Source organism: Sus scrofa, chromosome 12 (assembly GCF_054392235.1).
Source record: "Sus scrofa isolate SSC_HxYL_T2T_F1_AM1 chromosome 12, Sscrofa_HxYL_maternal_Yorkshire_Landrace_v2.0, whole genome shotgun sequence".
In the NCBI taxonomy this organism is placed as follows: Eukaryota; Metazoa; Chordata; class Mammalia; order Artiodactyla; family Suidae; genus Sus; species Sus scrofa.
The window spans coordinates 2649884-2719259 of NC_139394.1; the positions used below are offsets into that span (position 1 = coordinate 2649884).

Genomic DNA, 69376 nt, shown 5'->3' on the forward strand with positions numbered 1-69376 from the left:
TGTACACAATTCCTTTGTATCCTGTACCTTACAGACACTGTGTTGAAAAACCAAAACATTACGTGACATTTGTTAAACCTACTAGGACACAGGGGAACACCGGGAATCAAGGTTGATGCCATCAAGGAACTTTGCTCAACCCCCAGAGCAAAGCCAGCGGGCTTCATTTGGTACCCAGATGTGATGCATGGCCCAGGCAGAGCCCAAGCTGCATCTTTGAAAAATTTCTAAATTGCGCCTTTAAGTACCTTCACATTGTTGTGTAACCATCACCGCCATCCATCTCCGGAACTTTTTCATCTTCCCAAACTGAAACTGTGCCCATAAACACTCGCTCTCTCCTCCCCCTCTTCTAGGCCCTGGCCGCTACCCTCTTACTCTTTGTCTCTATGACCTTTATGAATCTTCTGCCTCTAAGTCCCTCACGTAAGTGGACTCACACAGTGTCTGTCCTTTTGTGACTGGCTGATTTCACTGAGTATCGTGTCCTCAAGGTTCAGCCATGTTGTAGCAGGTGTCAGAATTTTCTTCCTTTTAGGTATGAATGATATTCTGTTGGTATGGATGGTATGGGTGGACCAAATTTTGTTTATCCATTTGTCTGTTGATGGACGCTTGGGTTGCTTCTCTCCCTTGACTTTGGGGATAATGCTGCTGTGAACATGGTTGTACAAATACCAAGCAAGGCTTTAACATATATTGCATTGTCACCATTTAATAATCGGGAGATTTCACCCCCAAGAAATCTAGCGTCCAATTACTTGAGAAAAACAGGGAAATCTGGCCAGCCTGTGTGTCAGCCCCTGCAGACCAGAGAAGAGCTGCTCTTGATCTTGGGAGAGTATCATCTGGACACTGAGACAAGAGGTTGACCGCTGTGTATTATTGTGCTTATGCTCTTGTTTTTCTCAAGAAAAAATGCAAAATATTTCCATTACCCATGAAAAAAAAGGAAAATAAAAAAACAGGTGGAGAGGTTTATTGACCATGCAAACAGGGTAGGTCTGTGGGCAGAGCGCGGAGGATTCTTTTCATGTGATGAAATAGACCAGCCCTTCACCTCTTTTGGGTTCCTGCTCAGCTGACGTCTGGCTAAGGTGTTGGGTGTGCTAGGTTCCAGGTGTAGCTCCGTCCCTGTTAATGAGTTAGTAACCATCTACCTATCGATACCTAATCTGCACCCCACCTCCATCATGGCAAAGTTGTTAGATGAATAAAGTAAGCAGCTGTAATGGGTTGATTGGCAGCCTCCAAAAAGATGAGTTCAAGTCCTAACCCTCGGTACCTCTGAATGTGACCTTTTATGGAAAAAGGGTGCTTGTAGATGTCGTTAAAGATCTGGAGATGACGTCAACCTGGGTTAACCAAGTGGGCCCTCAATCCAAGGACAAGTGTCCTTATAAGAGACAGAAGAGTAGAGACACAGACAGAAGGGAAGCCCATGTGATGCCAGAGGCAAAGACTAGAGTGAGTGGCCACAAGCCAGAAAGTGCTGGCAGCCCCCGGGAGACGGTAGAGGCCTGGGGACCATCTTCCGCAGAGCCTTCAGAGGAGCCCCGCCTTGCCAGCACCTGGATGTCGGACCTCTAGCATCCAGACTGTGAGAGAATAAATTTGGGACGTTTGAAGCCATCCCGTTTGTGGCAGTTGTTGCAGCAGCCACAGAGAACCTGCGCAGCAGGTAGCCAGATTGTCTCTGGGTGAAAGCGAGCGTATCAGTAACTTCAAGATACAGTTGATACAAAATACAGAGATGGTTTTTGTTTGTTTGTTTGCCTGCCTTTTAGGGCTGCACTTGCGGAATACGGAAGCTCCCAGGCTAGGGGTCAAATCGGAGCTGCAGCGGCCCGCCTACGCCACGGCCATAGCCATGTAGATTCGGAGCCGTGTCAGTGACCTGCACCACAGCTCATGGCAACGCTGGATGCCCAACCCACTGTGCGAGGCCAGGGATCGAACCCACCGCCTCATGGTTATGTGTTGGGTTCGTAACCTGCTGAGCCACGTGGGAACTCTGGTAGAAAATACAGACACGCTTTTGGCTCCACGTTGGCCTTTGTGGTCAGAATAACAGGACAGTGAGGCCCTGCTCTCTCTGTAACATGCGCTCCTTGAAGTGCAAAAGCCACATGAAACTTGTGCTTTAAGAGGAAATTGCACACGCAGACGTGATGATTTGCCCAGGGTCTCCCACAGAATTCGTGGCAAAAGTGGACGAGAAGCAGAACCAGAGAAAGAGTGAAGGGTGAGCGATGATGTTTCTTGTCTGGGTCAGTGGTGGGGGAACCCTCGTCTTGTGTTTTATCTTAGGGAGCAATTACTAGGTCCAAATAGCAGCCCTTTGCTGTTGGAATTTGTGGCTCTTTAGAACGGATGAACATCCTTCCCTATGCTTGCTTCCTGGTCCTTTGAATTTCTGTGCAAAATTTATTCACCCATGTTTCACACGAGAAAGGCAGACTGCTTTTGCGGGTGACATAAGCAGAGAACATTAATTCTCTAATAGAGCCTTAAGAGGAAGCATTGCATGGCCCAGGGCCTTTGCGGGGTCAGGACTTCCATAGGGGACAGATGTCTGCCTTGGATGGATACTAGGTCCTGTCGCCAGGGCTGGACGTTTACAAATGATGTGCCGCTGCCCTTGACCTGTTTGTTTAGCTGGCGTTTCCATGTAAAACACTGGACTTCCAGAGGGGTTGTCTCTGCGATGTGGTTTGTTCAAAAAGACTGGTTGTTGCATTTGTTCTCCAGCAAGAGTTTCTCCCAAGGAACTGCCGGCTAAAAGAACCACTTCCCTAATTAATTCCAGATGGGGAATGCATCAACCTGCATTTTTTATTAAGAGGGTGGGAGGTGTCTGTTAAGGTGAGCTCTGTTTAAAGAAACCAAAATCTGATGATGGCTTGAATCTGATGATTGAAAAGCATTATCTTTCAGAAAAGAATGGATACGTGTCTGTGTATAATGGATGGATTCACTTAGCTGTACACCTGAAACTAATACCACATTGTAAGTCAACGACACTCCAATAAATTTTTTTAAAAAAGCATCATTGTCCATGTTGAACCACCAGGAGTCAGTTCATTGGGATTTGGCTGACACGGCGCAGCTGGAGCCCAGAGCAGCCTTGAGGAGAACTTTCCCAGTGCTCCCCGAGCTTCTCTCATGGAGGAATCGGGGCTCCAGCCAGGCTCTGGTGGGAGTTGGGCGGACCTCCTCAGAGAGGGGACACCCCAAGCTGCCCCTTGTGGCCCCTCATGGGTCCCCAGAGCAGCGTTTATTAGCCAAGCAGACAACAACAGCTTTGTGAGAAGCCGGGTAAGCAGATTGGGTCCCCTGATCAGACTTTGAGGCCTGCAGCACAGCCACTGTGCAGCCTCCTTGCTTGGTTTCGTGTTTTGTTTCATTTATTTGGTGGGTCCCAGAATCTGTTTTTAAAATTTCATTTATTTATTTATTTTGCTTTTTAGGGCCAAACCTGTGGCAAATGGAGGTTCCCAGGCTAGGGGTCGAATTAGAGCTGCAGCTGTCAGCCTACCCCACAGCCACAGCAACGCCAGATCCAAGCTACGTCTGCACCCTGCAACCTACATCACAGCTCACGGCAACACCGGATCCTTAATCCACTGAGCAAGGCCAGGAATCGAACCTGAAACCTCATAGTTACTAGTTGGATTTGCTTCCACTGTGCCACAGTGGGAACTCAAGAATCCGTGTTTTTGGAGTTCCCATCATGGCGCAGTGGTTAACGAACCCGACTAGGAACCATGAGGTTGCGGGTTCGGTCCCTGCCCTTGCTCCGGCGTTGCCGTGAGCTGTGGTGTAGGTTGCAGACGTGGCTCGGATCCCATGTTGCTGTGGCTCTGGCGTAGGCTGGTGGCTACAGCTCCGATTTGACCCCTAGCCTGGGAACCTCCATATGCCGAGGGAGCGGCCCAAAGAAATAGCAAAAAAAAAAACCAGTTTTCTAAAAAAAAAAAAAAAAAAAAAAAGAATCCGTGTTTTTTAATTGTGTTAAAATACGCAATAACATAAAACTTGCTGTTTTAACTCTCTCAGTGTATAATCAGTGGCGTTTGGTACATTCACAGTGTTACACATTCACAGAACATTTTTCATCACCCCAAGAGGAAACCTGTACTCATGAAGCAGTCACCCCCCAGTCCTCCCTCCTCCCAGCTCCTGGCAACCACTAACTGCCTTCTGCCTCCAAGGGTGTGCTTATTCTGGATATTTCATATAAATGGAATCCTAATATATGGCCTTTTTTTTCCACTGTACAGCATGCGGACCAAGTTACCCATACATGTATACATTCCTTTCCCTCCCATTGTTCTGTTGGCGATGTAAGTATCTAGACAGCGTTCTCAATGCTACACAGCAGGATCTCATTGTAAATCCATTCCAAGAGTAATAGTTTGCCTATGTGGCCTTTTGCATCTGGCTTCTTTCACTGGGTGTGTTTTCAAGGTCCACCCACGTTGTAGCATGTCAGTGCTTCACTCCTTTTTATGGCTGAATACTATTTTATTGTATAAAGATACATCATTTATCCGTTCATTTATCAGTTCTTCTGTTGATAGGCATCTGAGCTCTTTTCACCTTTTGGCGATTGTCAAGAATGCTGATATGAACATTCATGTACGAGTTTTTGTTCAAACACTCTTTTTTCAACTCTTTCAGAAATACACCCTGGAGTGGCATTGCTGAGTCCTATGGTAATTCTATATTTAACTTTTCGAGGAACCAGGGACCTTCAAACTGATTTCCATAGCGGCTACAGCATTTTACATTCCCCCCAGTAACATATGAGGGTTCTAACTTTTCCACATCGTCCCTAACACTTGTTATCTTCCTTTAAAAAAGTTATAGGAGCTCCCGGTGTGGCACAACAGGATTGGCAGTGTCTTTGGAGCACTTGGATTCTGCTTCGATCCCCGGCCTGGCATAGTGGGTTAAGACCCGGCTGTGGCTTGGTTGGTGGCTGTGGCTCGGCTCTAACCCCTGGCCCGGGAGCTCCATGTGTCGAGGGGTGGCCAAAAAAGAAATAATGAAAAAATAAAAAATTAGAGTTATTCTCCGGGGTTAAGTGGCATCTCACTGTGGTTTTGATTTGCATTTCCATGATGACAGGGATGTTGAACATCTTTCCTCGTGCTGGTCATTTGCTCAGCCTCCCTCAGGTTTTACCCATGCCCTGCGCTATGGGGGACAAACTGCTTTGTCCACACAGCTCCTAAAAGAATTTGGAAAAATCATGGCCCTTTGGTACTTTTTTTTTTTGGTTTGCGCTGGTGGCATGAGAAAGTTCCTGGGCTGGGGATCGAGCCCGTGCCACAGCTGTAACCAGAACCACAGCAGTGACAATGCTAGATCCTTAACCCACTGAGCCACCAGGGAACGCCCCTTTGGTACCTTTTTAGGTTGATATCCATTGTTTTTCATCATGAGGTTTACAGAGTTGCAAAAGATATGATTTCCAGTGTATCGTAAATTTCAACTCTTACAAATAAAATGTTTCCGGAGTTCCCGTCGTGGCTCAGCAGAAACGAATCTGACTAGTATCCGTGAGGATGCGGGTTTGATCCCTGGTCTCTCTCAGTGGTTTAAGGATCTGGTGCTGCTGTGAGCTGTGGTGTAGTTTGCAGACGCAGCTTGGATCTGGTGTTGCTGTGGCTGTGGTGTAGGCTGGCAGCTACAGCTCCAATTTGACCCCTAGTCTGGAAACCTCCATATGCTGTGGGTGCGGCCCTAAAAAGACAAAAAATAAAAAATAAAAATAAAATAAAATAAAAAAGAGAAAATGCTCCCTCATTCTACAAAAGTAAAACCTGACATTTTGTCCACCTCCAAGGTCATTGAGCAAGTCCCATTCTTCTGGCAAAAACAAACCAGCCCAGCAAGCCCCTTTGCACCCTAGATCAACCAAAATCAGAGTCCCCAAATGATAAAACCCTGCATATTTCCTGTGAATCTAGACTCTATTCCATAACAACAAGAATTTTAGTTCCGACCTTTGCTCTTCCTGTCACGTGTCCTGCCCTTTCGGATTAGCATTATCACGTGAGAAGGTGGCTGCGGGCCCACCGGGGCCTGATGAATGTCAATTGGGTGACCTTGGTTCTCTTGTGATTATTTTCTCTTTAAATACTCCATGGCTCTGGGGATTTAGTGAGCCAGTCCTTCTGAAGTTGCCTCTTCTGCACCCTTTGCAAGAAAACTTTCTTTTTCTAAATGCGTCTGCCTCCAGCTTTCCTTGGGCGTTTCTTTTAAATATATCTAATGAAATGTAATTTATGTAGCAATGTGACCTCACAGGGACAAATTCTTCCTGGTTCTTTTTCTCCTCCACCTAAGAGGCCTGTTTCATTTCTTCCCCTGAATTTTATTTTAACAAGGGTATTTGTATACCTGCAAGCAAAACATATACATGCTTGGGAGTGCTCTTCGTGGCTCAGCGGTTGACAAACCCGACTAGGATCCGTGGAGATTCGGATTCCATCCCTGGCCTCGCTCAGTGGGTTAAGGATCTGGCGATGCCGTGAGTTGTGGTGTGGGTCGCACACATGGCTTGGATCCTGCGTGGCTGCAGCTGCGGCTGTGGCTGCGGCCGGCAGCTGTAGTTCCGATTCGACCCCTAGCCTGGGAACTTCCATATGCTGCCGAAAAAGAAAAAAAAAAAAAAAGTATATGCTTCAAATTTAAACTGCTTTATTTCCTGTGACTCTAAGACTTTGAATATTTGAAAAAATTACTCTGAATTGAGTGATTAACACAATTAATCAACTCCTCAAACCAACAAAAATATGTTAAACTGTGGTATACATTTATGATATATATATAAAAGTTAAATTTTTGTTGGACTGCATCTCCTAACGAGATGGACGAGGCTTGTTTTCAAACGGCTCATGTGTCACTGGATGAATATTACTTATTCTCTGATAAGTGGCTCAGAATCAATTCCTTCCCTGTTTTTCATTTTTATTGGTGTAGACTATGAGAATGCTTGTTTATATAAAATTTATACATGGTAATGGGATAGTTTTGTTAGGGCTTTCCAATTTTGAACTTCTTTGGAGATTTAAGCCAAAAGTCAGTGATTTATCACCAGAAACAAAACAAAAAAATTGACCATATTAAGTTCTCCAGATGGAAAAGATTCTGGGCCTCAGCAGCCTGCCTTCTTGGCACTGGGGGTATGTGAGTGGCCGGGTCTCTCCCCTCACTCGGAAGTTCACCACCTCCCCACTTCTCCCGCTCTGGGCAACCTGGGGATGTGTGATGGGGTTTGGAGGCCAAGGCATCCTTGTGGTCAGGACTAGGGTGTCTCGAGGCTCAGCCCCCGCCAAGCTCTCTGGAAACGCGATCTGGGGAGCCCCAGCCCGGATATCCTCGGTCTGGCCCGCTATGTAGTGGCCGCTGGGGGTGCCAGGAGTCTCAGAGATGCGGGGCTCAGGGCCTCTGCACTGACCGTCCAGCCTGGAGGTGCACACCAGGGGGGATGTCCTGCCCCCAAGGTGACCCCCTCAAGGTCAAGCTGAAGAGAAGGCCGAGGTACCCGAGGCTCGCTGGTTACAAAGGGGAAGAGGCGCACCTGAGCGCTTAGCTTCCAGCTTCCAGGTCTTGAATGGGTATGGGGTGTGTGTGTGTGTGTGTGTGTGTGTGTGTGTGTGTGTGTGTATTTATGGTGTGTGTGGCTGGGTTGTGGAGTGTGCGTGCCTGTTTGTGGCATGTGTTTTGTGTGTGTGTGTGGTGTGTGCGGAGTGGGATGTGGTACGTGCCGTGTGCGGGTGAGATGAGCGCGCGGCGTGTACATTGCCTGGGACAGCGCACAGCGTGCCTTTGCGGGGCGTGCGGCGTTTCCATTCTGTCTTCCTGCGCCCACAGCTCTGGGCTCGGTGAACCACTGCGTGCTGTCCGGAACCTCTGGCACAGGCTGGAGGGAGTGCGCGGTAACCAAGGCAACAGATGCTCCTGAAGCCCTGCGCGGCTGGGGGTTGGGGAGACATCTGATGAGGCGTCCCATCTCTGGGACTGGGACTCCACCCTCCTCTATGCCCCTGCTGGCCTGCGGGACTCGGGGACTTCACTTGGGGCCCTCTCCAGGCCTGGGGCGGGGAGCCGAATGATTCCTGCTGCCTCTGCTTCCCGGCGGGTCCTGTGTGCAAAGCACTTAACGGCTGTGAGGTGTGAAGGTGCAGCAGGACAATAGCGCTTAGGATCCTGCTCAGGGGAGATGAACCTGGGCGTTCCAAAGGTGGCTGGGACACGTCACAAGCCGTTGTCGGGTTTTATGACCGGCAGGTGCTCCTGTTCGGTCTTAGGACAAATGAAAAGACTGCAAATGGGCTGAAGGGAGCCCTCGCGTTTGACACAGGCTCCTCTTCAGTGGAGAGGGAACAGCTCGCTAGGTTCTGAAAAACAGACTTTGCTTCAGCAGGTAGCGCTTCTGCTGGAAAAGGTTGGCCAAGCTGAAGAGAACTGAACTTGGACCCACCTGTGCTCCCCTCCCACCTTTGTCCAGAACTGATAGGTGATGCCACCGCAGTTCTTATTCTGTTTAATATGAGGAGGTTGGTTTAGACTAGATTTCATCCATCCATCTATTCATTACAAACCTTTATTAAGCGCAAAGATTCTCAAGTGTGGTGTCAGGGCCTGCAGCAACAGAAGCACCTGGGAACTAGTGAGAAACAGAAATTCTCAGGTCCACTTCCAGACCTATCGATCTAGAAAAGTGCGTGTACTCACACTCACCTGCACAGCATCTGATCTAATAAAGGGATTCCAAGGCATTCTCTAACTTGAGGACCACTGATCCAGGGTGGCCCTTGTGCTAAGCATGGGGCTACTGATCCCTCCCCTCATGGGATCCTCAAACAAACCTAATGTGGAAAGTTCTAGTTCTTTTCTCTGAACTTCTGGTATTTCATTTGGGACTCCGACTAAAACTAGAAGAAAGACGGATACTCCTTGAGCACTTCCCCAAGGCTGGTCTAAGGAGGAGTGTGGCACTTTCAGAGGAGGAGGAGAAGGAGAAGCTGGAGGAACAGGAGGTACTGAATTCCTCTGTACTTCAGAAGCTGTTTGAGAAAGGCTTCAAAGGGTGTTGAGGAGCCCAAGAGCGCCGCCTCCTGGTGACAGCATGCAGAGCTGGCTCTAAAGCACGGGGCTTCCTGACAAAGGGGGCTTTCAGTGTCCCAGTCACACATCCAGCCAGGCATGAACCACCTAGTCCTTACTCGGAAGTTTCCTCCACTGCCGCCAGCACTTGGACTGGCCAAATTCAACAAAGGCTCTGAGCTGACAGGCGGTTGTGTGTGGATGATGTGTAAGTGAGCCTCCACTCATTTCCACGTGGCTCCAGAATGCAGCGCATGGCCTTGTTTCAGCTGTGATCTTCTCCAGACTGTTTTAGTTGGGCTGATAGTAAAATGAACTTTGTACAGTGACTTGCAACGTCAGTTTTCTGGGGTGCCCTGAGCTCCTAGGTGGCCAAGAAGGGTGCAGAGTGTGTTCAAAGCGCAGTGTGTTTCTGAGTGGGGGCAGGGGCAATCTTTGGACGCTGGCCACGGGGCGGCCAAGTGCTCTTCTCCAGAAGCATCCTGGGCTGGCCATGTGGTGGGAGGGGAAAGGAGGGAGGAGGCTCATGGACACCCTCCAGCAGGTTGGCTTCTGGATGACCTTCTTTATAACGAGTATGCCTTGTCATGTCTACCAGCCACCTGCACTACTGCTCAGTCAATATGTTTCTTTAAACCAACTCATTATCTTTTACTTAAGTTAGTTTTAAAAAGAAAAATTTAAAATAAGACACACAAATGGAAACACAGTAGCATTCATCCAAATTGAAAGTAATTATAAAAAAAAATATAATGCCAAGAAAACAGGGTGGTAACACCCCGCCCTGATGTGGCTGCCTGCCACCACAGCCACAGCATCTCCGACCTATGCCACAGTGCACGGCAACCCCGGATCCTTAACCCACTGAGCACGGCCAGGGATTGAACCTGCATCCTCATGGATCCGAGTCGGGTTTGTTACTGCTGAGCCACAACGGGAAATCCTGTGAAGTCGTTTTGAATGGACGGTCCTTGAAGTGGCTCCGTACTGACAGTGTCCAGGGCACTAGGTAGTGGATAGTGTCCACCCTGCTCCTGCCCTGGCCACCCAGGTCCCCTCTCGGGAACCAGCCAATGCTCCCCCTTTCTTGGAAGTTCTCCAGGGATATGTTTTCTGTCTAGACTTACCACACACATGCACCTGCGCACACACGCACACACACACACACACACACACACACACTCTCTCTCTCTCTCCCTCCTCCCACCCCCTCCCCAAGTGGTGGTCTACCATTTGCAGTGTTTTCTTTCTTTTTTTTTTTTTCTGAACAATGTGGTTTAGAGATTCTGGTTCCCTATCAGTTCTCATCGCCCCTTATCTTTTAAATGCGGAGCCAACTCTTTCACATTTCTTACTGGCTGTCCAGCCAAGGCCCATCCCCAAGAATGTGTGGGTTCCCATGCATTTGGGAGCCTCCTCAAAATTAGTTTATTGTACACTGGGGTCAAGGCGGAAGGCTATACAAAACCAACAGGCTTTAGAATAAAAGGGTGCCCCCACGATGGCACTGGGACTCGGTGGTGACCATTCCTGCCTTTTACTCCTCTCCATGCATTCTGCCGGGCTGTGCCCTCCTAGTGGCCCATGTGCAGGAGCTGCTCAGCCCAGATGGAGACAGTGCCCCCTGGGCCGGAGCTGTGCAGACTCTTGGCTGGGAGCTCCAGGGCAGGGCCTCACCGCCCGCCTGAGCTGGAGGTTGGGGTCCCAGGATCTGAGGGTTCTGCCTGAGCAGGGAGACCAGCAGGCCCACTGCACCTTCACTTGCAGGCTCCCAAGCACCCCCTGTAGTCCCAAAGGGCTGCACCCCCATGGGGCAGCTCAGCAATGAGAGGAAGGGCGGAGGGGGAAGGCATGGGGCACTCCGTGGGTCTGGGGGTGCAGTGGACTGGTGAGCCGGCCTGCCCGTCTGGAGACCTAAACCTGGGCAGGGGGTGTATTGCCAGTACCACCATGGCCAGGTGTGAGCTGTCCCACACCTGGGGACACAGGTGTGCTGGTGTCCTCAGTCAGCTGAGCAGACAGGCCCATCCATGTCCAGTCATCTGTGTCACAGCAGGATCAGGCGCAGGCTCTGTAAGCAGCTTCTGGAAGCTTCCTGGAAGAGGTGGGCCTGGAGGAACAGGTATGTGTTGGTTTGGGAAGAAGGGGGGGTGGGGGAGGGCGGGTCTGGGGGAGGAGGTGAGGCGGGGGTGAGGGCAGACAGGGTGCAGAGGCACCCACGTCGCACGGAGACTGAGGAGGGCCCCTGTGGGAATTCCCGACCCTCATCTGGGCCTGGGAGGGCACGGGGTAGGTGAAGGTGGTGGCCTGGGGGTGCAGAACAACGCCAGCCTCCTCACGCCTCCATTAGCAGCTCTATCCTTCACCAGCAGCTCAGGCCCCAAACCTCAGATCCAGCCTTCATTTCTCCATTTTCCTCGCCGCCCCGCAAATCTATCCATAAACCTTTGCAGTCAGGCCCCTTGAAAGTGTCTTGAATCTGTCCATTTGGCACCACCTCCACCTGCCACTGAGCTGTTCTGCCTGGGTCACCGAGTGACCTCCTTGCTGGCTGGACCTGCTCCCATTCCTGCGGCCCTTGTCTGGCAGTTAGTGTGCTGTTTAAGCATCCATGGAGGACCACGGCCTGTCCCTGTGTGTTTAAGCATCCATGGAGGACCATGGCCTGTCCCTGTGTGTTTAAGCATCCATAGAGGACCATGGCATGTCCCTGTGTGACCGTGGCTGGGGGCTCCCCACTGCCGTAAGGTAGCGCCCAACTCCTTCCCCTGGAAGCTCATCCCATAACCATCCTTGTAAACCAGGCTCGGAGCAGAGAAACGAGGGAGCCAGTCCCGCCTCCAGGCCTCTCACTTCTTCTTCCCTGGAATCTCATCCCCGCTTCGTCCTCCTTATTCAGGCCTCACCCCACATCCTCCTCCTCAGAGAGGCTGGTCCAGGCCAGGCAACCTGAACAGCATCCCCAACCCCCTGCCTGCTCTATGGCCCAGTCTCCTCTCTGCTGTTACGTTACCACGTTCTGAGCAATCTCGGGCATGGATTTGTTCTCTTCACGTTATCTGACCTCCTGGTCCCTGAATCACAGACTCCAGGGCTCACTGTGTATCACTCGGCCCGGACAAGGGCCCGACGCTGAAAGGGCCTCCACTACGTAGTTTCAGAATGAACGAGTGACTAGCTTCTGTTGTGGCCAAGGCCTGTGACTTAGCGAGCTGAGCCCTCCAAGCTGGCTCCCTGTGTATTCCAGGAACCCCGCCCTGTAGCGCTCCCCCCAGACCTGAGCCTCCACGACTTCTGAGTCCTCCCTTGTCCCCAGGGAGCACAGAGACCTTGCAGGCAGGAGGGGAGGGCCTGGGGAGGGCCCTCTCTCCTCTGGGCTGTCTGCTTTAGAAACACCTGCTTCGAGTCTAGAGCAGAGAGGCTGGCAGGGCCGGCCTGGGGCCCCAAGGATGGCGACCGCTCTGTGGTAGGTGGGGGTCAGGCTGGAGCAGCAGGGAGCATGGCCCCAACCTCCCCTCTGCCTCCTGGGCCTCTAACCTTGAGCAGTGGGTGTTATGAGACCCTGGCCAGAAGAACTGCAGCCACCAGCAGTCCTGTCACCAAGGGGGGTCGGCCACTTGGCAGGAGAGCAGACCCTAAGGAAAGGCAAAGGACCCAGTGAATGAGGGAAATGGGAGCACAGCCCTCACCCCACCTCCCTAATGGTGAGCGAGGTGCCCTGGGGTCCCGTCCCTACAGCCCCCTGATCTCATCTCTCATCCGCTTTGTTCACCTGCCCCAGCTGCACTGGTCTCTGGGCTCAGGTTCAGCGCAGCCCCTCACAGCTGCTGCATAGTGGGGCCCACCCACCTTGAGCCAGGGGCCCATCGGGGCTGCCACCTTGTCAGCTCCCAGGTGACCTTTGCTTCTGAGATGGGTCAGGGTGGGGGGAGGGTACGTGAAGGGGAGGCTGACAGAGGAAGACTCCAGGAAGGAGCCCTCATGTGGCTATGGAGGCCAGAGGGGGACTTTACCCGGAAGGCCTGTCCCGCGGGCAAAGCCCCGGCTCCTCTGGCCCTCAGTCTCCCCATCCTCGACAAGGCTGCTTGCATCTCTCCGCCTGCGCAGCCGAGATGCACAGTGTGCTGTACGGTGTCAGGTGTCCTGGGAAGGTCAGGGACTCCAGGTGTTCCCAGGAGCCAGGGACAGGGAAAGTGACCCCAAGCGGCTGGTGGGGGGGGGGGCGCCCTGGTCACGGCTGCGCAGGCGCACACCACCTGCAGCCCCTGGCGGTGTAGTGGGTGCAGGTGGAGAGCAGGGGCGCACCTGACGGGGTCGTGGCCAGTGAGGTGCTATGCAACCTGCTACTGGCCTCGGAGCTGAGCGTGGGCGGCAGGGTGCTGAGGAGCCCGTCGTCGGCCTCCTGGAGCGTGGGCAGCAGCGTGCTGAGGAGCCCGTCGTTGGCCTCGGGCACGATGCCCAGCAGCCGGCACATGAGCTCGTACACGTGGACGCTCTCGAAGGGCTCCACCTCCAGGCCCCTCCTGAAGCTGGGGCCCACGGCCCGGAAGATGGTCTTCATGTCCATGGCCCCGTTGTCAAAGCCGTGCTCCCCCGTGTTGAACTGCACGTTCAGTCGCTGCGAGGACGGAGGGTTCCCAGTCCGCGTTGGCCCCCCAGCCCGCCCCACCCTCTCCGCCAGCACCCCCTGCAGTGCCCTGCATTGGCAGAGGACTCCCGGAGGGAGTGCAAACAGGGGTTGGGGCGGGAAGGATTCCGAACCTGAGTTTCTCTGAGTTCTCTGTCCCAAATATCAATGGCCCAGAGAGGGCGCTTTGACAGAGACTGGGGGACACGAATGGAGACCCCAGGTAAGGTGGGTGGAGCGTCAGCCCGAGGATGTGCCTTGGGCTCCTTTCCACTGCTGCTTGCCCCTTCCCGATTCTCTCCCCTGCTCCGAGTCTTGCTTCCCACTCAGCACCCCTGGGTCTCTGCTCTTCCCTCTTCTGAGTCATTCTTATGGCTGATCATCCCATGCTTTACCCTGTACACACACACACACACACACACACGCATGCATGCGTGTACACGTATGCATGTGCACATAGGCACACATGTACACACAGGTACACAATGCACATACATGTGCACACCCACTCCTACCTCAGAGTGTGGGTGTGTCCCTTTGGTGGCTGACACTCCTCAAATTGGGGCCTGGCTAGAAACAGGGGGTGCTTTTTGCAGAAATGGAGAGAGACCCAGCGGCCCAGGGAAGCACCTGCACCCACAAGAACTCACTCCGTGGATGACGTAGCCGAGATCGCTGTGCATGAGCAGGGGGGTAACCCGGGGGTGATTGGCGTAGTGGAAGGACTTGGGGAAGAACTCCTTCTTGTAGACGTGGAGTCGGGGGTGGGCGTCCTTGAGGACCTCATACACCTTTTCCAGCAGCCCCTCCTTGGGGAGCAGCATCCCGTTTGGTCCGTAGTCTAGGAGCTCAAACTCAATGTCCTTGAACGTGAAGTTAGCGATTTGGTGGAACTCCACCAGGTCGTCGGCTTTCTTGTGGACGGTGCTCATGCCGTGGTCGGACACGATGATCAGGTTGAGGCTGCTCTCCAGGCCGCTGTGCCGGATGCTGTCCCGGAGGTAGCCCACGGTCCTGTCCACCTGCATCACCATCTCCTTCCTCTCCTGCGACTCGGGGCCGTACTTGTGACCCGTGGAGTCTGGCTCCCCAAAGTAGAGCGTGACCAGGTCCAGGCCCTCGTCTGTGAACCACTTCATCACGGTGTCGATGTTGGCCCTCCACTCCGCCTCGTCCTTGTAGTTGTGCAGGACGCCTTCCTTCCGGCTCAGCGTCACGGCCTCGCCTTGGTAGGTGACATTCCCGCCCGGGTAGAAGAAGGAGCCCGTCTTTAGGCCCTGCCGGGGAAGGCGGTGTCAGGGCCACGGGCCTCCTCCCGCTTGCCCCCTGCCATCACATGCACAAACTCTCTGCCCCCTCCACCTGGCCTCCTTCTGCCCACCTACCCTTCTCTGCTCCCAACTGGCCACAGGCCTTTGTACTTCCTGAAAGGCCTATCATAGCTCTTATCTTATGTGCTGTTGGGGCTGATACTGATTCAGTCGAGGGGAGAGCAGGTGCCCGGTGGACTCAGCACTCAGGAGACAGTGAATATAAAGGTGTCCCTAGATATGCTGAGTCCTCATCATTACTGTGGCCCTAGGTCTTTGCCCTGAGGCTGAGCTACTCCGAGAGGCTTCCCCTTTGGGCCTCTGCCCTGGCCTCTCTCTGCCGTATTCTCATCCAGCCGTGTGTCCGCTGGCACCTCCACCCATGTCCCATCACCTGCCCTTCTAGCCTTCAGCCTGGTCATCTGTCTGTTTCTCCGGAAACTGACTGCTGGTGTATTTACACATCCATCTGTCCTCACAACCATCTGTCCACACATGCCCTGCCTGGCCGTCCACTCCCTCAGGCCATCCTTCCTTGAGATGCCAAGTTCTTGGGCATGGCTTTCTGCAAGTGAGCCTGGCCTCTAGTAGCTCCTTCTGGAGTGAGAGGACTCAGACGTAAGTGGATGCCCTGCCTATGAGGTGAGTGTAGCCTCTGAAGTTCATTCCAGACTCACCTTGAAAACTTCTGTTTGGGTTTATTGCCAGGAAGCCCCAGATCATTGCAAGATGCTGGGGTCCCAAGCCTTTCCCTAGGACCACGCACCTCTTACTCTATCTTTTGCCTTTGGAATCCAGCTGCCTGGTCCTTTGAGCCATGTGGGAGGGGAACAGGAAGAAGCCGTTTCATGCTATCTGCCCTGTGGCCCCCTTTCCTACCAGTCCAGTTTCCCCTCCAGCTGGGGGGCGGAGCAATCCGTCTGGGCCCAGGGCTCCGGGGAGGACTGGGCAGGCTGTGTAGCTGCTGGTGGGTTCTCATGGGCACCCAGCTCCAACTTCCAGGGGACCCCGTTCCATAACCCTCTGTGCTGGGAGCGCTGGACTCCCAGGGTGGGGAGTGGACCTGGGAGTGGTCACAGTCTCAAGGGCTGGGTTCCCCTCCTGCCTCCCCCATCTGTCCCAGGGGGCATGGGTGCGGCGTTACCTGCCTCTGGGCTGTGATCCAGATGGGCAGGCTGCCGTTGTCCCACCAGTGCTGGATGCCCAGTGTGGTGTGATAAGGCAGCTTCACCTTGCTGCTCGTGTTGTAATACATGTTGTGAACCACCCCGTGGTTCTCGATGTATTTGCCTGTGGGAGGGAGGCGGCAGAGGGAAGGTGGGAGGGCCGGAAACAGCCAGGGCAACTGGGAAGCACACCCGGGGCTGGGAGCCCAGGCTGGGCTGTCACAGCCGCATTCTCCAACCCACAGATTCTGCTTCTGCTTCTGAGGAGCTTGTCCAGCAGCTAAACACACACGGAGGCGCAAATACACATGGGCGGGGATATCGTTTGCAGCCTTGTTGGTTTTAGCAAGAGGTTGGTGGCAACCTGGCTGGCTAACAAGAGGGACAATTATTTAATGATTTAATTGATAATTAAATCAATCAATCATGGTCCAGCAGTGACACAGAATCCCAGGCAGGAATGTAAATAAACTAGGAAGAGGCATGTTTTATAATTTATATTTTGCATGGGAAATGCCTGCACAGGAATTCTGAAGGTAGTAAGGAGGGGTGATGAAGAGAAGAATTATACAGGGGAGATGGCCGTGTGACAAGGGGGCAGGGATTGGAGAGCTGTGGCCACGAGCCTTCTATCAGTTGTCACCAATGGTGAAGGTTGTTGACGACCCTGGGGCTGTGCCGTGTCCACCCAGCGAGGTTGTGCCTTCTCTGGTCTCACCTTTGTTTCTGCATCTTGACCCATGGTACATGCACTGGGGTTCCCCACATGGGTTCCTTGGTTTCTCAGCCCCCACCACCCCCGGGCCCCACTCAAGCCGACACTCACCAGTGACCAGGGTGAAGTGGCAGGGGCTGGTCAAGGTGACAAAAGCCGGGGTCATGTAGCGAGCCTTCACCCCGTCCAGCGCCATGGCGTCCAGGTTGGGAGTGTGCACGTCCTGGTCATAGTTCCAGCGGAAACCATCGAAGGATACCAGTAGCAGCTTGTTCCGAGAGCCCTGCCTGAGGATGGGTGCCCCTGCTGCTGCAGCCAGGAGGGTGGCCAGAGCCACGGTGAGAAGGACAGCTGGGTGGCCCATGATGGGTTCTCTAGACAGGCAAGCAGCTGGGCAAGTCCCTGCCAAGGAGCAGAGCAAAGTCCTAGGGTCACCGGGCAGGTCTTATCCTTGCGTCTTTGAAACAAGGCCTGCACATACCTGGGCCTCAGAGAGTGGTCCCCGGCCGCCGCATCTGTGCCACCCCAGGCCTGGCCCTTAGGCACATCTGCCTTTATTGCTGGTGGAGCACTCTGGGCTCGATGCCCCGCCCCTTCCTACACAAGTGTCTTTATGGAAGGGTGGGGACTACTCCCTAAGGCTTGGAGAGCAGAACAGCTGCACTCCTTCGGGAAAGCCTGTGGTCCCCCCGCCCCAGCTCTCATAACAACTCTTGGTCATAACAACCCTGTGCCCTGCTTGCTCTGCCCTCAGGGCGGATGGGTGAGGGCCCCTCCTCCAGGGAATAACTTGGGGAGGTCTTTGGGGTACATGGGTCTCTGGGATGTGGGGTAGGCTGCCCAGGGTCCCAGGTCCAGAAGGCTGGTCTTGTTCATGGGGACCCCCAGCCTGGGGGAGCGCCTCTCCTCCTCCTTTCCCTGAGATGGGGGGAAGAGCTCCAGTCTGATGGCCTGGATTAGCACCCACTATGCCTTCCTTCTGGGGCCCCAGGGAACCTCAGAGGGGTGCGCTGGTGTGGGCGATCTTGTTGTTGAAGTTCCTCAACAGGTGGTCAGAACAGGGGCCTCCCTTGTTACCTTGTGCTCATGGGCAGGGGGGAGGGGCGGTACAGAAGAGGGACCCTGAGTTAGTGTATGGTTTTCTTTCTCTGTCTCTGTCTGCTCTGTCTCTGCTCCCCGCCGCCTGCCCCACTACCTGTGAAGCATGCCCTGTGAACCAGACACGATTTTGAGTCCTGAGAACACAGCAGTGCGTGAGACAGACCGTGTTCCTGGCTTCCCTCATTATGGTTGGGAATGCACAAGTAAAATAGTGAGAGTCACCAGAAAGAAAGACATCCAGGAGAGGAGGTGGAGCTTCTGCCTGGTGGGAGGGTTGGGGGGGTGGGAGAAGCAGCACCAGATGGGGGGTCAGCCAGGGCCTGGTGAGACGATGATTGTCAGGGAGGGATTCTGGGGGTCGCCAGCCAGGGGAGTGGGTCAGGGGCAGGCAGGAGGGTGGCTGAGGTGGGCCTGGGAACTGTGGCTGTGGTACAGAGTCTGGCATTCTTGTGCCGTGCAGGGTGGGAATGCCTTGGAGGGGAATGCCTTGTGGGGGGGATGGCATGGGGCAGTTTTAAGCACAGGAACCACATAAATAGACCTAATATTAAAAAAGAAAAATCACAAGCTGCTCCATGTGCAGGACAAGTGGGGCTAACGAAGGAAGGGATGCTGGGGGCTCCGTGGGGAAGGGACTGCTGGTGTCTGAACCAGGGTGGTGGCTGTGGGAGTGACAGATGAGCAGGGAGTTTGGAGGTTTTGCCGGAAGATCTGCTTCCAGGATGCATGTTGGGGAGATGAAAAGGGAGCAATAAGGGCGGATGTCCGTGTCTCCTGCCTGGACAGTCTGGTGCACTGGGTGGTCAGAGGTCAGGTCAAGGGCACAGTATTCTATTTTGGCCACGTCCAGTTGGCGGTGCCCAGGAGAAATCCGAGGGAAGGTATCCAATGGTTGGTATGTCCTGCTTCAAAGTGTTTCCAGCTGCAGACCTGCCGACGCCTACCTAGGACTTCTGCTTGGCCGGCAGAGGGATTCTCATCAGGCGCTCCCTGGTGTCACAGAGCCAACCGCAGGCGGGGCGCGGCAGTGGTTCTGGGACCCAGGGACCCGCATCCCGCTCCCCCCCGCCCACGGAGCCGCCCGCGTCGGGAATCCACGCACAGCACCGCCCCTCGAGCTTCGCACGGACGCACGCCGCACGCCGCACGCACGCGGGCGTCTGAGGGCGGGAGACGGCGCTCTGCCGGGGCTTCCGAGGCCGGGCTGTGTGCGGGCGCTGCCGGCCGGTGTCCCACAGAGCCGGCGCGCAGGAGGACCAGAGGGCAGGCTTTCCCTCGCGAAGGCACGGCCCGCAGCCCTCACGGCCTGGCGCTCCGGCCGCAGGGCCAGCTGCCTGAGTAGCCGCAGAACGTGGGGCGCGCCCCGGGGGAATGAGGCGTTTTAGGACGGAGCAGCGGGGACCCCATTCACTGGTGCTGGCCCTGAGGACCCCAAGGCTCCTCAGAGGATTCGACGGCATACCAGGCCCACAGGATGGGTTTCGCTGGGAGAAGAGTCGGCAGGAAAGCCTTCCAGGTAAGGACGGGCACTGAGGGCCATGAGGTGGAGGAGGAGAGTGCCCAGGCTGGGGTCTGGGAGGCCGGCCTGGGGGAGCCTGGATTTTATGCTTATTGTCTCCTTATGGCGCTTCTTGCGTCTTCTCAGCTGCTCCTTTTTTTCATGGTAAAATGGCTGACGAGCATAAAGACTACATTTCCCAGCATGCCCCGCAGTGTGACTGTCCTGGCCAGTGGGTCAAAAGAACATGTGGCAGGCCCCCCTGTCCTCCCCGCGCCAGGTTTGCCGCTCTTCCTTTTTAATTCTTCCTCCCTCTGGTGCCTCAAGTTCAGAGCCTGCCCCTAGCACCAGCGGTGATGGGCTCCCTGGAGGAGGGCCCACAGAAGGAGCCTGGTCCCTCAGGGCGTCTTGGGCAGCGTGGCCAGGCCAGCCCTGAATGGCTCAGCCCCTGGTGCTCCCTCAGTGGGAGAGTTAAACATACTCTCTCTTGCTTCCATTTCCGTTATCTGGGTTTTCTACCCTCTCAATAGGACCTAATCCAAGTTGATAACAGGATAATGGCTCTGGGAGGCACCGCGGGGTTTAAGCCGGGGCAGGGGGTTGGGGGTGTGTGTGCGACCCGACATGATGTGGTGGCTGCCTTCTGGAGGGCGGGAGGTAGGAAGCTAGTGAAGGGCTGACACAGTGGTCTGTGGGTGAGGCCTGGGCCAGGGGCAGAGTGGCACAGACTGGGGGGACGTTGGGGGTGGGTGGGCGTGGGGGTGCAAGAGGAGTTGTGTTCTCACTCTGCACCTTCTTCCTCGGGTCCCCATCAGGGATGCGGGAATTCCTGGCTCTGCTCACCCTCTCCAGCCTACCTGGGACTGGCCTGGAGGTGGCGTGAAAGTTGGCTTCTGGCTTTCAGCCAGGGTCTCCTTTTTTTTTGGCTCTGTACCTTGCTCATGTTTTGTTGCAGGGAGTTCCGTAGCTCACCCTCCATGGGTTTCCTTTTTGTTTCCTGGTGTCTTAGAGCTTGTCAACGGGGGGAGTGTGCCGTTGACTGTAGCTGACAGTAACAGAGCATTGCCACAGACCAAACTCTGGGCTTTATTCACTGTCTCATTCAAGCTTTGAGGCACTTCTTGGAGGCAGGAGTTAGTAATATCCTCACTTTTCAGTGGGGACACTGAAACAGAGTTTGTGTTTTTTTTTGTTTTTTGCTTTTTTTTTGGCCGCCCCACAGCATATGGAGCTCCTGGGCCAGGGATCAGATCTGAGCTTCAACCTTAAACAAAAGAAAGCTGCAGTTGCTGAAGTGCCGGATCCTTAATCCAATGTGCTGGGCCAGGGATTGAACCTGTGCTCCCACAACGCTGCTGATCCCATTGCACCACCTAGGGAGCTCCTGAAACAGAAGTTTAAGGTCATTCAACAAAGGGAGAAGCTGAGACTTGAACCCAGGCATTCGGGCCCCAGAACCTTTGATTGGAACCACTATCGATTTACCAGCAACTTAGGATCTTCTTGTTGGCTTTTGAGCCTGTTGATGTCTTTTTTAAAGAATAGTGAAACTGAATGTTTTGGTGTCACTGACTTTTTTCTTTTTCCTACTCGCATTACTTCCTTAGGGTTCAGTCCCTAGAGAGGGGTTATTGAACAAAGGATGGAAAGGCTCTTTGGTTCTTACAGTCAGGAACAGGTGAGCGACTAGGTGCTGGTACCCCTCTTGCCCCACTGTTTTCATTGGGCTTGATTTTTTTTTCCTTTTGGGTGGCTTAGTAGGCTTAGTGGCTTGTGTAATGATGTTAACGTTTTAATTAAGCCAGAGAGGCAGGGAGAGTTTCAAGTCAGGATTTCTTATCTCTGGCTCCTCAAGTGCACAAGGTTCATCATCTCTGACCATTGATCAAGTGGTCAAGGTGATCACGGAGCCTTAGAGCGTTACCAGCTTCTTATGTAATTTGCAGCACGTGTATTTTTTGGAATATGTGCTTTTGAAATCTATTTTTCATAGACTTCCATCATTTATATTTGTCACTCATTGCTTTCCTCACCTTCTGACAGGCTGGTTATTCTTCAGTTAGACTCAAAGCTCCTTGCAGGCAGATCCTGCTCTCTTTTCTTTATTGTCACCCCAGGGCCTGCCATAATGCCAGCCCAGAGTAAGTGCTCAATGCATATTTGTTGAATATGAAAAATAAGTTTAGAGGGAAAATTTTTGCAAGTGTGTAACATACTTCCTGGTTAGGCAAAACATTTTAAAAATAATCTTTAGGTTTATGGAAAAATTGCAGAGATAGAGAGTTCCCATATACCCCACACGCAGTTTCCCCTGTTATTAACATCTTAAATTATGTGGTACATTTGCACAGTTAAGGGGCCAATATCGATGTCTTTATTTTTTTTTTTTAATTTTTTATTTATTTTTTGTCTTTTTGTGTTCTCTTGAGCCGCTCCCACGGCATATGGAGGTTCCCAGGCTAGGGGTCGAATTGGAGCTATAGCCACCGGCCTACGCCAGAGCCACAGCAACGTGGGATCCGAGCCGCCTCTGCAACCTGCACCACAGCTCTTGGCAACACCGGATCCTTAACCCACTGAGCAAGGCCAGGGATCGAACCCCCAACCTCGCGGTTCGTAGTTGGATTCGTTAACCACTGCGCCACAACGGGAACTCCCTTGATGTCTTTATTTTTATTTTTATTTCTTAATTTATTTATTTTAATTTTTTTCCTTTTTTTGCCTTTTAGGGCCGCACCTGCATGGCATATGGAGGTTCCCAGGCTAGGGGTCAAATTGGAGCTGCAGCCACTGGCCTACGCCAGAGGAGCTCACAATCCGAGTTGCGTTGGTGACCTACACCACAGCTCACGGCCAGGCTGGATCCTTAACCCACTGAGCAAGGAAAGGGATTGAACCCGCATCCTCATGGGTGCTAGTTGGGTTCATTAACCACTAAGCCATGACGGGAATTCTTATTTTTATTTTTTCAGGGCCACATCGGAGGCATGTAGAAATTCTCAGGCTAGGGGTTGAATTGGAACTGCAGCTGCCAGCCTATGCCACAGCAACGTCAGATCCTTGACCCGCTGAGTGAGGCCAGGGATCGAACCTGCATCCTCAAGGATACTAGTCAGGTTTGTTCCTGCTGTGCCACAACGGGAACTCCTGATAAGTCATTTTTAACTTGAGTGCATATTCTCGTCAGATTTCCTCAGTGGCTGCCTCAGTGTCCTTTCCTTGTTCCAGGATCCCACGTTACACTGTTGTCACATCTCCGTATGTTTCTCTTTGGGTGTTTACTTTCCTTGTTTTTGATGACATTGACAGATTTCAGGAGTGCTGGTCAGGCCTTTTGTCGAATGTCCCTCAGCTGGAATGATACGATGTTTTTCTCTTGATTAGACTGGGGCGATGGGTTCTTAGGAGGAAAGAGCACAGAGATAAAGCACCTTCTCGTTACATCATATCAAGGGTACATGCTGCCCACATGACTCACCCCTGGGGATGTTGACCTTGACCACCTGGCCAACAGGTGTCTGCCAGGTTTCTCCACCATGAAGTTACTTTTTCCTGCCCTCCTTTTTCTTTAAAAAAAATTTTTTTAAGTCATAGTTGATTTACAGTGTCCTACCAATTTCTGCTGTACAACAGAGTGACTCATTTTTACACACACACACACACACAGTTTTGTTTTATTCTTTTCTGTCATGGTCTGTCCCGGGAGATTGGATTTATTAGTTCCCTGTGCTGTAGTGGTAGGACCTTGTTACCTTGTTGTTTATCCTTTCTAGATGTAATCTGCTAATCCCAAACTCCCAGGCCATCCCACTCCTTCCCCCTTGGCAACACTGTTCTCTGTCTGTGACTCTGTTGCTGGTTAGTAGATAGGTTCATTTGTGCCACATGTAAGTGACTTGTCTTTCTCTTTCCGACTTACTTCACTTAGTACGATAATCTTTTTTTTTTTTTTTTGTCTTTTTGTCTTTTGTTGTTGTTGCTATTTCTTGGGCCGCTCCCGCGGCATATGGAGGTTCCCAGGCTAGGGGTTGAATCGGAGCTGTAGCCACTGGCCTACGCCAGAGGCACAGCAACGCAGGATCCGAGCCGCGTCTGCAACCTACACCACAGCTCACGGCAACGCCGGATCGTTAACCTACTGAGCAAGGGCAGGGATTGAACCCGCAACCTCATGGTTCCTAGTCGGATTCGTTAACCACTGCGCCACGACGGGAACTCCAAGTACGATAATCTTTAGTTGTATCCATGTTGCTGCAGATGACTGTTTTCTTCTTTTTAATGACTGAGTAGTAGTATTCCACTGTGTGTGTGTGTGTGTGTGTATACACCACATCTTCTTAATCCATTCATCTGATGATGGACTCCTGCCTTCCATTTTCATACTCTTTCTGGAAGGAAAATTACTATGTGCCACTCCTGCCTAGGGAGGGTGGGGTCGTGCTCCACCTCCTTGGCAGAATCTATGTGCACTTGTCTGTTCTTCCTCTTTATTGATTGATTTGATCATCTGCATGCGTATGGACTCCTGAATATTTGTTCTATGCTTTGAGTTATAGTTCAGTACTCCTTTCTTTGTTTTGTAGCTCAAATTGCTCCAGCTTTGGCTGCTGGGAGCTCTTTCAGTTGGCTCCTGCATCCCTCTGACACACCCCATCGTTTGTTTCCTGAGCACTCCCTTACTTGCTAGGTCATGGGGCACGGGAAGCTCCAGGATCGTCTTGCACCTTTCTGACCCCAATCCTAGAATCCGGTGTTTCTCATGGATTCCTGGTTCCTGTTGTTGGAGGATGTTAGATCTGGATAGTGGGTATGTGCCTTGCTGCTGGGGTGTTGGTAAGACATCCCAGCTGTTCTTGAAGCCAAGGGCTCCCCTGCTGAGTCAGGTGCTCCTACAGCTTAGAGAGACAGGGCACATGTGCTCCTCTGGGTGCAGTGTTTATGGGCAAACCAGGATCTCTGGTGGAGAGAGGTCCTGAAGGGCCCCTCTTTGAGGACATAGAGGGAAGCATGTAGCATGGTTTTTTTTTTTTTTTTTTTTTTTTTTTTTTTCTTTTCTGCCTTGCTTGAGGGTTCTTGGTGTCCTGGAGGACCTGGCCTGAAGGCCTTTTTGGCCTGAGGACAGTGTGAATTGGACACATGTAAGGTGGAGGTGCTTGGGGTTCAGGTTGGGAAGAACCGGCCTGCCCAGCCCTGTGCTCTGTCTCTGCTGGGAAGAGGGACATACCAGGCACTGTCCCCATAAGGTCAGCTTCCTGAGTCAGTGTCACTTTGTTCTCATATAACCAGCTTTGAATGGAGTTAGGTTGCAGTTGTTTCTGTATCACCCCTGCTAGGCTGTGGGCAAGACTCTTTATCCCCTGCCTCCTGGCACGCAGAAGCATTTAGTGAGTTGTTTTTTTTTTTTTTTTAAACAGCTGCACCTGTGGCATATGGAAGTTCCCGGGCTATGGTTTGAATCAGAGCTGTGGCTGAAACCTGCACCACAGCCATAGCAACACTGGATCCAAACTGCATCTGTGCCAGCAGTTTGGGACAACTCTGGATCCTTAACTCACTGAACAAGGCCAGGGATTGAACCCACATCCTCATGGATACTAGTCGGGTTTTTAACCCACTGAACCACAGTGGGAACTCCCATTTAGTGATTCTTGATGCACGAGTGAAAGCAGGTCCGGACCACTGCCGTGGCCTCTTGCCCTTGACCTATTTCCTTGCTTCTTTGTCTCCTTCTAAAAAATGGGAATTACTCTCTCCCTCTCTGATCACTGTGCCCCTTGGGCTGTGCTGCCTGCCAGGAAGTCCCAGAGTCCTGGAGAGGAGTTGGCACGGGAGCCAAGGCCTCAGCCATTGGTTGTCCCCTCAGTGGGAGGAGCCCTGGAGGTCAGAGTCAACCTCCCGATTTTCCAGTGATAAGTGGCAAAGTTGAATCTGGATGGGTCTCTCCCAACTGCCAGTTCTTGCCCTTTGGCAGGGAGTGTGTTGTTGCCAGGACACTCTGGTTCTGGGGATGCTGAATGAAGAATAGCCTAGTTACACCATTTACTGGAACAGAAAGTCCCTGTCAGCAAGGACGTGGGCAAAGAAGAATTTGACTTGGGGACATGGGATGACTTTTCCCAAGTAGGGTCCAGGATGCAGGCTGTTAGGCTGTTGCTGCGAGCGCTGACGTGGGAGGTGGGCCGTGTGATCCCCTGGTTTGAGGGCTGGAGTGAGTGCTCTGTCCTCATGTCCTGGGGACCCTGAGCCACTGAGCCTGGGGGGCAGTAGGAGGCCCGGGCTCCCTAGGTGTGCTGCCGGGAGGGCCGCAGTCTTTCTGACCATGGTACTTCCCCCAGAGAGAGACCCACAGTCCAATTCCTTCTCGGAGGTTCTTCGTTTTCCATGCTGTGTGTGGCGGAGGAGCAGCGAGAAGTGGGCTTCCTCCCTCCCTCTCCTGGCCAGCCCCCACCACTGGCAGCCTCCTGTGTCGTGGGAGGCAGTCACCCCTGTCCACAGGGAGGCTGGGACCTGCCTGATGATGGTGCTTCCAGTTACTCGGGCCTGACCCCACCTTCCCGACTAGAATTTTATTAGCGTAACGATGATCCACTTTATCAATTGCTGTTGCTTTTTATTTCTTCTCAGGGCCTTTATCTCAGTGGCCACCTCACCTTCTGGCTAATGAGGATTAATATTTTAACAGGATTATGTGCTATGGGTTAGCAGTACTCTCGGGGATACTGGGCACTCCCCTCCCTCGCAGCCTCTTCCCTCCCCGAAGGCTCCCTCCTGGTGTGCAGGGAGGTTCCCCCCCAGATGGGGCCCACTATTCTAGAGCTCAGGACAGGGTTGGGGGTGGGAGGGCTGGGGATCTGGACGCTGGGTCGGGGGGTGGTTTGTCTTGAAGAGCGGGTTGGTCCTGGGTAGGGATGGCCCTGCAGGGTGAGGTCCCTGTAGAGTCTGCAGACTGTTTCCTGTGGTCAGTGGGTTTGATGGCCATGGGCAGAAAGGAGGGAGACAGAGCTGGAGCTGGGGAGGAGAACACAGGGAAAGGAGGAGGGGAGGGAGAGGGGAGAAGGAGGCCTGCCTTGCTGATGCCCACTTGCCCAGTGTCTCAACCCCCCAGGGGAGACGCAGCGTCTAAATTTGCCAGCCCCAGATCTCGATCTTTCTCCTGGAACAAGATTTCAGTTTCAGCCAAGTTTTACAAGAGTGAGTCTTCTTCTCCTGCTTCATTGCTTAGAGGACCTGTACCTGCTGTTTGTGTGTCTGCAGCTGCTCTGGGGCTGGCCTTTCCCTCCCTTTGGGCTGTTACCGGGCCCTACTTGAGGTAGGAAGGGCCCCACCTTTCCTTCCTAGAGGGCCAGCGCTGGAGGCATGAGGGACATGGAGTGGCTGGGGAGGAGGGATAGCTCAGGGCCTGGGCTGCCTCCAGGATTTGACTAAATGGTCCCAGACCTTAGGTGCTTGCCTAAGACTGCAGGTGAGTCTAGAGCCAGGTCTTTAATTGTTGAATTGAGGAATGCCACTTTCTCTGCCTGTGCTCCCCCCGCCCCGCCCCCTTTGCCTTTTAGGGCCTTACCTGCATGGCATATGGAGGGTCTCAGGCTAGGAGTCGAATCAGAGCTACAGCTGCTGGCCTACACCACCGCTCACGGCAACGCCGGATCCTTAACCCAGTGAGCAAGGCCAGGGATCAAACCTGTGTCCTCATGGATGCCAGTCAGATTTGTTTCTGCTGAGCCACGATGGGAACTCCTGCCCCTTTCTTACTTTCCTCACCTCCCCAGTATTCCAGAGATATAGAGGGTATATTTTTGAAAAAAAGCAGATTTTATTTTTTAGAGTTGTTTTAGGTTTACAGCAGAATTGAGTGGAAGGTACAGAGATTTCCTGTGTGTTCTCTGCTTCCACTCATGCACGGCCTCATTATCAAATTATCAACACCCCTCCCAAGGATGCCACGTTGGTCACAACTGATGACCCTACAGAGCCGTATCAGTATCCCCCGAAGTCCATAGTTTCCATGGTAGTTCGCTTTTGCTCTTGTGCGTTGTGTGGGTTTGGACAGATGTGTGACGTTGTGGTATCATACAGAGCAGTGTCAGTGCTCTCAAAATCCTCTGGAGGGAGTTTATACTCCTGTTTCTCCATACCAACTCCTGCAGAAAGAGTCTGGGCACCTCACACACCTGGTTTTTTAGGATGGCCCCATCCAAACACCAGGAAACAAGTGTCGGTGGGGATGTGGAGAAACTGGAATGCTTTGCGCTGCTGGCGAGAATGCAGAATGGTGTGGCCACTGTGGGAAACAGTGTGCTGGCTCCTCAGCACACAGAATTCTCATATGATCCAGCACTCCCACCTCGGGGGTGTACCCTAAAGAATTCAAAGTAGGACCTCAAGCACACCCCTATTCATAGCAGCACAATTCGCAATAGACAAAGAGGTGGAAACACCCTAAGTGGCCATCCGTGGATGAATGGGTAAACAAACCGTGGTCCAGCACACAAAAATAGACTTAAACTGGATTACGGACCTAAATGTAAGACCAGGTACTCTAAAACTCCTAGAGGAAAACACGGGCAGGACCCTCTCTGACATAAACCACAGCAGTATTTTCTTTGGATCTGTCTCCTAAAGTAAAGGAAATAAAGGCAAAAAAATAAACAAGTGGGACCTAATTAAACTTAAAAGCTTTTGCACAGCGGAGTCAATGTACTGAATGGGAGAAAATGTTTGTAGATGATATGACCGATAATAGATTAATAGCCAACATATGTAAATAGTTCATATGACTCTACATCAAAAAAACACAACCCAATTAAAAAATGAGCAGAACTGAGTAGACATTTTTCCAAAGAGGAGATGCAGATGGCCAACAGGCACGTGAAAAGATACTCAACATCGCTAATCATCAGGGAACTGCAAATCAAAACCGCAGTGAGATATCACCTGATAACCTGTCAGAATGGCTGTCATCAAAAAGAATGCAGATGAATTCTGGCAAGGATGTGGAGAAAAGCGAACCCTTGCACACTCTTGGCGGGAATGTAAATTGGTGCAGCCACCGTAGAAAACAGTATGGAGATTTCTCAAACTGAAAGTAGAACTACCATGTGACCGACCTATCAATTCCACCCTTGGATATATATTCAAACAACACTAATTTGAAAAGATGTATGCACCCCAGTGTTCACAGCAGCATTATTTATAAATGCTAAGATATGGGAGTAACCTGTGTCTGTCGACTGATGAATGGATAAAGAAGACGTCTGTATATACAGTGGAATACTTCTCTGCCGTAAAAAAGAACGGAGTTTTGTTATTTGCAACAACTTGGGTGGACTCGGAGGGCATTATGCTCAGAGGAATAATTTAGAGAAGGACAAATACTGTATGAGTCCACTTATGAGGGGTCCTTAGAGGAGTCACATTTGTAGAGACAGTGGAATAGAGGTTACCAGTGTTTGGAGGGAGGGGGAATAGGGACTGTGTGTGTGTGTGTGTGTGTGTGTGTGTGTTTCCTCTTTAGGGCTGCACCTGCAGCATGTGGAAGTTCCTGGGCTAGGGGTTGAATCTGAGCTGCAGCTGCCGGCCTATACCACAGCCACAGCCATGGCAACACTGGATCTGAGCTGCATCTGTGACCTACACCCACTGAGTGAGGCCAGGGATTGACCCCGAATCCTCGTGGAAGTTATGTTGGATCCTTAACCTGCTGAGCCACAATGGGAACTCTGGGAATTATTGTTTAGTGGGGACAGAGGTTTGGTTGTGCAAGATCAAAAGAATTCTCAAGATGGGTTGCACGATGATGTGAATATAAATTTTATGTTTTGAGTATTTTACTACAAGTGAATATTAAAAAATGAAAAGATCCTGGAATCCTGGGACCTTTCAGAGCTGGCCAGTATGTTAGGGGTGATTTAACACTAGGTTTAGGAGTTTCCATCGTGGCGCAGTGGTTAATGAATCCGATCCCTGGCCTTGCTCAGTGGGTTAAGGCTCTGGTGTTGCCGTGAGCTGTGGTGTAGGTTGCAGACATGCCTCAGATCCCGAGTTGCTATGGCTCTGGCGTAGGCTGGTGGCTGTAGCTCCGATTGGACCCTTAGCCTGGGAACCTCCATATGCCGCGGGTGCAGCCCTAGAAAAGACAAAAGAAACCTCCAAACAAAGAAACAAAAAACACTAGGTTTAGAGAATTCTGGAGTCTGTCATAGAGGTAGATGAATGATTCCCTAAATGTGAGAAACCCCAGTAGGCCTAGCTCTGTGTTGGGAACTTCATACAAAGTTAAGGAAGATGGTCCTTGCCCGCCGCTGCTGGAGGCTAAACTTAATAAATTGAAATCACAGTAATAAAACTTTTGTCCCTTCCAAATTTAAAAATAATGGAAATGACTTTAAAAGTTCAAAACTAACTTAGAAGGTAATTTTGAAAACAATTCAAACATATTTCTGAAAATTTGGAAAACACAGAAAACCATAGAGAGGGGAGATGGTAATTTTAAAGCTCACAGCCCAAGGGGCCACAGCCACAAAAGATCTTTGCCACGCACACCACGTGTCCACATACGTGTGGTTAGGCTGCATCATAAATGTTTTTGATTCTGTTTTTCTCCTTAATGATGTTTTGTGACTGCTAAGCAATTAAACAGCACGTTTGCCAGAGAGTGTGGCAATGTGACAAGGACTGTGGGGAGGCCTGCAGGGTGGCGAGGGGGGTATGGGGAGAAGGAGTTCCACAGGGGCAGCGCCTGTGCTGAGCTCCGAGGAGTTTGGGCCTCCCCAGGCCTACTGGTCCTGCAGGCCCAGGCTCTGGTGTCCTGATTCCCTGTATCGGACCTTCTGTGAGACGGTCAGCAGCCCCCAGGGCCTGGGATTGAAGCCAGGATGGGAGTGGGGAGCCCCAGCTCTCCTCATCCATCATCCACTGACTCCTGCTTGGCACGGTTTGAGGGCAGGGGCAGTGAGTGACCTCATCTGGGCAGAATGGGGGCTGTTTCTGCGCATTGTTTAGGGTTGCTTCTTCAGCCTCCAGAGTGCTCCCCCCCACCCCCGCAGACCTCTGGCTGCCCACGGGGCCCTCCCATCTCCCTCCGCTGGAGCCTTGCCCTCCCGCCTTGCCTTTGTCGGCTCTCCCAGCTCTGCTGCTGCACTTGAGCCCCTGTCTCCTTGCTCTCACCTTCCCCGGCCTCCTCCTGTGTAATCGCCCCCACCGCCCCGGCCTCACTAGCTAGTCCACAGCATGTGCCTCCCTACACACACACCACTCCATCATTTATTCTGTGACACCAGCTGCCCATTAAAAGAATTTACTCCCAGGTCCTGGCTGACAGGTGCTCGGACAGTGAGGTCTGCTCACCTTGGAGAGGGGGGCCCAGATTCAGTGCAGCCCCACCTCTGGGACCTTCCATTCAGGGACCATGGCTCTGAGTCCTCCTTGGGTTCTGGCTGGTGCACCATGGTACCCATCAGTGGTTCAAGAAGCTCTTCCTGTGGCTCTGGTTAGCGTAGAGGAATTTGCTGTTCTCAGGATTCCCCCTTTCACGGCCGGACTGTGGCTCTGACAAGCCCAGAGAGGCCAGGACACTGACAGGATAGGGGGCTTGCCTGCAGGGAACTTGGAGTCTGAGCTTCTCTTGGAACAGGCCAGCCCCTTCTGCTTGCTCCTGCATCTGTGAGGTGAGAGGTGGGGTCATGAGTCACCCAGACACTGGCCCCACATTCCCACTGAGAGCTTGGTCACCCCAGAAAGTTGCAGATGGGACATTGGGCAGGGGGCCCTGGCCCAGCACCAAGGTCTGGCCTGACTCCCTGGCTGGTGGTCAGGCCAGCGGAGAGAAGACTCCACCCATTAACCAGGCTTCTTCGATGGCCTCTAGGTCCTGGGGTCAAAGCCCCCTCTGGGCAAATTTTCTAGTAATTCTGCCTCTAGCTGTCTCTGTTACTTCATCTAAAACTGTGGAAGAAGAGGGGAGCAGCTGAGGTTCTCAGCCCTCGACCTAGGTCACGCTAGGCTGGTTGGTCTAACCATGGACCAGTCCTTCCTCTGCCCAGGGACCATGCAAGGGGGATGATGAGACATGAGGGGTTGCTTCCATTGCTGAGGGGTTCCCATGCATCAGTGGCCGTGTGCCCCCCGTGGAAGCACCACCTCCTCAGAGGGGCTGCAGGAGGTGTCAGGGTTGTGGGGGCAGGGGGGCAGCAGGCTCCGCTGATGGAGGCAGGAAATGACGTTTTCTGGTACCATTTCTCTCTTCCCACCTGGACCCTTCAATGACCTTGAGGTTGTTCCGCTGGTCAGGTGTGGTCACATCCTTTGTCCCATATTTGGCTGAGAACCCCAGAGCCCACTGCCTAGGCGCCCCTGTTTTCAAAGTCACATCATTCAGGGCCCCTCGGCTCCCATGGAGCTCATCTGCTGGGTGTTTTTTCCTTCCTTTCCTGCTTTGTCATTGTCCCTAGTTGTTGTGGGTATAAATCTTTTTTCTTGTTCTCTTAGAACTCCAGCTGGTCTGGTCCTCTTCTACCAGCCGTGGTCTCCAGGGGCACTCAGGACTCAGGCCTGGAATTTTCCAAAAGAATTTTTCCCAAGTGTGTTGGTGTCTTGCCTCAGTGGCTGAGAACTGATGGGCAAAGGGAGAGAGGATGCTGCAAGGGTCTCTCTGTGGTCCCTCCACTGGCTTCTAGACAGCATCTGACCATCTTGGTGGGCTGGGGGTGGCATGTGCTGACTGACTGAAGGCCAGGGCTGGCTGTGGACTATTGTGGATACCCTGGGCAATGGGAACAGGAAAGGTGACCCCTCTGTTCATCATGCTGTTATCATGGGATCTTCTTCCATGAGACTTTCAGGGGAACTGCCCTCTCTAGAACCACCTGTTTTATAACTATTTGAATGATGTTTATGTCTTGATAATGATGAAGGGACATTTCAGGACAGATAAGCAGCTACCTTTGGCCATGCTGGGCGGACGGGGGATGTCCAGTATGTGTCATTGCAAGGCCTGCTCCTCCCAACTCATCATCCTTATCTTGGGACAGAAACAGTGTTCTTTGCATGCAGTGAAGGTCCTTGGGGTGGGGTCCCATGGTCCCCTCTGTGCCCTCCCATTGTCACAGCATTGTTGATAATAATGGGCTCCATGATGCAGGATGCTGGGTGACCCCTGGGGGCGTGTGGGCTAAGCTGGTGTTGCAGACCATGAAGTCAAGCACCTATACTCCAGGCAGGAGGCAGGGGCATAGCCCTGTCTTCCATGGGCTGCCTATGCTGGGCCTCTTGGTCGATGGAGGGCCTGCTCTGTCTCAGAATTAGTGCAGCCTCCCAGAAGGGCCCATGCACTGTGGATGTGGCCCATTGAGAGTAGAGGCCATGGAGGAAGGGAGGTGAGGAACAGAGGAGGGAGGTCCCTGATGTACCACCAGCCCGCAAACTACCAGGGTGACCTGGGCCCCTCCAGCTCCCCTGCAGAGTGATTGAGCTTCCTGTGACTGCTATAACAAAGGACCACAAATTCAGTGGCTTAAGATAACTCACATTCTTGGAGATCAGGGGTCTCATTGGGCTAAATTAAAAATATCGGCCAGGCTGTTCTGTCTGGAGCCTGGAGAGGGAAATCCATCTCCTCGCTTTTTCCAGCTTCTAGAGGCAGCTGTGGCCCCAGGCCCATGGTCCCCAGTTTTGTTGGATCCTTCCAACCTCTGCTTCTGTTGTCACATCTCTAACCTCCTGACATAGACCTTTGTGACAATGACTCTGGGGCACCTGGATCATCCTGGCTAGCCTCCCATTTTAGGATCTCTAGTCACACTTGCAAAGTCCTTTTTGCCATATAAGGTGGCATATTCACTGGTGGCAGGGATTGGGATGTGGACATCTTGGGGGCTGCTGCTCTGCTGGCCACAGAGAGGGAGTGTACGGCCACAGAACCTCCGGGCGAGCTCCTTCCCCAGCACAATGTTGAACTGGGTCTGAGAGTCCTTGAGGGAGTGTGGAGTGCGCGAGAGGCCTCCAGGATGCTCAGTGGGGACCTGGAAGCTCCTCCCCGCAGGTGCCTAGCCCTGCAGCGAGAGCGCCATGGGCAAAGGAACTATAAAAAAGCAATGATGGGAATTCCCATCGTGGCTCAGCAGGAACGAATCTGACTAGCATCCATGAAGACGCACGTTCAATCCCTGGCCTTGCTCAACGGGTTAAGGATCTGGTTTTGCCATGAGCTGTGGTGTAGGTCACAGATGCAGCTTGGATCCCGTGTGGCTGTGGCTGTGGCGTAGGACACTGGCTACAGCCCCAATTTGACCCCTAGTCTGGGAACCTCCATATACCTTGAGTGCAACCCTAAAAAGACAAAAGGAAAAAAAAGCAATAATGGGAGTTCCCCTGCGGCACAGCAGACTCGGTGGTGGTGTCTTGGGAGCGTTGGGATCTGATTGCTGGCCCAGGAACTACATATTCTGTGGGGTGGCCAAGAAACAGAAAAAGAAGCAGTGATGACACCATAAGCTTTCCTCCCCTAAATGATTATCCCCAAGCAAGAGGGGGATGGGGGTCTTGGGTATCAGGCGAGTCAATTCTGCAATAAAATGTCTTCAATGCCAGGTTTGCAAGAGACAGGGCATATTTTAATTTTTTTTTACAACAGAAATTTTCAAAAAATTATAGAGTAGCACAGTAAACTCTCATGTATGCATTATCCCAATTTGACAATTATCAAGGATTGTCACATTTACTTTATCTATTGCTATCTTCCTGTTCTTTGCTGTTCCTCTTGGCTGAAGTATCTTCAGCCCTATAGCAGACATTCTGTAATTTTGCTCCTGCAAACAGTAGGCTGCAACTCTAAATATGGGGAACATTGTGACATAATTACAGCTCTATTGGCACAAAGTCATAATTGTCATTTTTTGGTATCAGTTAATGCCCAATCTGAATTTCTCTGGTGGTCTCAAAGGTACCTTTTTGCAGTTGGTTTGTTTATTTTTATTTAAAAATTTTTTAAATTTTTTTTGTCTTTTTTGCCTTTTCTAGGGCTGCTTCCCAAGGCATGTGGAGGTTCCCAGGCTAGGGGTTGAACCGGAGCTGTAGCCACTGACCTGCACCAGAGCACAGCAACATGGGATCCGAGCCGTGTCTGTGACCTACACCACAGCTCATGGCAATGCCGGATCCTTAACCCACTGAGCAAGGCCAGGGATCGAACCTGAAACCTCCTGGTTCCTAGTCAGATTCGTTAACCACTGCGCCACGACGGGCACTCCAGTTGGTTTGTTTAAATCGGGTTCCAGACAAGGTCCACAAGTTAATTTGATCGTTGTGTCTCTTAAATCTCTCTCATTCTAGATGGAGGAACCCTTCCCCCCGATCGCCCCCAGCCATGCCTTGCTGGAGAAACCAGATCTGCTGTCCCGCTAAATGTTCCACACATTCTGGATCTGATGGCTTCCTTTAGGTGTCTTCCCTCCACCGCTTTTCCTGGAAATGGGAGTTTAGCTCTGGAAGCTTGATTTGATTCAGGCTCATCTTTCTGCCAGAACCCTTCATAGCTGGGGCTCTGAGTTTCTACACAGAGGCACACTTGTGATGATAAGATTGACCAGCAGGGAGTTCCCGTCGTGGCGCAGTGGTTAACGAATCCGACTAGGAACCATGAGGTTGTGGGTTCGGTCCCTGCCCTTGCTCAGTGGGTTAAGGATCCGGCGTTGCCGTGAGCTGCGGTGTAGGCTGCAGACGTGGCTCGGATCCCGCGTTGCTGTGGCTCTGGCGTAGGCCGGTGGCTGCAGCTCCAATCAACCCCTAGCCTGGGAACCTCCATATGCCGCGGGAGCGGCCCAAGAAATAGCAACAACAACAACAAGACAAAAAAAAAAAAAAAAAAAAAAGATTGACCAGCAGGGAGTTCCCATTGTGGATCAGCAGGTTACAGACCCGACTAGTATCCATGGGAATGCACGTTTGATCCCTGGCCTCACTCAGTGGGTTAAGGATCTGGCATTGCCCCGAGCTGTGGTGTAGGCTGCAGACGTGGCTCAGATCCTGTGTTGCTGTGGCTGTGGTGTAGGCTGGCAGCTGCAGCTCCAATTGGATCCCTAGTCTGGGAACTTCCATATGCCACAGGTAAGGCCCTGGAAAAGCAAAACAAACAAATCAAACAAAAACAAAAAAAGCAGGTCCAAGAGGTCACAGGCCTAGAGCGCCTCAGAAACATCTTCTATCAGTGGCCTTATCCATCCAGGACCATTTCGAGAAGTAATCATTTCATGAGATTTTGCAAAATGGTGATTTCTTTTGTGGTATCTTCCTTTTATGGTGAGTGGCTAGAATTCTGTTAAGCCTTCCCTCATCAACCAGAGTTACCAGGTTACCCTGAAATGTGATTTGAAAAGGGAAATCATTCGTTCTTTTTCTTTTAGTGAGCAATTTTTGGAGTAGAGAGTTGGGTCCTAGTTAGTTGTTTTTTTTTGGTCTTTTTGCCATTTCTTGGGCCGCTCCTGCAACATATGGGAGGTTCCCAGGCTAGGGGTCTAATCGGAGCTGTAGCCACCAGCCTACGCCAGAGCCACAGCAACGCGGGATCCGAGCCGCATCTGCGACCTACACCACAGCTCACGGCAACGCTGGATCCTTAACCCACTGAGCAAGGGCAGGGATCGAACCTGCAACCTCATGGTTCCTAGTTAACCACTGCTCCACGACGGGAACTCCCCCTAGTTAGTTCTAATGGGTTTCCCATGAGGTTTTCGTTTGGTTGGTTTGTTCCCCCCTTTTCTATATATTTTTCTATTTTATGTATTGTGCCCGTTGCAGCCAATTGTGTTCACTATTCATTCCTAGACTTGGTTTGCCCGTCTTTGGCCAGGGATTTCTGATTTCCCCCTCAAAAGACAGGCTGGGGGTGCCTGTCATATCAGTGATGGGAGGAGGGCACCTTCCTTGGACAGACAGGCTAGCTTGGGGAGGGGCCTTACTGATGAGAAGCTTTTCCTTTGGGGGATATATTTCCTAGCCTTGTTTGAAGTGCCTGTGTCAGGCCCTCTGATAACGAGCCATATCTTAGCAGAATCCGATTAGAGGGCAAGGGGTTCTGATAGTCACAGAGCCCTGTTGGGAAAAGGGGAAGAAATCCTCAGGCTAAAATCCCAGAACCAGAACAAACAGGACGTCTGGCATTGTAGTCTGCAATATTTCCACCAGGTGGCGCTGTCCAGCCATGGATCCGCCAGCTTTGGTCTTAGCAGCAGGCTAGGGTCTCCCGACTTTGTCCTCACTCACTGCCACTGCCTACCCTCTCTATCCAGGCTGGAGGAGCCAAGGGAGGTCAGAGGCTCCTGTGCTCTGTGGGGAGTGTGTGGAGGTGGGTTTGGTGGTGCTTGCCATCCCCTCCCCTCATCAAGCTTGTGCCAGTCACGGTAACAGCTGCAAACCTGTCTTGGCTCCCTGGCCCTCTCCTCTCACTCTGCTGACTTGGGCTCTCCACCTGCTCCTGCAAGGAATGAAGATATTTGCATGATTATCTCAGGCTGGCGGTGGAGCGGGGGGGACAGATGGGTGCCACTGAAGTGAGGTGATGAGTTGGTGGCCATGCTAGGGGTTTGAGGCTCTGAGCTCAGCTTTGGGTCCTGGGAGGGGGTAGTGGGTGGTCCAATGTGATGGGCTGTGGAAATGGGATCCATGAGCTTCAGGATGCCCTGTGGTGAATGGTGTGTCAGCGAAAGGCATCCTCTATCACTCTTGGTAAATGGAAGCTCTTCCCGGGGGGTCTAGCAGGAGGGTCATGATGGGGTGGGTGGAGCAAGGCCCTGATTGGCTGCTTGCCCCTGGAGTAGGGGAGAGGACACGGCAGTAGGTGAGGGTTCCTATCCTCCTGTCCCTCTCCATCTTCCTTACTAGGTGCTGACCTGGGGGCTATTTCTAGGTTGGAGAGTGTGAGGCTGATGACCTGCAAGGCTGCCCTCTGTAGCTGGCAGTGTAGACCTGGCTTCTTGTCTGATCCACCAGGAAGAGCCCAGGTACACCCAGGGGCTGACCTTCCAGCAGAGAGAAGGGTAGACGCCTGAGCCCTGCCCTCATCCTTGCCAGCCAGTTTGTGAGGGTGAGGGGCACACTTCTCCCCCCACCCCCCAACCCCCACCCCAGGGAGGAGCCAGCCCCTCTCACCAAGGAGAACTCACATGCCCCATCTCATCTGTGGAGGAGCAATCATGTCACACAGTGTGCGGGCGGATCCTGGGAGGAGGTGGGGGTGGGACTTCATGGGCAGGGGGTCCTGAGGGCTGAGGTCTCATCCCCCCATCTCCCGGGCCCTTGCTGCAGCTGACACTCACGGGCTGGCCTGCTGTCTTAAGGGCCTGAGATGTCTTGTGCCCAACGTGGGCTGCCGTGGGAGGCCTGGCCTCAGTGTTGCTTTCCTCCAAGCAAGTGAGAGAATGGCCTGGGGGGTTGGAGTCACCAAGATGGGGCCTGCACTTGGCTGTGGGCCTTGCAGGCAGAGCTAGGGCTTCTGGGGTCCCGCTTCCTCCAGTCCGGCCAGGGCCCTGGATGGAAGTGGATCTTCTCTCTTCTCAGGCTGCTTGGTTCCAGGGAGGGGACCTGGACGAGTTGCTGGCCAGGGAGTAGGAGCTGAGTGGGTGGTGAAGGCCTGGGCTGTGTCAAGGCCTGTGCAGCCCAGGCCTCCAGGGAGAAAGAGGTGGGGGAGTGTGGCTGCCGCCTCCTCTGGGTGCAAGGCCCTTGGTCCTCCTCCCTCTGCCATCCCCAGTCATGAGGCAGTCTTGGAGGCGCCCCCCGCGCTGGCAGGGCCTTGCTGTCCCCTTCCCTTTGGGGGTGCCAGATGGGGCTGGTCCGAGGCAGCCAGCTCTGGGCTCTGGCTCCTACCCCATCCCCTCCAGAGGGCCTGGTGGAGCCAGGAGGAGGGCCAAGTGGGCCTGGCAGATGGGGGGCTGGGAGGAGGGGCTGCCCGGGCAGACGGCCCGACTGTTAGGACAGATGGTGGGCCGGGCAGGGGTCCGGGCCTGGCCCATCTGCTCCAGGCCCCTGGTAGGGCTTTTCTCATCCACTTGGGGCTAAATTGGGTTGAGGCCGAGGGGTGGCTTCTGCCCAGGCCTGCTCATGTCCTGCTGGGTCCTCTCTCTGTCCCCAGGGCTCAGGGCTGGGTGTCCCTGAGCTGATCCTCCTGGCAGCCAGCACATATTCTGTGCTTACGGAGCTGGAGAGGTTCCCAAGGGTCCTGGGAGTGCCTGGGCAGAGTGTATGGCACACCCTGGGAACAAAGCGACCTGTGGAAGATGGGGCGATGCTGAGAGGCTCCCGTCCCCTAGATGAAAATCGCATCCACACCCAGTTGTCTTCATCAACCAGCTCCATGCCACAGACAGGGCCATGGGAAGAGGGGCCCTGAGGGGGGCTCGCAGGAGGAGGGCAGGCAGGTGGGTGGGAGAAGCCAGGCCTGGAGGTGGGTGGTCTGTTCAGGTGTGGTGGGTGGGAAGGCCCCTAAGTTGGTATAGTCACTTCCTCATCCCTTTGACTGCTGGGTGGGAGGCTTGTCGTTTAGTCCTGGGGCCTGAGCATGCTTGGGAAATTTACCATGTTCTTATGTTGGTAATCCAAAAGTATCTTATATTTTTTTTAACCAATTGCAAAGAAAAACCTCTGTGGCCTCTGTGGGCCATTGTTAGCTGTTTTGTAGAGCAACACTTAGGGCTCTGCTCTCGCGCTCTCGTCACTCCTGGGTAGCTGCTCCTTTAAAGGAGTGTGGTCCAGGTGCTCAAGGCCAAGGGGCAGGGACCAGGCAGGGGTGTGTGGGCCTCAGCTTGAAGGAGGGGGTGTGACAGGGGCAAGATTGCTGTCCAGAGATCACTCTGGATGGCGGTTGGAGTGTGGTCCTAGTGTATGTGCCAGCAGCCTCTCCAGGGAGCCAGTGGAGGGTTCAGGGCTTGGATGGCGCCTCCTGCCCAGCCAGTGGGTGTGATGTCCTTCCGTGGCCAACTCTGGGGGCCGAAGATGCCCTTCAAGGCTGGGGCCATGGCAACTGCTAGCTGTCCATTGCCCGCTTCCTGGCATCCTGGTTCCTGAATTCCCCTCAGAGGTAGTTCTCCCAGAGCCGGAGTGTGGGGTTTGGATCCCCATCTCCCTTTAGTGGCTGGGTGACCTTGGGGGAGTCACTGGCCCTCTCTGAGCTTTGATTCTGTAAAAGGGGGAGAGTAGGGTTCCCACTTTGTGGGGTCCTTGTGGCGGGTCACTGAGCTACAGCCCGTAGAACCCTGTCCAGCACACATGGCACTCACTCAGTATTATTATTACTGTTGCAGTTGTCTTTATTTTACTGAAGGACCATCCAGAGGACCAGAAAGTGAACAGCCCAGGGGCATTTAGTGGGCTCACAGTGTTGTGAAACCACCACCTCTGTCTAGCTCCCACAGCGAAACCCCGTGTCCATGATCAGTCACGTCCTACTTTCTCCTTTGCCCCCACCCTGCAGGCAACCACCAGTCCACCCTCTGCCGCGATGGATCTGCCTCTTCTGGGTGTTTCCTGTAAGTGGACTCGGGCGGGGTGTGGCCTTTTGTGTCTGGTTTCCGTCACTTAGCACTGTGTTTTCGAGGTTCATCCTTGTCATGGTGTGTGTCCAGCTTCCTTCCTTTTTGTGGCTCTTGTATGATTGGATCACATTTTGTTTATTCATTCGCTGATGGGCCTTTGAGTTGTTTCTACATTTTGGTGCAAGTTTTCATTTGAACACCTGTCTTTTTTTTTAATGTAAAGCACTTCACAGATTTTGGAGTTCTCTTTGCAGGGGGGCAGGCTCATTTCTCCGCATTGCCCTAGTTTTGGCTTCTGTGCAGCCAAAGTGAGCGCCCTGCTTTTTTTCACATCTCTCATCTGGGCCTCTCCCTTGATGGGCGAGTGATGATGCAGCTCTTAAACATAACAACGGCATCCAGGCTGCCTTGATGCGGGGCTTCCACCTTGAGGGCTGACTCTGCACCGCCTCATGCTGCAGAGGGAACCGGAGGCAGGGCTTCCCCTCGGGTGTCTGAACCCTGCCCCTGGGTGTGTCCCTGCCCTCTTGTTGTGGGCCCCCGGTCAGGCACAGGGACCTTGGATCACCCTTGGCCTTCTTCCTTTCCTCTCTCCAGTGCTACTCCCAGGCCCGTCCTGGAACCCCCGTGGGCACCCCAGGTGTCACTTGGGCTGTGGATGTTGATCATTTCTGCTTTAGACTTTTGGCTTCCAGAGCAGATGCAGATTCTATGTTCGGGCTGGAGACCCTCCAGGAAGTCTGGAAGCCAGTAGGGGTGTCTTGTCCCCACAGGGAGGAACCTCAGGGCCTCTCATGCTTAGAGAATTCTGCAGAGCCTTTCCCTAGCAGTAGTTTAGGGACAAGTGGTGTGGCACTCCTGTCCAGTGGCCTTGCGATAATTGTAACTGCCTCGATGAGTCTTGTTCCCATTTTGTGATGAGGACCAGAGCGGCCCAGAGTTCTTGTGAGGTCGTCACAGGGGCCTGGCACCTAACCCACATCTGTGTGGTTCTAGGCCTGGGCAGGACAGAACCAAGACCCTGAACGTGCCGCCTGGGGCGCGGAGTGACCAGTGGGGTCATAGAGTCGGTCCAGGGAAAGAGGCCCAGGGGACCCCGCCCGGCCTGCTGGATCTGTGATGGAGAGAGGGAGCCAGGTGGACAAGCGTCAGCAGTCACTGTCCCTGATCTGTTTTGTGCTGGACTAAAAGATAGGGGACACTTTTTTTCTGCTGTGATCTGGGGATCCAAGTGAAAGTTCTGACTCATTCACGAGGGTCTTTGCAGTTCCCTGGGAACAAGTGAAACCCCCATATGGTCACTCAGACACCCCAGGTGTCAGGGAAAGTGGTGCTCGATGCCTTCCAGGCTCCGGGCAAGCCTCTGTCACCTGCTGCACTCCCAGGGGACCCAGAGAGGCCACAGGGGTGTCCTCGAACCCTTAGGAACAGGGCTCAGGTGGTTCCATCCCTCCCCTCGTGGCACAGCCCCTGACACCCCTCGGGTGGCAGGCTCTGCCCCTCTCCAGCGGGGCCCCCGACACCCCTCATGGATCCTGAATCTTGGTCAGAGGGCGTCCTGGAGGGGAAGTAGGGCTCATTGGTCTCACGGTGACCACCCTGTGCACCTGCCCCCTTGAGCGTGATTCCTCAGCTCCTTCGTCTGGGTGCCCGTGTCCCCAAGGTACACTGCCTGACTCCCACTGGCCAGCGCCGCCACGGCCAGACCTCCTCGGGACCCCAAGCCTCCTTCCTTTGGCACCGCCTGCACATCTGTTCTCGGAGGCCCCAGAGTCTGCTGGTCAGCAGTTCTCTGGGATCACATGGAGCCCGGATCATGGCTGTGACAGCAGGTCCCTGGAAGGAGAGAAGAGACCCCCTGGCTGCCTCCTGGGGTTGAGATGGCCGTTGCTGGCCCTGGTGTCCTCTGCTGGGCCCTTTCCTGTCCATCCTGCTCACCCTGCATCGATTGCTGATCGGGCCCTTCGCTTCCATCCCATTTTTGTGGCTAATGGCTCTGCTGCCATTGATCTGCATCTCGATCAAGCGCCTCCTTATTGCGCCTGATCGCAGCTGAGGCTTCACTGCGCCTGTCCCCGCCTTTATCTTGCCCTACCGCCAGGTTCCTCAGGTTCCCACCCAACCATTCCCCTCCCAGAGCCTTGTCCCTTCTCCTCAGGCCCCTCCAGAAGGAAGAGGGAGCATCCCCCCAACCCAGAGAGAATGTCTCTTCTCCCCTCACACTTGTCCAGCTGGGAGGAGGAGCTTCCTAGTGAGAAGCCTCTGGGGGGAGAGGAGGGGGCTGTGCCCTTTATGTCCCTCCCCCACCCTTGGCCCCAGGCTCCTGCCTACCAATTTTCCTCCCCAACCTGACCTGGGAGTGGAGACTGGCTGGACCTGGTTCCAAGAAAGGCCCCTCCCTTAGATGCCCATTCTAGAGCCCTGGGGGAGGAGTGAAAGGTCTTGAAGATGGTGCGGGTGGGGGGGCAGCTCCCTGCTGGGGCTGCAGTCCCTGGACTGGACGTGCTTGTCTGCGAGTCTGCAGAGGCCCCACCTTAGGGCTCTCCCCTCCTCTCCAGCTTCCTGTGGGATTCCCTGCCCTGAAGGAACACGCCAAGGAAAATTTCACGGAAGGACGCCGTCCAGTAAAGATGCTCAGCCAGCAGCCAGGGGCCTCTGCTCCTGCCCACCACTGGCCACGGCTCCCCTGCCTGCCCTGCCCGGCCCTGATTCCAGGGACCAAGATGGGGTTGGGGTCTTGGGGCCCAGGGAGTTGGGAGGGGCTCCCAGATTTGGTGTCATGTTGCCACCTGGCCCTGTCCATCTGTATAACCTTGGTCCCTTCCCGAAGCCTCTCTGCTGGGGATGGGTAAAGTTGAACTCCCCCAGCCTATGAAAAATCCTAACAGCAGCATTGAAGGGAGACCGCCAGAGGTGCCACCTCCAGCCAGCCTGCTCAGTCCAGTCCCGGCAGGGAGATGCTGCAGAGAAAATTGTGACCCCAAGAGGGTGGGTCCACGTGGACATGGGGTGGTGGGTGGCCCTGAGGTTCTGCGTTTCTAACGTCCTCGGCTCCTGGAGACCCCACTTTGAGAACCACACTCACTGAACTCCTGGAGCGTGCTCTTGGAAAGTTTTGCCTTTTTAGCAAAGACGTCAGGCTTCGTGTTTTTCTTGTTTTTCAACCTCTAGTGGAAACAAGCCATTTCCTGAGGGCTGTTGGAGTGGACAGCAGGGCTGTGGTCCGCCTTCCTTGGGAAGGCTGGGGTCTCACTCTCACAGATGGGCTGAGAATCAGACGAGATACGCTTGCTGCTCCTGAGGCCCCCCTTGTACCCTCTGCCCCTTCTGTGGTGCATGCTCCCCTCCCACAGCCACCCCCACGTGGCATTGCCAGCCATCACATTAATGGGCATAAAATATTTACTTAACTCAGCTTTTTGCAAATATTCCTTCAGTTATTTCCCCTCTGCTGGGAACATAAACTGTGTGGCCGCAGCACACGCTGAAAGGATTGGGTGTTAAATAATACAATAAAAAGCCTGTGAAGGCCCGACAGCTCTGTGCAGGCAGAGGCTGCCAGCCTGGTCGCTGCACCGGCAGATGGGCCTCCACAGGGGCTGGACAAGGCCCCCTCGAGCTGGGCAGGGAGGGGCAGCCCTGGGCGTTGTTCATCAGACAAAGTGACATTTCCAAAGTCTCCCCTCCATTCTTACAGAGGCACGTTGCAGGGACCTTGGGGGAAACAAGTGAGAAATGTTTAAAAATGTATCAAATTTCTTTATATTTTAATATCTTTTATTGAAATGCTTCCTTTTTTATGGTCTTTCTGAGAGCCATTTTGCTTCTCATCTCTCATGGAGCAATGGCTCCCGATCCCTGAGGCTTTGTCGAAAAGCCCCAAAATAGAAACCTGTTCTAGTTGGTCCAGAGGCTGTGGGATTTTCTTGATGATTCATGAATTGCCACCTGGCCCCCTTCTTAGGAAGCTGGGGATCTGTTAAGTAGATGAAGCTGGAACTCAGACTTGGGGGCAACCAACAGGGGAAAGAGGTTTTACTGGGAACTCAGGGGCTGCTCTGCTCTGACTCAGAAGGACATCTTCCCCCTTTCCTGATACTTCTCTGATGGCAGAAGGATGTAGAGCTTCTAGAACCCAAGGGGCTACCTGAAGTGGGAGGACTTGTGAGCACTGAGTGTCTTATCATTCCAGAAGGTTCTATTCCCTTGGACCCTCAGGGCAGGGAGGGTTGTGGGGAGATGGAAATAGAGAAACAGAGAGAGACAGAGACGTGAGACTCTAGGAAGGCAAGAGATTAATCCTAGATCACGAAGGTTTGCGCATCTAGTGGGCCCTGGGGCCTTGGCCTGCTGCCCATCACAGCTCTCAGTGCTCAGAAGCCAGGAGGACACCTGCTCCTGACGGCAGGGGAGAATGCGGGAGAGGGGCTGGAAGAGTAGTGTCAGGAGAGAAAGCCGGGGTGGGGGGGGGGGAGGGAAGGGGAGGAGGCAGAGGCCCAGGACGGGAGGCTGGCCTGCCCCATCACTGTCCTTCCCTCCGTTGGCCCAGCACAGGGGTTGGTGCCCTAAGCTCCCTTCTGCTGTCACCCCTCCTGCCTTTGGCTCTCTCCCTTCTCTTTCAGTCTGATCTTTGGAGATGTGGTTTTTCTCTTATGGAACCAGCTGAAAAGAATGACTCATGTGGAGCAGACTAGAGAGAGGCTGTCCCCTGCTGGCCTAGAAGCTGAGTGGTGCGGGGCCCACGTGGCATATGGCCTCTAGGAGCTGAGACTCACCCTAACCAATAGCTGGCAAGAAGCTGGGGACCCAGGAGCACAAGGAGGTGAGCTCTGCCCACCGCCAGAGGGAGCTTGCAAGTGGATCCTTCCCCAGCTGAGCTCTGATGGAACAGCAGCCCCGCCAGCAGCTGGATGGCAGCCTGTGAAACCCTGTTGCAGAGAAGCCAGCTCAGCTGTGCCGGACTTCTGACTGACCCCAGCTGCAAGGTGACAGATGTGTGCTGTTTAAACAAAGCAAAACGGCAACTCTGCTTTTACAGAACGATGATACCTTTGCTTGTTTGTCTTTCAGCAGAGAAGCAATGTGGAGTCGTAGAATATTTTAGGTCTTCATCTAACAGACATCATGGGTTGACTTCTCCCCATTGTCCTTCTGCCTGTGGGCCTGTCATATTCCGGAGCCCTGGGGTCCTAGGCAGCCTGAGGGTTGGGGCAGCAGTGGGGACCGAGGCAGGAAGTTCCTGGAATTGGTGGTAAATTCTTGGAGGTCAGACAAGGCTGTGCGTGGGTGCTAGGAGCTGGGTGGCAGCCAGAGTCTGCTCCTTCTCCCTCACCTGCTTCCCTGCACACCAGGTGGCTGTGGGGGCCAGCAGACTGGGGGCGTGGTCCTTGGCTTCTGGCCTTGTCCATTTCTACTCCCTTGTCAGGATGCCAGTGAAGCCGTAATGGTTGCTTCAATCAAACCATCTCTGAGAGAGGTTTCTTCTCATCTGCTTTCTGTGGGCAAACATCCCCAGTTGTGCTGGTGGTCCTTCCTGGTCCCGCTGAGCTGGGTCCAGAGGGCTAAGGGGGCAGCAGGATGGTCCCTTGTCAAGTCCTCCCAGGCCTGGCCAAAATGAGGTCTTACATAAAGGCCCAAACTGAAAGAGATGGTGAGTTTACTGTAACCTAAAAACCTGCCGCCTGGTGTAAACGTGCATTTCCTCACACACTTGCCGCCTTTGCTAACGCCCAGGTGGGACAGACTCAGAGCCCTTTGGCGTGGGTCCCGAGGTCTCCAAGCTGAAGTCCCCTGGATGCTGCGCTCGGGTCTGAGCCCTATGTGAGTGTTACTTGAACTTCTCAGGGCATCTGGGGCTGAGAAGAGAGCAGAGGGTGGTCAGGGATCCACAGCAGCCCCAGCCTGAGGGCTGGTCACCCAGGTGACCTGCAGGCCCAGAGCAAGGGTGAGGTCTGACTGGTGAGAGGAGCGCCTGCACACTCAGGTCCCTTTGCGGGCACTCTTCTGAGTGCATGCGTGGTTTTACTTCCCAAAAGACAAAAGCAAGAGGAAGGGGGGCCCTCTCCTGGGGCCCAGGAGAGAGCAGGAGGGGGGCTTTCAGATACCCCCTTTCAGGGCCTCAGCCTGGCCAGGCAGGACTTACAGGTCTCCCTGCTCCCCCACCCCTTGCATCACCGCTGCCTGGACCAGGACACCTGTGGGGACACAGACTTTGTCACCACCTTCATCTTGTATCTCCCTTAACCTCTTCCTATATGTGCACCCCACACTGGGGCCCCCCTTTCTGCCCACCCAGCTCCTTTGAGGTCAGCTCATCTCTTCTGTCATCCTTACCTACACCTGCTCCTGCCTGCTGGGCCCACCCAGACATCTCCCCACTGTGCCCTCTGCTCCCCACTCCGGGGCCCACCCCCATAACTGATGAGGTCGGTGAAGGTCACGGCTCTGTTCCCCACAGCCTGGCACAGCGCTGGCCTCACACACTGGGTCACAGAGTTGAATGTCCTGAACATTCTTCCCTGCCTGTGACCTCTACCTCTGCGTGACTCAGTGACAAGCCACCTCCACGAGGGAACATTCACTCATCATTTATTATTTAGTCATTGTCTGTGGCTCTCACTGCATGCTTCAGAGATGTTAACTCCTGCAGTCCTCATTGCGGCCCCGAGGCGGAAGGTGCATTTTGCAGATGGGGAAACTGAGACTTAGAGAAGCTTGGGAAGCGGCCAGGACCACGGAGCTGGGAAAGTCTAGGGGGATTTGAACTCAGCCTGTCTGTGCCCAGGTTCTCCATGATCCTGGTATGTCTCCAGCATGAGCAAGAACTAAAGAACATCTTACTTATTTTCTTGGCTCAGCATCTTTCTGCTGCTGTTGCTTTTTTAATTTCCTGCTTTCTCAGAGGAAGCCTCTGTGCCTGCCACCTCAGAAACATGCCCTCAGCCCAGGGACACCGGCCTTGACAGTCAGGGCCCTTGGCTCCCTCATCTGTGAGCTTCCCTGGGTTTGCAGCCAAAACCAGGAGGCTGCTGTCCAGGAGGAGGACGGGCAGAGCCAGGGGTGCCCAGCTCTTCTGGGCAATGAAATGCAGATTTCCCATTAAAAGGCAAATCATTATTTCAAAAGGTTGAATAGGATGCGACTTAAAAAAAGATTTTCAGCTGGTTAAATTTAGGACAAGGGACGAGGTCCAAGGAGCTGGTGCTCCTGGCTGGCGGCCCGCGGCAGAACCTTTGGATGGGAAATTGGAGCCTTTTCACTTTCAGTGCTTGCCTCTCGGTAGTTTTTTTCTCTCTTCCCTGAGTTAGGCAAACAAATGTTGATAGCCGTGTTGGCCAGGGCTGTGCTTGCTTAAAATAGGCTGTTTCGGTTGGCTGGTGGCCAATTTGAGATGCCTCGTCCCAGCCCACACCCTCTCTGCACAGCAGGCAGGAAGTGTCCAGCCCCGAGGGCTTTCTCCTTCCTTGACCACCGGCACCCTGACGCAGCTTCGTGCTTTTTACCCACAGTCCCATGTCCCTGTCCTGCGGGTGGGAGGAGTTGGAGACTTGCCCCTGAATTTAGTCTCTCAGACAAGGCCATGGTGGGCAAGTCACACGGCTGCTTGGACCTTGCTACCTGCTCTTATGGCACAGGAGCTGGGCTAACCCACCCCTGAGGTGGTGTCCAGCTCTGACCTGCTGAGCGGGCCTCCATCATGGGACCAAGCCCAGATGCCAGGCTGCAGAACCCCAGCAGTGGAGGACAGCTTCTGGGAACCCGGACAGGACAAAACCCTAATGATGGGACATGAGGCAGGTGGAGCTGTGTGTGTGTGTGTGTGTGTGTGTGTGTCCGTGTACGTGGGTGGGGGACTGTGGGTTATGTGGGAAAACTTGCATTCGAGAGTCTCATGGCCCAGACCCTCAGGGGTGAAGCAGGTAAGGAAGGGCAGTCTGGTTGGGTGTTGGGAATGATTAGACCTTTCAGAGCAGCCGGCCAGAGGGAACTGGCATGACCTTGGCCCAAAGGTGGGTCTTCCCCTCCTCTTCCTTCACCACCTCCTCCCGTCCCCTCCTCCCCAGTGGTGCTGAGTAGCGGCACTCTGTTGGTTGCACCAGTGGCCAGCCTCAGAGACGAGCAGGCCCAGCTCAAAGGTGTGCCGGACTCTGCACGGGTCTGGGACCCCCACCTTCTCAGCGCACCCACCACTGAGCTACCCTGGGTTTCCCTGGGCAGCCCAGGCCTTCTTCCCCATGCCCTGTCTCCCCTTCCTTATTCCCAGACTGGAAACTCCTGTCCATGGACTCTAGGTCCCGGCCTCCTGCTCCTACCCATCCTGACCCCTTTCCTTTAGTCTCAGTGCTGGACATAAAAGCAGGACAAGCAGAGCATGATACTAGTACCAAAACCTAATTTCATGCAGTTTTGTGTAACACTCCATAAAACCGAACAAACGAGCTGTGGTCCAAATCCATTTCATTATGCACGAGGGGCAACTGAAGGCAGTTGAGCATCCAGATTTGGGGTTGGTTCTGAAGATGGGGGCATTGGGGCATCATTGAGAGGGTCAGCCCCAGATTGCCCCGGAGCAGAGCCTGAGAGGCGGGATCCCGGGCCACCCTCAGGGCAGGCAGGAAGGGGCGGGGCCCACCAGGCCGACTCTCCTCTCAGGCCTCAGGCCCACCTTCAGGGAGCCTTGTCCTAGGACGGTCTGTCCAGACCAGAGAGGAGGCGGGCCCGTGGTACCTTCCTTTCCTGGCCAGAGGTTCGTTGCCCTGTGCTTGTGCACTTGGGGACGTCATCCTGGGTCAGGCGAAGGGGGCACCAAATAGGGTTTGGCCAAGGGGCAGGGCGGCAGTGCCTCGAGCCCCTCAGCCTCGGGTGGAGAGCCCCATGCTCAGGAGAAGTGTCTGGGAGAGGAGGCTGTTCCCCTTAGGACCTTAGAGCTGCTGCTCCTTCCACACCAGCCGCCTGTGGAGGGGGCCAGCAGGCAGCCCTGCCTGCCCTGTGGGTTAGGTGGGAAGGAGGAAGGGAGCGAGGAGGGGGAGTGCTGAGTAAGGAGGGTGGGTCCACGCCTGGCAGGAGGTTGAGTGGCAGCCAAACCTCCCCACAAGCAGCTGGACCAGTCACCCCATCCAGCCCAGCTCAGCCCAGTGGAGAGCAGCGTGACCCAGGTGACGGGAACTTCCAGGCAGGACAGACTTGATGAGGCAGAGATGATCTCCACTGCAGGATTGGGCTGATTGGGGGCACCTTCCGGTCTCTGAGGACAAGTCTGCAGCCCACGCCCTGCCTTCCCCCCAGCCCCACTTCCCTCTGTTCCATTGCATTAGCTTCTTGCCTTTCCAGTTCACTCCTTGTGTGATGAAATATGCATGGACATCAAAGTGTAAATAATAAATAAGCAAAATGTGCCTGTGGACCCACCACAGCCCGGAGGCACAGGCGGGTATCATGGCTCTGCGTCATGCTGCCTCCCCTGGTTTTATTCCCCGTCCCCAAGAGCGGAACTCTGCCCCACGTTTGGAGTTGTCCATCCCCTTGCTTTTCTTTGTGGTTTGAACTCCTCTGTGTCTGTGTCTAAGCAGCGTATGGCTTAGTTGTAGATTTTTGAGCTTTACTTGAGTAGGCTCTCCCTGCGTGATTCCTCTACACCCGGGCTTTTAATTTTTTTAACTCTAGGTGGTGGTTTCCGAGATTCACGCGTAAACACGGTCCATTTCTTTTCAGAGCCGTGTAGAATTCCAGTGTGTGCAGCCACGACCGTCCTCCATTCTCCACTTGGTGGATGCGTTTTTAATTCCTTCAAGCAACGTTGTCATAAACATTCACATTTCCTGGTGCACATGGCAAGAGTTTCTCTAGAAAACTGTCTACAAAGGGGGATTTCTGGGTCTTAGGGAGGTGTGCTTTCAGCTTCTTGAGTTGAGGACAAATTGTTTCCAGCATGGTTGTGGCATGTCAGATTGTCCATTGACCCGCATCCTTGCCAACTCTTGATACTGTCACCTTTAACATTCTTTGATGATCCGATGTCCACAAAATGGGGTCTCACAGTGGTTTTAATTTCCATTTCCATTAGTAATGAGGTTGAATACAGCCTCATATTTTAATTGGCACATTTCCTCTTATGAAATGCCGTTTTTGTCTTTTGTTCATTTTCTCACTGTCTTATTTTTTTAAATTGATTTTTGTGAGTCCTACACACATTCTGGATAGGAATTCTTTGTCACTTACACACAATGTAAATACCTCCCGGATTGTGGCTCATTTTCCCACTTTCTCATCTTTTTTGAATAAAATTTAAAATTTTAATGTAGTTAAAATTTCTCAATTATTTCCTTTATGGGTTGTGTTTTTAAAAAGAGACTTTCTCTTTCTTCCTTTCTTCCTTCCTTCCTTCCTTCCTTCCTTCCTTCCTTTCTTGGCTGCAGGTGCGGCATATGGAAGTTCCTAGGCTAGGGGTCAAATTGGAGCTGCAGCTGCTGGCTTTTGCCACAGGCACAAAAACATGGGATCTGAGCTGAGTCTGTGACCTACACCACAGCTTACAGCAATGCTACATCCTTAACCCTTTGAGAGAGGCTAGGGATCAAACCCACATCCTCATGAATACTAGTTGGATTCATTTCCGCTGAGCTACAAGGGGAACTTCAAAAAACGACTCTCTTTAGCATTGTCACTGCTGTGGCTTGGATTCAATCCCTGGTCCAGGACTTTCTGTGTGCCTCGGGCATGGCTATAAATAAAGACTTTCTTATTGACTACAAGATCATAAATATTTTCTTTTGCACTTTCTTTGAAAAATTTTAAAGTTGTGTGATACAATGGTCCAATTTCATTTTTGAAATAGGGATGATTGGGCATCCAGACTCGATTTCCTGAAGAGCCCACCCTTCACTGCTCAGCTGCTCATGAATTCTCACGACCAAGTCCATGAGTTTGGCATGGGGGCCGCTGAGGCTTGAGGGCATCCCCTGTGCTCTGCCTGGTGGCACTGGTCAGTGCGATAGCTCTCCTGTTTCTGGATTGGGCAGTGCATGCACATTTGCTTTTACTCATCTCTCTCCTTCTCTCCCTCAACCCTGTCTCCTCTCTCTATTTGAATCTTTGTCCTCACCTTTCAGCTCTCTCTGCTTCTCTCCTTTCTGACTCAACATGTTTCAGATCCCTGCTTAAAATTGGAAGTCTGGAATCCCCTGGTGGCAGGGCTGATTAAGATTCCAGCCTTGTCACTGTAGCAGCTCCATGTCTCATCTGTGGCAAGTTCGATCCCTGGCCCCAGAACTTCTGTGTGCCATTGTCGTGGCCAAAAAAAGAAATCAAGGAAGTCTGTTTAGATTTAGATACAAGCTCTGGAAGCTCCAGCAAAGTTCCCATCCCACTTTTAGGAGGCCCTCTGCTCCACTGCCTGGAGTTTGGCTCAAAGGATCTGCAGCCAAAGCAGAGCCACCGCCCAGCCCGTCTTCAGCCATCTTCCTGAGATCTGCCTGCAGACATGCCAGAGTAAGAATAAATTCTTTGGCAAGCCACTAACTCTGGGGGTATTTTATTACAGAGCCGATTTGTGCCCTGGTGGCATTTTGAGAAGCCTGACCCTGAGGAGAGGGATGAAGGTGTTCTAAGGAAGTGGGGAAGGGGAGGACGGCAGAGGTGCGGACATAGGAGAGGCGACCTCCGAATGGGGGTTAGGAGGGAGGCTGGGGAGGGTTCATAGAGGGAAGGGGCAGGTTGGAAAGGCACGTTGGAAGCAGGCTGGGAAAGCTGTCGGAGGTTTCAGAGGGGACACCCCACGTCAGGTGTCCTTCTTTTCTCACCACCCCCCCTTTACTGTCTTTCTAAGGCCACGCTACGGCAGATGGAAATTCCCAGGCTAGGGGTCGAATCGGAGTTGCTGGCCTACGCCACAGCCACAGCAATGCCAGATCTGAGCCACGTCTGCAACCTACAGCACAGGTCACAGCAATGCCAGAGCCTTAACCCACTGAGCGAGGCCAGGATGGAACCTGCATCCTCGGGGATGCTGGTCGGGTTCATCACCACTGAGCCACAACGGGAACACCTTCTTATTCTTTTAGTCTGGGCTTGCTCTTGAATTGCCATAGTACTTGGGAGCTAAATATTTCCTCTGAGGCGATTATAATTCTCGCTGCTCCCCATGGAAACATCTGGAATGTTTCAATGGGAGAGACGTTCTGAGTACATCCAGGCTCCAAGTGTTAGCTTGGTTTGGTGCCTCGGCCTTCAGGTCCTCTACCTGAGACCCTCTAAGTGGTCCCTTAGGAGTTCCCTTCCCAGATGCCCCTGCTAAAGAGTGTGAACCCAGAGGAGATGCCAGCATTGGTGAGTCACCCAGAGAGAAGCAGGAAGGTCTTGGAACTCTGGTCATGTGGCCTGTGAAGCCATGACTGGTAGGGAGAGAGTGACCAGATGCCACTGGGCCATGGCCTGGGCAAGTGTCTGGGGTCAGAGGGCTGGGATGGGAGTTGGGGGAGGCGGCCCTCCCTGTGGTGACAGCATCATCCAAGAGGAAGAGGCTGGGAGTTGGGGGGAAGGAGGAAAGCAGCTTCTTTTTCTGCCAGTTTCCCAGGGCTCCGGATCCAACCTGAGCATCATTAACCCAACAAAAGCAACGACCGACACAGTAAAAAGGTTCCAAATATAAACAGCGCAGAGCCCCATCAACATGTTAATTAGGGCTCATTAACTGCGAACAAACCCTGCACAGCCCGAGGAGGGAACAGCCGCTGGGAGGATGTCTCCAGAACCTTCACTTTGCCCCCAGCGACTTGAGCTTGCGCCCGTCTGCCGGGACCCCCGGGCTGCCTGGCCTTCTGCCGCAGCCAGCACAGATGCCCTGCACAGCCCCTCCTTTTGGGCCTTGGTGTTTGGTGGCTTGGTTTCCGTCCGTGTTGGGGTCTGATGTGGGCATGGCTAGCACTCCACCACATGAAATTCCTGAGAATGGTTTGCTAAAGGGGCAGCAACTCACAGGCAGTCAGCCGTTCAAGGCAGTCATTCCTTCCCGGCAGGGCCTGTCACCCAAGCCCCCTTGCCAAGTTCAGGTCACCAAATGAGGGTAAGATCTATTTGGAGGAGAAAAAAGGATGCAATTTTTTCCCCTGGCCTCCCCATTTAAATGCTAGCTGTAAGATTAGCTCCACTTAAAGCAAAACAAAACAAGAAAATCTGTGTGGCCTGGATCTACTGCCTTTTGATTAGTATTACTGTATTGGCACTTCCAAAGGTGTAAGGATCAAAGGCACCCTCCAAAACCTTTTGGGCAGCCTGGAACCGTCGCTTTATAGGGCCACCACGAGGTGCTGACCAGAGGGCCCAGCGGAGCTGGATTTAGGCTTGGCTCTCAGGCAAAGGAGAGACTTTTGTCCAGCTCCCTTTTGCCCTACCCCTGGGGGTGCAGCTGCTGCCCCTCCCAGGTCAGCGTGCCCCCTGCCCAGCTCTGCCACACCAGCCCCTTCTATGGAGAATTAACCTCCCAGTGACCAACTGGGTGACTGGAGATGCAAAGGATTGGCCTCACCCTCTTGATTTTTGCTTTTCTGTTGCCTCAGGAAACTGATCTCTGAGAAAACATTGGTACCCTTTATGTCAGAGAAAGTTTTGCCTATGTTCTCTTCTTGGAGTTTTATTTATTTTTTAATTTTTTAAATTAAATTTTCTTTCTGTCTTTTTAGGGCTGCACCTGCGGCATATGGAGGTTCCCAGGGTAGGGGTCCAATCAGAGCTGTTGCTGCCAGCCTACGCCAGAGCCACAGCAACACCAGATCTGAGCCTTGTCTGTGACCTTCACCACAGCTCATGGCAATACCGGATCCTTAACTGGCTGAGTGAGGCCAGGGATAGAACCCGCAACCTCATGGTTCCTAGTTGGATTCGTTTCTGCTGCGCCACGACGGGAACTCCTAGGAGTTTTATTGTATCATTTCTTATATTTAAATCTTTAAGCCATTTTGAATTTACTTTTGTGTACACTGTGAGGCCGTGTCCTGACCTCACTGATTTACATGCGGCTGTCGAGCTTCCTCAACACCACTTGCTGAAAGGATGCCTTTTAGAAAAATGTATTTAAATTTAATACACAAATGGATTTTGGGGGGGAGGTGGAATCCATGTAACATAAAATGTACCTTTCTGAGGTAAACAGTTCAATGGCTTGTAGTACCATCACGATGTTGTGCAGTCAGCACTTCTATTTCCAGAGCATGTTCATCACCCCAAGAGGAAACTCCATCCCCATCGGCGGGCCACTCCCCAGTCCTTCCTCCCCTCAGCTCCTGGCAGCCTCTGATGTGCTTTCTGTCTCTGTGGATTTTTCTCTTCGGAACATTTCATATAAATGAAATCATACAACATGTGGTGTTTTATGACTGGTTTCTTTCACTCAGCATGTTTTCCAGGCTCACCCACATTGTGGCAGGTGTCAGCTCTTCATTCCTTCTTACGGGCCGTATAAGATTCCCTGGGACAGATGGACCACAACTTGTATATCCGTTCACTGGTTGATGAACATTTGGGTTGTTTCCGCCTTTGGGCTGTTGTGAATAGGGCTGCTATGAACAAGTGTGTACATGTATTTGTCTAAGAATCTCTTTTCAGTTCTTCTGACTGTCCCTTAGAGTGGCATCCTGGGTCGTATGGTCATTTATGATTAACTTTTTGAGGACCGTCTAATTGCCTCCCACAGTGGGAGCACCATTTCACGTTCCCACCAGCGATGTGTGAGGGTCCCCTTTCTCCATGTCCCTCCAGCGCTTGTCCTCTCTTCCTCGCTCCTCCATCCCTCCCTTTTTTCCTTCCTTCTTTCTCACAGAGATCCTAGCGGATGTGACGTGTTCCCTCACTGTTTCGATCTGCACCTCCCTGATAATAGTGATGACCTTGCCCTGGACTTTTAGGCCTCTTCTCCCTGCGGCTCAAGAAGGCAGTGAACACCAAGGGGCCGCTGGGGCCGCAGTGGAGCATCGGAGAGAGAAATACCTTCCATTCCCTTCCTTCCTGCCGGGAGGACCTCCAGGAGATGATGGTTCCAACTCCTGCGTAAAGGAGCATCCAGGGGCTCTGGTCTCCGAGACAAGCTCTTCCGCACAGGGGAAGGGCTATAGACGCGTGTGGAACATGCTCGGTAGAAAAGCATGCAGGGCCGGGACAGGGGCCTCGCCTCTCCCGCTGCCGACGCGTTTCAGTCAGTATAGTAACAGTGGGCGTGCACGTGTGAGTCCTGGAGTTTCAGGGACTGAAGGGGTGCCTGTGGGCCGGGGGAATCCATGGGTCCTTGGCAGCTGAGGGGCGCGAGCCTGGCTGGCAGCGCTGGGTATGTCTTGAGCGCCCGGCTCTCTGTCTGTCCACAGCCCCAGCCTCCATCCTCGTCACTGTTGATTTGCCTCAGGAGCCTCCCAGGGATTTCAATCTGCAGAGCTTGCTGTACGCATTATAAAGCAGGTGGCCTGCAGCGGTGGCCCCAACTGTGACCTTCACCCTGGAAGGAGGCTGCTTCCTTCTGAGGCCTTGTTGAGCTTAGAGTGGCCTTTTCTCCCCTTATGAAGAGGCTGAGCTCCCTAAATGCATCTTGGCAAAAGGGCCAGCTTCCTCTTTATTCTTAAAATGCTCGCCTGAGAGGAGTTCGCTCTGTGGGGTTCCCCGCTGGTGGGAGGCTGTGGGGGAGGGTATTGCCACCTCTGCCTGGGGGTTAGAAGACAGTCCCTGCCCCCCTTGACCTAACTCCTTCTCCCAATCTGCATCTGAAAAGATCTGCTCAGGGATCAATATAGCTGCAGTCTGCAGTGAGTGAATGCTGGGGGTGGGGTGGGAGACAGAGAACCAAGCACTGGGGAGACCAGCAAGTGGACCAGCCTTGCAGTCAGCAGGAAACCCCATCCTCTGGCCAGGGCTGCACCCTGAAGACAGGCTGCGATGAGCAAGGGTCAGCCAGGGTCGGATTGCTGGAGCCCAGCAGACAGGAGGTGGACGTGATCAATAATTCACTTGTGTGGGTCATCACCCACAGTCCCTGGAGCTGGGGTCCAGGAGCCCACTGACCACTGAGGGGGATGTTTCTCCCATGCACTGGACATACAGGTCTGCAGGGGAGGGTGGGGAGGGAGGAGGGTTTGAATTCACTCCTGAGGAACCCCCAGACTAGCGAATAGCTGCCATCATCTTCTTCCCATAGCATAGTGTGACGGCACCGCGCTACTGGAGGGCTCTTTGCAACTAGTTTTGATGTTCAGTCCACCCAGCGCTGGCAGCCAATTAAAGTTTGTTGAATGACTTAGTGAATTTCTGTCCCCAAGACTGTCACAGCCCCATTTTCATCTTGTCACCCTCTGAGCTTCTGCCTTGGCCTAGGACCTCTGTGGAGCATGTGTCTGGGTATTTCCACTCTTTGAAACCCTCCTGCACATCCTTTAGAACCCCTTTGTAACATCACCTCTTCCAGGAAGCCTGCTATGCACCTTCAGCTAGAAGTGGATGTCCCTCCCTGGGCTCCTAGAACTTGCTGCTGTCTCAAAGGCTTCCAGCCGCGATAGGCTCCTCCCTCGAGCCTAGACCCACTCATTGGTCAATGCATCCCCCATACTGCCTGCAGCAGCGCTCAGCCCCAGGCAGGCAGATCGCAAGCATTTACTTCCGTATTAATTAAAAGAGGGTGTAAGGGGGTAACTTGGGTTCCCAAGTAGTGCCTCATGGTTCCCAGCCCCTATGCATCCTCCCCAGTGACACGCCCTCAGCCTCAGGTCCTGAAAAGGATGCTGCTATTTCTCTGGGCCAAAAGGAATCTGCAGGATTCCCTCCTTGGGCCCATCCCCACTGGGATCTTTGACTTGAGCCCACCCCTCCCTGACAAGCCCCGTCAGGAATGAAGACCACCTTTCCTGGGGACCCCTGCAGCTGGGAAGTCACTGTCTCCAACATGCACCTGTCCCCAGCTGAGCACAGGTAGGCCTGAGTGCTTACACCTACACTTTGCATCTGAAGATGAGCTTCCAGGCACAGGGACCTGGGCTGGCGAGAGGATGAGTGGATGTGGAGGGCTGGTGGGCAGGCAGAGCACCCTCCAAATGGCCACATCTGCAGAGAGTGAGCTCGGGAGGAGGCAAGAGGGGTGTGTCCTGAAGGGTGGGGTGTGTTTGCCGCTCAGCGTGCAGGCTGCTGCTCCTCCTGCCCAGGTGGGGGTCTTAGTGACCCTGGGGGTGTTCCCCTCCACATGACAGCTTCCTTTCTTTTTCCCTTCCTAAATAGGAGCGGTAGGCAGTCACAGCTGTGGCCAGCTGTCCCTGGCTCATCTGGGATTTCTTTTTGAGAGGAAGATGGATTTTGAATCTCTCAGTTTCTGTGCCTCGGGTGACAATAACGCTGCCGTGTCAACATTTTGAAGCTAAGTCTCAAATCTGACCTAATCTCTCTCTTTTCCTTTTGGCAGCTGATGCTGGGTCTTTGCTGCTAGTCCCTTAAATGTGGGGGTGCTTTCTGTTGTATGTGGACCCCAAAGGGCTGGTAGGACCATCAGATATCTCATCATGGTTTCCCTGCCTCTGGCTTTGTCCCCTGGAGCTGTGCTTCTTTTGCTGCCAAAGTGGACCTTCCTCCAGTAGCAGGGACACAAGCAGAGCCTGAGTGGACCTGGTCATTATGAACAGGCATGGAACTGGGCCGCACCACGAGGGTGCTCCCTGTCAAGACAGAGGCGTCCCTCTGAAACTGTCGCCTGGATCCCAGTTCCCTGGGCCGGGGCTGTGTGGGCAGGTGCTTCCGTCCGTCCTGCCATAGCAAGTGGTCCCTAAGCTCCACTGATCTAACACCGCCCGCTTATTTTCACTTGTACAATGTCCAGTGCTATGCCCCTGGTTAGTGGCCCTTCCCAGAGAAGGACTCAGGGCCGCCTCTCTCTGCCTTTTCACATTGCTTTCATCCAGATGGGACCTCCAAGGCCTCCATGGAGGGAAAGAGAACTTGGGGACCGTTCACTGGGGCCATGGCCACCGTGGTCTGGAAGCAACACCGTATTCTTCTAATCCTCTTCCTTCGGGAAGAACCAGACATGCGGCCCCACCTGTGCACAGTGGGGGTGTGGTGGGAAGCGTGGTCCCCCTCAACACCCAGCTCTAGAGCCAGGGAGCCCAGGTCTTGTCATACCAGGTCACTGTCTCTGCCACAGGGCTTTGGGCTGGCAGGTTACATGGCAGCTTAGGCAGGTTATGTGACAGCTCTGTGCCCAAACTTCCTGACTTTTAAACGGAGCACCATTGGGGAGGTGCCTCTCATGAGGGTTGACACCAGCTATATATCTGGCCTTAAGTGGCCAGAGTTCGGCTGTAACGTAGGTGTCTGGGAAAGGCAGCAGTGACAGCTCATGCCATCATTCCTGCACTGCTGGAGCCCTGTCCCTCTTCCTGGAGAGAGCTTCCTTTTACTTTTGCTCCTGAAATCCAGGGTTGAAAGCCAGAAAAGTCACAGAAACTATGCCTCATATGCAGCACTCGGCCCAGGACCCCAAGAGAGGCTGCTGTGTGACCTCTTCCTAAGCTGTGTGACTGTACAGGGTCTGCAAAGAATCACTGAAGTCTGCCGGGGCTAGAAGGGGTTGTGCTCAGTTTACAGTTAAGCAAAGAGAGGCCTGAGGGCAAGACACTGCTCGACCCCAGTTTCAGCTTCTAGCCTCCCCAGTAAAGAGGCTGATAGCATCTCAGCGAGACAATGCAAGTTTGTGTGGAATATTTCCCTTGGTGCTTGTCTGGCAAAAGCCAATGGAGAATGACAAGTGAAACTGACAAAAGGTGATATAAATACGCTGACAGTATTGCAGGAGCTGTAACAAATGTTGGGAATCCTTGTCTATTTAAAGAGAGAGTAAAGCAGAAATTTGGGGGGTTAACCTGAGTCCTGTCTAACCTACCTTTCACCTGAAAACTCAGGTAACTAAGTGTGCTTGCTGAATCAAGAACTGTGAGTATTCCCCAAAATCACCAAAATGTAGAAGCAACCGAGGTACCCATCAATGGATGAACTAACCAAAAGTGGTCCATCCACACAATGGAATATTATTCAGCATTGAAAAGGAAGGAAATTCTGACCATGCTGCAACATGAATGACTTCTGAGGACAGGATGCCTTATGAAATCAACCAGTCATGAAAGGACAGATTCCATGAACATGAGTTTCTTTTTTTTAATTTTTATTTTTATAATGATTTTTACTGTTTCCATCATAGCTGATTTACACTGTTCTATTGATTTTCTACTGCACAGCGAGGTGACCCAGTCACACATACATGTATACATTCTTTTTTCTCACATTATGATGCTCCATCACAAGTGACCAGACGTAGTTCTCAGTGCTACACAGCAGGATCCCATTGCTTATCCATTCCAAAGGCAATAGTTTGCATCTATTAACCCCAGTCCCTCCCCCTCCCTCCCCCTCCCTCTTGGCAACCACAAGTCTGTTCTCCATCACATGAGGTTCTTAGAGGAGTCAAATTCATAGAGATAGTGTGGTGGGGGATGGGGAGTTAGTGTTTAATTGGGACAGAGGTTCTGTTTGGGCGGGTGAGAAAGTTCTGGAGATGGATGGTGATGGCTGCACGACAGTGTGAATGTACTTAAGGTCACTGTGCTGTATATTTAAAAATGGTTAAAATGCTAAATTTTATGTTATGTGTATTTTACCACAATTTTTAAAAAAGCGTGAGTATTTCCAGTGGTTTCTGAGCCTTCATCATGCCTTCTCTGATTCTAGCTGGGGTGTTTCTGGTAGCCCCAGGAGCTCCCAAGAGCAAATGTCGGGTCTTCTCAGGTTGATGAGTCTTGCTTGTGAGGACTTGCCTTCCTCTGGGGCCAGGGTCTCTTCCCCAACCCTAAGCCTTTCTGAATTTCTCTCCTGAGCGTTGCCCTCAGCACAGGGCTTTAAGGGAATCCTATATTGTTCTGCGTAAATTCAAACTTATGGACGATACACTGGGGTGATGAACCAGTATCACCGAATCATTTTCCTCGCCCCAGGATTTGCTGCATAGTTAAGTTCCAATAGATTAACTTTAAATGCAATTTACTCCAAGCTGTGTCCGTGTGCTGCAACTCAGCCTTATTTTTTGAATGAGGGAGGATGCATGCATCCTTTATTGGGAGTAGATAGCATGTGACTAGTATGCTGTTTTCCGAATGAAGCCAGAGTTGCATCAATATGGTGGGAGGTGTGGGCAAAGTGGAGAAGAATGAGGAGAGGGTGATATGGGGCATTTGGTGCTTGCAAAATCTCTGCCCTGGGGGATAAAGTCCTACTATGCTCGCATCTCAGAAATCCTAGGCAAGGTCTGAGCCCCAACACAAAGACCTTGGGAGGGGACAGCCTCAGGCCAGGATGACTTCACTGTGGAGACAGAGACTAATTCCTGTCTAAGTGGGAAAAGGCTCCTCTTTAGCTGCATTAAGAGGCTGAAATCTGATGAAAAGGCGAATAGATTCAATCTTCCTTGCATCAGTCACCTGGGACTTCATCAGACTCAAACCAATTAGAAAAATTCACATTGAAAGCATCATTTATAATAGACCAAAATTATAGAAAACATTTGGCCTGGAGGGAGGGAGAAATAGCATTTCCACCTAAGCCATAATCTTTCATTATCTCCCCACCTCCTTTATGGGGTTTGACAGCCCTGTCTCCTCCCTAAGACTAATCATTAGACTAATTAGAGGCTAATCAATGTTTAATTAAAACCTAGCCATTAATTACAGGAAGTGCCATGGCAACTTGGGAATCAACTGTGGCTGCAGGAGGGATCAGATTTCCTCAGGCATCGCTGCCGGTGATCCAAGCATTCCTTCTTGAGTTTGTATTTCCTTCTTTGCCCTTTGTCTTGGAGGGATCTGGAGGTCGCAGTTGGGAGAAGAGAGGGAGCAGAGAGGAGAATGCAATATTCTAAGCGTCTTGGCTTTTGGCCTGTTGCCCAATTTCCTACTCTCTTCATGGGAAATTTCTCCATGCTTCTCGCATTGCTCTTCCCATGCCCCAAATTTAATCTGTTTTTCCTCTGAAAATCTTTTACTGGGCATTTAGACCAACACCCAAATCTCTCATCATGAACTGCAACTTCCCAAATCAGTGGTTCTCAACCCTGGCTGCATGTTAGACTCACCAAGAGAGGTTAAAAAATTTTGAATGGAGGGACAGACAGGCCAATTAACAGAGTAGAGAGCCCAGAAACAGGCCCAGTGTATATGGGCATGTGGTATATGACACCAGAGACACTACTGAATGATTTTTGCCATAAATGGTCCTGGGTCAGTTGGATAGCCATCAGAGAAAAAATAGGAAGCTTGATCCCTACCTCACACTGTATATGAAAATCAGTTCCACCTTCTAGAAGATCACATAGAAGAATATCTGGAATATCTTCATGATACAAAGATCATGACTATAAAGGAAAAGATCCACAGTTTGGGTTGTATTAAAATTGAGAGCTTCTCTTCATCAAAGGCCCTGTTAAGAGAGTGAAAAGGCAAGCACGGAGCAGGAGAAGACATTTGCAGAATATATGAGAAAAAAAAAGATATCATATAAAACTGGGAAAGAGGAGTTCCTGTCGTCGCTCAGTGGTTAACAAATCTGACGAGCATCCTTGAGGACACAGGTTCAATCCCTGGCCCTGCTCAGCGGGTTAAGGATCTGGCATTGCCATAAGCTCTGGTATAGGTTGAACATGCGGCTCGGACCCTGCATTGCTATGGCTGTGGCGTAGGTCAACAGCTACAGCTCTGATTGGACCCCTAGCCTGGGAACCTCCGTATGCCTTGGGTGCAGCCCTAAGAAACAAAACAGCAACAACAGCAAAAATAAAACTGGGAAAGAGACTCAAGCACCTCACAAAGTGCTTTGTTGGTCATCAGGGACATGCAAACTGAGACATTGCTATAAACCCACCAGAACGGCTAAAATGGATAGATGGGTGACCCCCAAGGGCTGATAAAGACCTAGGATGATAGGAACATCCATACATGGCTGGTAGGAGTGAAAACGGGAACAAGCCCTTTGGAAAGATACTCAGCAGAATCTGCTAAATCGGAACATGTGCCTGCTCAGCTCTCGAGGTGGTAAGTGAGGCAGTGCCAGGAGGACTCCCTGCTCTCAGGAGAAGAGGGTGGTGGAGGAGAGAGCCTGGGTCTTGGGTCCTAGCTCTGCACAAGCAGCAGGTTCTTCTTTCTGAGCTGAGGTTTCTCCATCTATACAGAGCGCCTACTGTGTGGGTTTGTGGGAAGGATGACTTGTGATCACACTATAATATATCTGGCACATCGCATCGTCAATGGTGACCCCTCTTATCTCTGTTTACAACCAGAGAGGGGCGCATGAATGCAGATGCAGAAGGACAGGGAACAGGTACAGGGGAACTGAGGGCTGAATCAAATAACCAGCCAGTGTCTGCATTCAGTGGCTAGTGCTGCACTTTCATTTGGGAGTGGGCTCATTACTGGGTGGGATTTGCACCCACACCAGGTGGCAGTGTCATGACATTCCCTGTTCAGGGAGGCAGGCCAGCCTCAGACCTGGAAATCACACCAAGGCAGCCTTTTTCACGCCAGGGTCCTCTGTCAGCCTCCCCTATCATGTTCCACTGCTTCTGTCCCCTGAAGCTCTGTCTTCCTCTACCTGCCATCTGGTCCAGCCTCACTGTCTGCAGCTTCACCCTGGTTACCATGCTGGCTTTCACCTCTCTGGGCACATCTGCATTTTTAGAGATGGCTCCCGGAGATTGGAGAGCCTTCCACACCAAATGATAGGTTGTAAGTGTGCGGTAATGAGTACACTTGGGGTTTTAACCCTGTCTGTCTACCACCAGTCTCATTAGCAGTGAGAAGCAGAGGGAGATCAGTGCTCCCCTCTCACCAGGCTGCACTGAAGAAGCCACTGGCCTCTCCACACAGTGTCAGGATGGGCCTGGAGTCAGGACTGCACCCATCCAGGTAAAAATAAATATGAAGAGTGAGCCACGGAGGGCTTCCGGTCCAGGGGAGTGAAGCTTTTTTTTTTTTCTTTTTTTTTTTTTTTTTTGCTATTTTTAGGGCCATGACCATGGCATGTGGAGGTTTCCAGGCTGGGGGTCTAGTTGGAGCCACAGCTGCTGGCCTACACCATAGCCACAGCAACACCAGATCTACACCTATGCCACGGCAACGCCGGATCCTTAACCCACTGAGCGAGGCCAGGGATCAAACCTGTAACCTCATGGTTCCTAGTCAGATTCGTTTCCGCTGTGTCACGATGGGAACTCCGTCCAAAACTTTTTATATCAAAGGGTGTTTGACATCTGGTGAAGCCATTGAAACCCTTCTCAGTATAAGGGTTTTGAATGCATAAAAGAAAATTCCCAGGGGTATAGTACTGAAATGTAACTATGAAACTATTTTAAAAATGATGTATTGTTATATATGCCGCTTTCATTGTGAAGGACATGACAAAACCTATAATGAACCTATTTAAAGTGTATAGTTCAGTGGTATTTGGTGCATTCACAGTGTTGTGCCCCTACTCTTTCCATCTAGTTCTAAAACATTTTCCTCACCCCAAAGGGAAACTCTGTATTCAAGAAGCGGTTGCTCCGCATTTCCCCTCACCCCTCTGTGCTGGCAACCACCTGTCTATCTGCGTTCTTTCTCTCCAGATTCCTCTGTTCCGAATATTTTATTTAATTAAAAATTTTAAAAAATTGGGGGGGGGGCATGCCCAAAACACATGGAAGTTCCTGGCCGGGGGATTAAGCCCTCGCCACAGCAGCAACTTGAGCTGCTGCAATAACAACACTGGTTCCTTGACCCCCTGTGCTACAAGGTTGTCCTATTCAGAATGTTATAAAAATGGAATCATACAGTTCTGTTTTTTGTGACTGGCTTATTTCATTCGCATAATATGTGTTGCGTTCATCCATTTTATGGTGTGTCAGTGCTTCGTTCCTTTTTACAGCTGCATTTTGTTTATCTGTTTATTGATTGATAGATATTTGAGTTGTGTTTATCTTTTAGCAATTATATGTGCTGCTTCTTTTTCTTCTTTTTTTCCTTTTTTCACCACACTTGTGACATATGGAAATTTCTGGGCCAATGATTGAATCTGACCCATAGCTCTGACTTATGCCACAGCTGTGGCAATGCTGGATCCTTAACCCACTGTGCTGCCACAGAGACAACATGGGATCCTTTACCTGCTGCGCCACAGCAGGAACACTGTACGTGCTCCTTCCTCCCTCCCTTCCTTTCTTTCTGGCTGCCCCGCAGCATATGGAGTTCTCTGGCCAGGGATCAGATCCGAGCTGTGGTTGCCACCTAAGCTGCAGCTGCAGCAACTCTGGATCCTTAAGCTACGGTGCCGGGCTGGGGATCGAACCTGTGTCCCAGCTCTCCCAAGACACTCCCGATCCCATTGTGCCACAGTGGGAACTGTGTACATGCTTCTTTTAATGCATTAAGTAAGGTGGCTTTGAGTACCATGTTAATTCAGAAATAATGATCTGCATAAGTGATATTTCAAGATGTCTGCAGCAACTGTCACGTGATAGGAAAATGCCTCTGGTTTTGTGGCAGATCCTGCTGCACTGCTGTGGCTGGGGCCTTCCTTCACAGTTGTCAAGTTGAGATGTACATGAGAAAGAATGAGATGTTTTCTTTCAGGTTCACAGATCCTCTGAATTCTCCCCAGGTTCCGAACCAATGTACCCATTCTTGTGAGTCCTTGCCCTTCATAGTTGGGGACCAAGGCCAGGGCTGCAGTTTTGCTCCCAGGTCGCCCTGCTTCTTTCATGTGGCAAGACCCACATGTTTTTCAGGCCAGATGACTTGAGTGGCCACTGCTAGTTCTCCAGAGTCACCTTGCCTGCCCTGGGCAGACATCGGGCTTGGATGAAGGAGCGCCGTTCTCAGCTGTTAGGCTCAGTGTGGGGTCTGCAGGGTCTGCACGGTACGGCTGACTTGCTGGGACAAGCGAGGCTGAGCAGTGATGTCTCAGCTCAGGGGGCTCGGTCTCTCCAGCTGATATCTGACTGCATCTGAGATGAGGCGGGACCTCCAGGGCTTCCCCACATGCTCCACCCTCATGGTGCACAGGGCTTCCAGACTTGCTGTAAAAGCTGTAGCTGTGCAACTGGAGTCCCACTAAAGTTAGCACATGTCATTCCCTCATAAAAAGGAATGAGCCTGATGACATCCTGGACTCGGAAGCACGTGCAAAGAAAGAAGCCAGACACAAAAAGATCACTTGTAGGAAATATCCGGAACAGGCAAATCCATGGAGACAGCAGATTGGTGGTTGCCAGGGACTGGGCGGGGGTGGGGGGAGTAGGGAGTGACTATTAAATGGTGTGGGGTTTCCTCCTGGGGTGATGAAGATGTCCTGGAAGTAGATGGAGGTGGCAGCGGCACAACTTTGTGAATGCGCTAAATGCCACTGAATTGTAGACTTTAAAATTGTTAATATAAAATTAGGACTGCGAATTTCACCTAAATAAAAAAAAATATTAGTCCAACATTTCCCTTGGGCAACTGGGAGATGTGACTTAAACACATTCAATTATTATTACTGTTAAAAAGTCACTGACCCACGGTTGGCTGCTCTGAAGTGATGGGCAGCAGGCTGGGTTCATCTTCCCCCTTCCTGACTGCCTTGCTCACCCTTGACCCAGGGCCCTGCAGGTGTTGGGAGCAGTTATGTCTACTGAGTTTTTGTCCCAAGGTCAAGAGCTGGGCTGGGACAGGTGCAAGGATGCCCCTCCTCACTTCCCTGACCCTTAGGTGCCTCTTAAGGCGCTGGCAGGGTTTCAGCTCAGCCTCCCTGCCCACCCCCATCTCCTTTTGCTTCTAGAATAGGAATACATTTGCCTGTTGAGTGGATACTGTTGCCATGTGCACAAACCATCCTCAAAGGATGTGTTGAGTTGTTGAACAGCTGACACGGAATAATGGGAATGGAGTCACAGGAGGGGGAGGGGAGGCCTCAGGCGGCAGGAATGGGTAGTAGGGACTGGGTGGGGGCGGGGGAGCCTCTACCCTCATGCCGCCATGTTGGAGGGATCACCAAGTGCCCGCCTGCCGTTTCAGGTGTCACATGTATGCCTGGGCTCCGCGCCCGTGCCACTCTTGCCAATCTCCAGGGGCATCTGGAACCTAAAGCATCTGAAGGTGAAAGGGTGCGTGCGGGTGTGGGAAATGATCCAGGAGTGAAAGCGCGGATGGCTCACACGTGTGGAGAGGGGACGAGGAGGGGAGGCGTGTCACCGTCCACGTGTGAATAGGAGAGGAAAGGGCCGCTCCCGACTCCCTTCTGACTTGTCCTCTGTCTCCTTGCTTTGTGGGTACTGTGAGTCCCTTTTATAGCAGTGGCTTCTCAACTCAAAAAAACCAACCAACCAAACAAACCAAATCCACAAGTAAACTAAGTCTCAATAGGAGAATTCCCCTGTGCTGCTTGTATTGGGGCCACTGTAGCTGCAGGGCCTTATTTGTCATTTTTATAGAAGAATGAAGTGTCTTCATCCTTGGTCTCATCCTCTAAAGTGTGGATTTGAGGGGCTCTGTCCAGAAGATGCTGCCTGTGTCCCTAGGAGGGACCGGGCCCCACTGAGACACACCCCATGGTGTGGCCCCGATGCATTTATCTGAGGGAGCTGGAGCCTCCTTTAAACACCTGGGAAGCAGGAGTTCCCATCGTGGCGCAGCGGAAATGAATCTGACTTAGAACCATGAGGTTGTGGGTTCGATCTCTGGCCTCACTCAGTGGGTTAAGAATCTGGCAATGCTATGAGGTGTGGTGTAGTTCGCAGACGTGGCTTGGATTTGGCATTGCTGTGGCTGTGGTGTAGGCCAGCAGCTGTAGCTCCGATTCGACGCCTAGCCTGGGAACCTCCATATGCCACGGGTGTGGCCCTAAAAGGTAAAAAACAAAATGAAACAAAAACCAAAAGCTTTGGAAGCAAACACTTGGGGTGCTCGTTTGGCCCCTGTGTTCCTTCTTTAAGGTTCGTGACTGATGGTTATAGTGACCCCAGAGTGTTCCATGGCAGAATAGTGTGGGTTTCCAGAATCCATCCAGAAATGATATGTGTGGCTAGAATATTGAGAACGTGCTAAGACTATGTGGGGGTGGGGCCGGGTACTTGGAGGTTTCAAGACTCCTTGCACTTTTCCTCTGAGCCCCTGGAACCAGCTGTTGAGAACCAGATCAGAGGCGGGTTCCAGCCTCTGTGTGCGTGTGTCCTCCTGCTCTCGTCCCTCCTCCTTCCCCTCCATCTCACAAATCCACCCCCCCCCCCAGCATTTACCACCAACAAGGCACCATGTCAGGAGCTTGTTTCTAGACAGATTGGCTCTTAAGCTCTGTGCACAGTGAGCATGAATATGTGTGTGTGTGTGTGTGGGGGGGGGTGTCCTGGCCGAAATGTGCCTGGACAGGGTGGAGCCCCCCAGGGTGGCAGAGGACGGGGGCACAGTCCGAATAAAGAAACCCATAGCAGTGTCTTCACCAAAGCCAGGGAGGTAACCTTGGTCAAGGGGCTATCGTGCTGCTTGCCTGGCATCCTCAGCACCACCCCCTTGTCCTGTGCAGGCTGTGCTTTTTTGGGGGGATCGTTTGTCAAGAGCCCCTGAGCCTTGGAGGGAGGAAGTGGTTATGGGATTGGAACTATGCTCTAATTCTTGTTTCTCTGCCGTGTTCTCCCTAATGAAAGGCGGTCGTAGAAAGAAAGCATCCTCAAGAGTTTGGGGTGTGGTGGGAATCCAGGTCCTGCCCCATCCTCCTCCCGGCTCCCAAGACCGTGTGTACATCACGCATCCTCACCGTCTCAGCACGTGGTCATCTGCCTTTTATGGTGACTGCCTCCCTGCGTGGACCGAGAGGCAGAGGCTGGGGAGGTTGTCAGTGGCGCTGAACCATGAATTTCCAGTCAGGTTTAACTCCTTAAGTGCGGAAGGAAGAGGGCTCAGGCTCTTTTGGCCTCTTTAGTTCTTCAACTCGGTGCCCGTGTACATGTGGTGGGACTTCCCCCGTGTCTGTCAGTCAGGGCTCCTCCTGCCCCGTGTCTGTCAGTCAGGGCTCCTCCTGCCCTGTCTGTCAGTCAGGGCTACCTCCCATGTCCCCATCCTTGCTCTTTCTCCTCCACACCCCTCACCCTGCTTGCCTCATCTCCTGTGTCCCGCCTTCCAGTCCTTCCTTATCTCCTGCCTGGACCACTGCCGAGGCCTCCCTGTCCCCCCACCCCCTGACCTTCCCAGCTTATAGATCCCATTGCTTTCAGAGTTGTTTTCTAAGAACAGAGCTGTTTCCGTGGCATGCCACTGCTCAAGAACATTCAATGGTTCCCCATTACCTATAGAAGGGACCATGTCCGGGGAACCCAGGCTCCCTAGCCTAGCATTGGAGCCCATTCGGCCTTGACTTGACTTTATGGATCTGCCCACCTCCACATAACCCTGGCCCGAGTTGAGTAAGAGAGCCTGTTGTAGTTCCCATCTGTGTCCACTCAGCCTGGGCTTTGTGTTAGAAATGTCTTCGCATGAGAAGGAGTTCTGGTACCTCCTCTTTTCTCTAAACTCAGAGTGTTTATGGTCTGGTTCACTCTGTGTGGAAATTCATTTATTCAGCAAACACACTTTCCACTGACATGATGCATATCTTCATGAACTCAAAGCTATCTGAGGGGGAACTTCTCTAGGTAACATCGCTCAATTATCTGCTCCTAATTATCTGGCATTTTCAACTCATCTTTGTATGTGTCAAAAGCATGTCATTGTATTGTTTTCAAAATTCCATCATATAGAAGTTACGGTTTTCTTGTCCTTTTGTCCTTAAAAAATTTTTTTTAATTGAAGTATAGTTGATTTACAATATTGTGCTAAAAAATATGGAACGCTTCAGAGATTTGTGTGTCATCCTTACACAGGGGCCGTGCTAACCTTCTCTCTATCATTCCAGTTTTGATACATGTGCTGCCGAAGTGAGTACTGCTTTGGTCCTTGTATTCTTTCATCTACCATGTGTTTATCCAGTTCTGTTTTGTGCCAGGTGCTGGGGGAAACAAGGCAGGCCTGGTGCTGTTGTGTCATGTTGTGTCAGCATGCACTAGAAGCACTATCATTTGTTTGTTTGTTTTTGGCTGCCCTGGAGCATATGGAATTCCCAAGCCAGGGATCAGATCTGAGCCGTGGTTGCAACCCAAGCTGCAGTTGCGGCAATACCAGATCATTAACCCACTGCTGTGCCAGGCCGGGGATCGAACCTGCATCCCAGCACTCCCAAGATGCCACCAATCCAATCCCATTGCGCCACAGTGTGAACTCCT

The 69376-nt window shown here is 52.5% G+C and overlaps 1 protein-coding gene, 1 long non-coding RNA gene and 1 other non-coding gene across 5 annotated transcripts; 1 reads left to right on the top strand and 2 right to left on the bottom strand.

The window, feature by feature from the left end:
• Positions 1 to 10527: 10527 nt before the first annotated feature.
• ENPP7 (ectonucleotide pyrophosphatase/phosphodiesterase 7) lies at positions 10528 to 19707 on the bottom strand. Of its 2 annotated transcripts, none has more exons than XR_014820622.1 (7): positions 19505 to 19707; positions 17053 to 17343; positions 16205 to 16350; positions 14401 to 15027; positions 13475 to 13741; positions 12661 to 12758; positions 10528 to 11233 (listed from the first exon to the last, which is right to left on the bottom strand). XR_014820622.1 is itself a non-coding variant. In XM_084983393.1 (7 exons), exons 2-6 carry the CDS (start codon positions 17303 to 17305, stop codon positions 12676 to 12678), a joined length of 1422 nt encoding a protein of 473 aa, XP_084839519.1. In that variant the 5' UTR covers positions 17306 to 17343; positions 18987 to 19176; the 3' UTR covers positions 10528 to 11233; positions 12661 to 12675. The 2 variants fall into 2 exon arrangements, 1 of the variants encoding a protein (XP_084839519.1); XM_084983393.1 differs by lacking the exon at positions 19505 to 19707 and adding an exon at positions 18987 to 19176 and having other exon boundaries at positions 13429 to 13741.
• Positions 19213 to 50359, top strand: LOC146397979 (uncharacterized). Of its 2 annotated transcripts, XR_014820624.1 has the most exons (7): positions 19213 to 19558; positions 37415 to 37533; positions 39999 to 40053; positions 42618 to 45044; positions 45793 to 45879; positions 47568 to 47852; positions 49771 to 50359. It is a non-coding gene; the product is annotated as an uncharacterized LOC146397979 (long non-coding RNA). The 2 variants fall into 2 exon arrangements; XR_014820623.1 differs by lacking the exons at positions 37415 to 37533; positions 45793 to 45879; positions 47568 to 47852; positions 49771 to 50359 and having other exon boundaries at positions 42618 to 45105.
• An 18573-nt stretch (positions 50360 to 68932) lies between these two features.
• LOC146397980 (U6 spliceosomal RNA) lies at positions 68933 to 69039 on the bottom strand. Its single transcript, XR_014822171.1, has one exon. It is a non-coding gene; the product is annotated as a U6 spliceosomal RNA (small nuclear RNA).
• Positions 69040 to 69376: the final 337 nt, after the last annotated feature.

Excerpts from the sequence above, each read along its gene's own strand:
- ENPP7 (XM_084983393.1), bottom strand. The coding sequence starts at position 17,305 with ATGGGCCACCCAGCTGTCCTTCTCACCGTGGCTCTGGCCACCCTCCTG. Across the intron at positions 16,351-17,052 it reads CCACTTCACCCTGGTCACTG|GCAAATACATCGAGAACCAC; the intron begins GTGAGTGTCGGC and ends TCCCTCCCACAG. Across the intron at positions 12,759-13,428 it reads ACTGGCCACGACCCCGTCAG|GGTCTGCTCTCCTGCCAAGT; the intron begins GTGCGCCCCTGC and ends GCCTTTCCTTAG.